The sequence below is a fragment of the Perca flavescens genome, chromosome 20, assembly GCF_004354835.1.
Source record: "Perca flavescens isolate YP-PL-M2 chromosome 20, PFLA_1.0, whole genome shotgun sequence".
Taxonomy (NCBI): Eukaryota; Metazoa; Chordata; class Actinopteri; order Perciformes; family Percidae; genus Perca; species Perca flavescens.
In genome coordinates this window covers 14,026,732-14,096,227 of record NC_041350.1, presented here as the reverse complement: position 1 = coordinate 14,096,227, position 69,496 = coordinate 14,026,732, and the positions used below count along the sequence as shown (strand labels likewise).

The window sequence follows — 69,496 nt, the reverse complement described above, 5'->3', positions numbered from 1 at the left end:
TGGCCAGAGACGGTCCAAATCAGGCCATGCGACCCATTGAACCTGCAGGGTAAATTAAGAGGAGAACATGGTCTGCCCAGTCTGAGTGCATCTAAAGAGACACACAATAGAAGAAAAAACAAAATGCCAATATCAACAGTAAAGCGATATATAATCACACAGCACAATGTTTTCACGTGACACTATCGAGTGCAAAATAAATAAATATTGGCAGTGTATACAAATTGGCATAAGCAGAGGGCAGTTTAATTAAAAAAAGGTCTTTGATCCCTGTATTGATGGGGGACGATATATAATCTTCTTGTGTTTTGGAAATAAATAAGTACACTGTAAACCCAGATTTAGTTGTAATTCAACTTTTTGGTGGTCACTACTCATTCTTTCATGTTTTGGGGTCTGGGCAGTGTGGGTTGTTTGGTCATAAAGATTGGATATCTGTAAAGTCTCCTGAGTGTGATATTCCATATAGAATACATTGGATATTACAATCTATGCATTGTTACCTTACCTGGAACTAACGTATTGAGTGCATTGTTCTTAAAATCAGGCTGTCAAAAAGGAAAAAACACATTTAGAAAAGTTCCTTCTTTAGTTTTGCATATCCTAGTCTATATTTGTGATATTTCAACATGACTTGAGAAACTTGAATTTACTAATGATTTTTAGTAATGACTACTTACATAAACTTGATTTGTCTACTGCATCATTTTACAATTCTGTGTTAATACAACTTGACCTGTTAAGTTTCACCTTGTGTAAAAACTTTAAGGCAACAGGTTTTGAGTTAGTTGCTTACATTTGAAAAAAGTCCAGGATTGATGAGAGCCGAAATAGCACATCCGTGATTGGATTAAATTATTAGTATTTTGAGTAATGACATTTCAAACATCTTGTACAAATGTATAATTTATGAATACTGTCGAGAAGGCAAGCTTTCCTGGGAACAAACATCAGTCTGCCAAAGAACCAAACAATTGCATCAGGCACTTTCTCATAAAATAGCAACTGGCCTAATAAGTCCAAAGCCACTTTCATACCTCTTCGTTTCCCAATCAAAATGTTATTTTTAGGGTTTGGATGCCAGCTGAAAAGCCATAGAACAATCAGAAGTCAGCTTTACAAAACACTGTCACAAAGAAAAATACTGTCCTATACAAGGCTGAGATGGAACTGTGGTGGGCCGATGTCTGTTTCCAAGGCTGTGTTTATTCTAGAGCAACACAGCAGAAAAGAGCCTGTTAGATTATTGTTTGCATTGGCCTAGAGTAAATAACCTATACTGCTAAAATGTCTTATTATTTCAGGCCAGGCGTTCTGTCTATTTATAGACAGAAAAAACTATAGATTAAAACCAAGAGATTAACATGTAAATATCAAGAAAGTCTAGTATATTCGTCACTAGAAAGGCACTTCTCCATATCTGATCCAAGCCAGTGTTTTCCTTCATGCTGCACTAAGAAGATCCAAACTGAGCATCACTGTTTGTTTTGCACGGTCCAAAGCTTTACAAGGAATTGTAACCTGAGCTACAGTTGGCAAACCGTAACCATAGTCCATCTAATATTAAAGTGTATGGATGTTTTGACATGTATGAAGGGAGGGCAGGAGCTCATGTGCACTGTACACTTGTCTCTACAAAAGAGATTAATGGGGCTCTAGAGTCCATAGCAGCCATATAAACTAGTGAGATCCCCATAGATAAGTGCATTAAAGTCATTTTTAATACATAACACAGAACAGGAATACAGGATTAAACCACTGTACAAGGCAGCATTGGTCCTTCACAGGATCTGTGTGATTCAGTCAACGGTGGGAACGCCAAATACTTCAATGCAGCAGAGCTGTGAGATGTCTGGGCCTCTTAGTCACACTGCTCCACACTCAATAGTCCATTGTCCCTGCCCAAAAGTGGAACTTCAGACCTATAAGTCAAAGGTTGGAGATGAAGTCAGCTCAGTATGAGAGCTGTTCAGCCGGACACCTTCATGGCCAGGGAACAGTTCCTAAATCCTGTTCCCTCACTGTAAATCCTCCCAGACAAGTTGGCCTGTTGCGGGGGTGATAAAGGTAACAATTCCTGTGCCCAGCATGTGATGAAAAAAATGTATATTTCAATTTATTTGCTTAGAAACCTCTATATACTGTTAAACATTTTTCTTTCCCCTCTCTGAACAATTGTACATACACATGAAAGAAGATGTTTTTTTTTCAACTGGCTCTAGTGGATGTTATTTCAACAAACATTGTTAGGCTTCATGAAGGATACAATCTTGACTTTAATTTGTACAAATTTGCTTTCAATTGAGGGCATTATTAGTTATGATAAATAAAGTGCCTGAACAGCTGGGTGCTTCCACTTGTTATGGTCTTTTTATTAAGCATAATAAACAAAGTCAAATATATGGTGTCTTTTCCCCTCATTCTACAGTATAATCAACACTGTGTGTGTGTGTGTGTGTGTGTGTGTGTGTGTGTGTGTGTGTGTGTGTGTGTGTGTGTGTGCCATGTGTTTCTGTGTGTCTATTCACATATAAGCTTTCCAAATGATTCTAAAAAAATATAATAAAACAATAAAGTCTATTTAGAGCATCTGAGACAGATGTGTAAATATTTCCCAAGAAACATAATTGCATTATTATTAATGTTAAACATGTACAGTAAGTTTCAGAAGACCCATCTTTACTCATTTATATGCGCCAGATTTTTGTAAAACGCTGGTTCCTCAGCTGATTTATGAGTGAGACCATGTGTTTGCAATAACAATCCATTATCATTCAGCTGTGGAGTTATCTCCCGCTCAGTCCCTTCTATCTAAAATAAACACAAGAAACAAGAGAGAAGGCTGCGAGGTCACAAGCGTAAAAGGCACTCAGGTCATCCAGGCGTGTAAAGACGCCCAAACTATCAGTGATCCCTGAAGAAAATGTTCCTGTAGTTCACTGAAGGAGCTTGTGTCTTTGGTAGCCAACGGTGAATTTACTACCCAGGTTGACCTGCTGTAGATTTTATAATAATTATTTTACCTTAGTTTGTTTTTTGCAATGTTGTTTTTAATGGAAGAACAAGCTGCCTTCAAAGCGCAAAAGAAAATTGCATTTCATTCTGGACCAGCTGAGGCAAAGACAATCTCCTCCGAAATTATAATGAATGATGATGAGCAAAAAGAAGGTGGAGAGCAGAGTGGGCGGTGTTTAGTGACTGCCAGTGTCTGTAATTGCACCACACTGCGGTATATAAACTGGGACGATCGTCAAACATCCTTCACTGGGAGTCACTATGCGCTGATGCTCCGCCACATGCTCGCATCACTGTTGGCAACACAAGCCTCGCATCAGCACAGCAAACTCAAACAACATCTGACCGGCACGATGGATGGGCAACATAAAGACCGCAGACAGACTCACTTGTGGATATTGACGTTACTGATATGTGTCTAACCTCTAGCACTGGATAACTCGGTCTTTTCCAACTTCTTCTTCTGGATACGGATGTGCAGCTGGATCTTGTCCTACAGGCTTTGGAAGAAGGATTATATTTATTCTGATCACTTTATTTGTCATCACTCCGTTTTCGCCATCACCACTTGGAATAGGAGCGTTTTTGTTGGAGGACAAACTCATTTTTTAAGGATACGCACAACAAACTCTAAAGGATGGCCGTTTGGTTCACCTCTATCCTCGCAATAGTTGTAACATTATTTACTCAGGTATCCTGTTTTTTTTATCTTTGCAAATTAGGAAATAATTATTTAAGAAACAAATGTTGCATTATTTTGTTGTGCTTACTTTTTGTATCCTTTTAGGTTCTGGGATCAGGTGTGTTCGAGATAGATCTCCATCACTTTCAGAATACTAAAGGTTTGCTGGCCAATGGACTTAGTTGCAGCATGACTGGCTGCAGGACTTATTTCAGGGTTTGTTTAAAGAACTTCCAGACGGTGGTGTCTCCTGGAGACTGTATATTTGGGAAAGTCACCACACCTGTTCTGGGCATCGACTCCTTCAGCATCCAGCAGGACGCCAGGCTGCGTCTGCCGCTCAACTTCACCTGGCCGGTAAGAGCACCTGTCCTGCGGCGCGGAAACCAAGCTAATGTGTACACACCAAATTTAATATCATTTTTTTAAACACAGATTTAGTAATGAATTTAAAAGAAGAAAAAACAGACTTCCTCTAAGTGACAAAATTACCTTTTAACATATATTTTGAGAAAATCATTAATAGCCTATTTTATCATTTTACATGCATCAAATCAACGCAAAACGATTTACTGCACTATTACTTTTAGGTATTACATACATTACATTTTTTTTAAAGACAAACATTGTAGATCAGATGTTTGGTGGTTTACTGCATCCATATGTTGTCCACGTTGTGCGTAAAGAAAGCATTTAGTCTCATACATTTTCATTTTGAAAATTTCACATGAAATGTAGCCTAAAACCTAAACCTAAAACTATTGTATAATGTTTGTGAGAACCACTACATCAGTATTTTAGTGAAACAAAAATGCATTTTATATTATTTTCATGTTTTTGGTGACGTTTATTTCCTCATTCGTCCCCACAGGGTGCTTTCTCATTAGTTATTGAAGCCCGGTATTCTCCTGCAGCGGACCGACCTGAAGGTGAGGAGACGTGCACTGCCTGTTCACCACTAGAGGGAGACATGCCATGGATAGCCTAAATGACTTATTACCTATCGCATATTTAATCAATAACCCTCACTGAACGTGCTGCCAAATTTATCTGGCATTTAAAGCGTTATGGGTCCGTGTTTTTTTGGATGCCTAGTGAGTCACACGACAATTCTTCACAATCAAATCTCTCCAACACAATTGCACTTCCCTTGTTTTATTTTTGGCATGCATGGGAAAGTGTACAGGCTTGAGTGAGAATATGAAGCCTTGCCAAAAATCCTATGACAGCCTTTTCCTGGATTTTTCACCTTTTTTGTTAGGTCCTTCATAACGAGGAATAATGGTCACATGTGAGAGGATGAGGACATTTCGGTGTACATATTGTGCATTGTTACACAAATCACTGGGATAATTGTTAGATTTATCAACTACACCATGAATTGCAAACTGTCTGTCTGTCTGCTTTAAAGTAATCTTTATATGTCTGATGTTGTGTTCCTCATAGATACCACCAACCCTGAATTCTTGATTAGTTCTTTTGCCATCCAAAGACAGTTGGGAATAGGGCGTGAGTGGTCCCATGATGTGCAGAGGGGGACGCAGACGGAGCTAAGGTACTCATACCGGTTCATCTGCAATGAACATTACTACGGGGACACTTGTTCCAAAATATGCGCTCCGAGAGACGACCATTTTGGCCACTACACCTGCAAGCCTGACGGGCAATTAGCCTGTCTACCGGGATGGAAGGGAGAATACTGCCAAGAACGTAAGCAAGAGTAAAGACACATATGGACACTTTCCTTTGTTTATGATTAAAAAAAAAGTCACAAGGCAGGTTTTAGGCGTACACATTGCTCCATAAGGGAGCTAAAAGTCTATAGGCCATGACCTAATTTACAGAACATCAAATAGCCAAGAAACAGTTTTTTTGGTAGGCCTACAATGTATGGGTAGCCTACCTTGTTTTATTCTTCCACGAAGTTTTCCTTAAACGTTAAGCTACACTGCAAAGTGACATATAGAGATATACATATTTCAGAATAAATCCTGTTTAGAGATTTGATGTCTAGATTACCTGTTACATGATCACAGGTGTGTATTTTCGGATGGCAGCTAAACTCAATGGGAGAGGTGAAATTTGACGACAGAGAGCACACTTGGTTTGCTTTCTCTGTGGGCGCGTGCGGTTTAATCCGATCGGCGGTGGTCGCCCAGCAGCGCGCGCCGGGGTTAATCGCGGCATTATCGCACGCCACGCGCCACTAAATTGCGGGCTCTATTGTTGAAGCGGGGTAGGGCAGCAGCTGCAAACAGGGCTGCCTACCGATAACAATGGGGCAGCTGTCCTGCTTTTTTTGAGAACAAGCATCTGCTCCACACTAACCAGCAGTTAAAACACCATAAAACCATGTGAAATCAATGTCACATACACAGAGGTGACAGGTAACAGGTTTTATTGTGCGAAGAAAACAATTATTTAACAGTGATAAAACTCTTATTTACAGTTTGTTATGAAAGCCAAATTAGATATCTAAATATATTGTTTGATTTTTTTTCTTCTCAGCTATCTGTCTGGAAGGGTGCAACGAAAGAAATGCAAACTGCACATTACCTGGAGAGTGCAAGTGAGTAATTACTTATGGTTTTTCATAATTTTCTAATTACATTTTCTTTTCTGTTCAATGGCAGCCGGGGATCCACAAACACAATAATAAACATTTACAGCAGCTTCATTAAGAACCGATAAACCAATAAATAATCTATTTGTGGAGGACTACAGATGCAAAGTAGCATAATATTTATAAAGATTTTTTTTTTTCATTAGGTGTTGTCTCTGTCATGAGTGTGCCAAAGAGGCAACAGACCTATGAGGGTAAAATGTGTATGAGCCAACAGTAATGATGTACTGTTTTATGTGTGAACAGATGCAGAAAGGGCTGGCAGGGACTCTTTTGTGATGTGTGTAAACTCCATCCATCCTGTAAACATGGTACCTGTATAGAGCCGTGGCAGTGCACCTGCAAGGAAGGCTGGGGAGGCATATTTTGTGACCAAGGTGTGTAACTACCTCTTTGTACTGTAAATAAACAAAAGCTGCTTCAAATGTGGTGCCTCTTTTTGTTCCATTAGTAACGTTTCCCACCCATTTGTTTGCAGATCTGAACTACTGCACCCATCACAAACCTTGTGCCAACGGGGCCACGTGTATGAACACAGGCCAGGGCAGCTACACCTGCACCTGCATGCCAGGCTTCACCGGGGTTAACTGTGACTTGGAGGTCAGGGAGTGTGACAGCCAGCCCTGTCGTAACGAAGGCCACTGCCTGGTGAGTCCGGAAGTTTCTCTCTCTCCTTTCCCACAACACAGGCTTTCCTGTTTTTGTTTTTGCCTCACTCTATCTGCTAGTCCAGGAGGATGCTATCGATTGTCAAGTCAGTAGATGACCCAGTTCACAGACTTTGCACTGTAAATAGAATTCAAACTAAGGATAATGGGGTTCGTTAGGGCAGTCGCGAACAGGATATGATAAAGAAAAACATCTGACAGGGAGCTTTTTGATAACTTTCTTTCTTTCTCCCCCTGCAGGACTCTGAGAATGGCTATAGGTGTGTGTGCCCACGGGGGTTTGAAGGGACACACTGTGAACACAGAATGCTGACCTGCGCAGATACACCCTGCTTTCACGGTGGCAATTGCAGAGAGAGGGATAGTGGAAACACTTACATATGCGAGTGTCCAGTAGGCTACACTGGACTTAACTGTGAGAAGAAAGTGGATAAATGTACCTCACTGCAATGCACCAATGGTAATACATCATTGTCTCTACATGAACAATGATTCTTCCTTTTCTGTATGTTTGTGTTAAATAGAATCGTAATAGGAAGGCTTCTATAATGTTGTTTTGTTTTGCATAGGTGGACATTGTGTGATCCACGGTAACCTCCGGCTGTGCAGTTGTCGCTCAGGCTTCACAGGTCAGCGCTGTGAGATCAACATCAACGAGTGTGCCAGGAACCCCTGTGCAAACGGCTCCACCTGCATAGACCGCATCAACGACTACACCTGCACCTGCCCCACAGGGTACACAGGCCGCCACTGTGACAAGCTAACAGACCGCTGTGCCTCTCAACCCTGCTTGAACGGTGGGACCTGCACCACTGGAGACAAAGGCCAGCCCACCTGCCTCTGCCCTGCCCATTACAGCGGCCCCCAGTGCCAGTCCGACGACGTGGCTTTACTTAACACCCCCAGCCCCAACATAGGCTGGGAGTCCAGTGACACGTTGAGCTTGGCAGCCATCTGCTTGGGAGTAGGCCTGGTGGCTGTTCTAGTGTTTTTCTGCATGGTAGTGGTAGTAATACGTCGCATCAAAAAGCAGAGAAGCAAGGAGCAGGACTCAGAGACCATGAACAACCTCTCCAAGGTTGACTTTCAGAAAGAGAACCTCATCTCTACTCTAGAACTCAAGAACACCAATAAAAAGGTGGATTTGGAGGTGGACTGTCCCAGGGAAAAGTCTAATCACAAACACATCAACCACTACCACCTGGACTATAAAACCTCCATGGGGTACAATGATGAACTGTCCTTTTTGGACAAAGATGAAAACTGTGAAAAGACAATAGAAGAAAAAAAGCATTTGAGTAGAATGTACAGGTACGTGCACATGAATGGGTTGAATGAGCAGTTGATTAATGTTTCTGTCACTTTTACCGGAAAGTTTTGAATATGTTAACTAGGATCAGTTCATTGACGTCAATGTGAGACATTTTGTTTTTTTGTGCTCAGTAACTAACACAATTCATCTTCACTCCACAGTGAAAGGCCAGAGTGTAGAATATCAACAATATGTTCTTCCAGAGATTCAATGTACCAGTCTGTCTTTGTAATAGCAGAGGAGAAACACGAATGCATCATTGCAACTGAGGTATGTTTTCTTTTTCCTAATGAATCTATTTGCATGACCTTTATTATTAACCAGAAATAGCATTTTATTTTCTGTTATTTTAGATGTTACATTTACATGCTAAAGTAGTGATTGAGCTCTTTTCTTCTTTTTCAGGTATAATAAATGAAAGATATTATTCACTGTCAACATTGGATTTCTTGTGGACTGTTTACAAGTGTGGAGAGACTGGGATTTATTTAAATTTAAAGTTGCTGCTCTTGATACATTTGATAACTGGATGGAGCCGGTGTGATCTACGATATTCATTAGAACTGAAGCTACTAATCTTTGTGAGAATGTAAAGACTGAAAAGACTATAAATAATGAGCAAATCTGACTTGTGGATAAGCCTTCAATGTTTTTGAAAACAAGCCCTCGTCTGCTCCGTCCAAGTTCATCCAAGGGCAACAGGCCGAGATGTTTATGCCTGCGTGTTGATTGGAGGACTATCTTGATGTACTCCTCTCCACTTTATTGCAGTAATCAGCAATCAACAAATCAACTTACTGCCAACTAGCATGTGGAAGGAGCCAGCATTTTCCATTTTTTTGTGGCCTGAAATGCGCTATGCAAAGAAAAATCAGCATTGTGCTTAATCAGAAAGGGTCATAAACTACTGAAAACGGTTCATTTTTGAAAGATATTTAGGGTTATCAGTTTTGTAAATCCTTTTTATTTAAAGAATGTATGCAGCCTAGATCACAAAGCCTTATATATGTGTTTAAAAGCATGTGCCCCGCCTTATTCAGAGTCCTTTGCACAGCAAAATGAACATAAAAGATCAAAAGATGCAATATGCTATAGCGCCATGCATAGAAACTCATGATAAGGCCTTGTTTTACCTTATGCAAGATCACCCTTAAATGAAGACAAAGAAATACATGAACTGACTATCGTACCAAGGACGCCTTCAAAGGAAATTACTGAACCAATAATGTTATTTTGTAAGATTAGTATTTCATTAGTAATTTAAGAATATGAAGCATTGATCTTTTTCTTTCTGTGTTTTATAAGATTATTTTGTATATACTGTATATTTATATGTTGAGATTAGAAGTATGAATTGTACATCTGTTTTTAAGTTGTTGCTCAGAAAAGGTGAATTTATTTTTAAAGTTGTGTTTTATTTGTATTATTTTTTGTTATAAAAAGAAACAATGAACACATATCTGCTACACTGTTTGTTTGTTGGTCTTCAATGGTTGAGTGTATGTGTGGTCAAATAGAGATCCTACTCTATATATTGGAATCATCTAGAAACTTTATTTGTGTCAGTTGGTGTGGAAGTGGCTTCATTGTCTATAAATAGTCATATTTGGCCTGGTAGAGTTTCTATGATGCCATGGCTACAGTATGTGCATGTCATCTGTGTCAGTGGGATGTGAAATCAATGTGCTAGCAATCATTCAGTGGACAGTAGTGTAATTGGAAGCAATGTAAGGAAATACTCAAACAAAAAGACATTTAAAAAACAAACAAAAAACATCTGTATGTGAAAAATAAAGAAATGTGTGGTCCTTCTACAGTACGTAACTGCTTCTTTGAACTCCTACTGTATTTTTAGATAACACTGAGGAACAAAGAGACTAGATATGATCTCTGGTGATAAGCTATCTCTTATGGCTGCGAGTTGAAAGGGGGAGGGAATGGAGTGAGATGTGAGAAACTCAACAAAACACGGCATATGCTTGCACCTGTGTCAATAAGGAAATCTGCATATGTCATTTCACTACTGAGCACAGCAAACGGGCCCACAGCCCAGTCACTAACATTTATTCACCTCAACTCCTGCAGCCAATAATAGGGCATCAGATTGAATGCAGAAATGTCTTGTCTTGTTACTACCACTTGGGGGCAGTAAGCTTTGTGTGAGGTTGGAAGAAAAGAGTTTCTTTAACAACTTAGCTGATCAAATATAATGCACAGTAAGTGACAGGTGGGGACAAATGATCTCAAACAGTCATTCATAACATAAGTGATCAGCCTGTGCTAGACAGACCTGAGCAGAACACAGACACGTAATGAGCTTAATGAGAGCACACAGTCCCAGCTATTTATAGGTTGAGTGATTACCTGCTGGACTTTCACTGACTGTTTGACACAAAACAGTAGCAACAATAGTATGCCTTTGACCATGATGTGAAAAAAAGGTTGTGAAAAGAAAAAAAATCAAATCTCTGTCATGTCATATTTGCATATGAAAGGAAAGTTTTGAGAAAGAAAGAAATAAAGAAATAATTCTATTTCGTTACCAGGCCTGAATTCATTAGTTCTAACTGAAACCTACTGTTTTTCTACATGTACTGTAAGTGCAGCAGCCAATAATGTCTGGAGTACTGTTTCCCATGTTCACTGGTAAATATGTAAAGTGTTCCAACTAAAACCACTCTGATTGGTTTTTATCCGTTAGATAAGCCCGCCCCTCTGGTGATTTTATTTGTCGACAACGTTTCAACACTCTGACGTGCTCTGAACAACAAATACACGTGTTTTTATACCGAAGAGAAACAGACAGTATGTACACGTCCAAACGCTGCTTTTGATGGCATCTTAATAGACGCGACGCTTTCGACAAGATTGCATTAAGATTACTGGAAGAATATTTCTGCCTTTTTTACGATTACTATGAAACCTCGGGACGTTGTTATCAATGAAAAGAGCGACCTGTGGATATTTGGATATGGCTCCTTAGTGTGGAAACCTGATTTTGCATACAAGAGGAGCAAAATTGGCTGCATTAAAGGATACAAAAGGCGCTTCTGGCACGGAGATGATTTTTATCGAGGGGACAAGGAAAATGTGAGATTCGTAGCCTCTAAAATACATGTTCTATTGTATTGCTCTCCAATTGGTTCAAATATTTTAAGATGAATTGCTTTTTAGATTTCTTCTGTTTATTATGTATTACTTTGTGTAGTCATGTCCTCACTGCCTGTGTTCTTGCTTTCTACAGCCAGGCAGAGTGGCCACTCTGGTGGAGGATCAGGAGGTAGGAGCCCAGTCTATTCTCTGAGCCTATATACAGCACACAGTAGTGAATCCACTTTCTATATTCCTACCATTACCATTTCATGACAACTGATAACAAAAGTGAGAAATATCATTTAACCCAATCACTATTAGTAAACATAAGCAACTGTCCCAAAGAGCTGGTAGAGACCATTTTCAAATGTGCAACAGCTAAATACCCACACAAAAAGACCTACCATACAACCTACCTACCTATGCAATATTAATATAGTTGTATATAATATTACATGCAGTGATTCTGTGAAACAAATACTGGGTAAACCCATTACCTTAACCTTTCCTCAAGACACCTTATCCTTGTATCAGTTTGATACAAGATTCATACTACTACTACAGTGATTTATTCTATACAATGATGTCATGCATCATTTATATCGAGCTGAAAAGGTACTTTTCCAGCTGTGAATATTCACTAAATCTAGATGAAACACTCCTTGGGTGTCAAATGAGGTCTTTTATTTGTCGTACTTGACATGTATAACATAGTGTACTGTATTATTTATACCATTAACATTCCTCCTGCAACTTGTTTATCATGCAGGCTTGCACATGGGGAGTGGCCTATGAGGTGACTGATTCCCAGATTGAAGAGTCCCTTCAGTACCTGAACATGAGAGAGGTTGTGTTGGGGGGTTACATAACAGAGATGGTGGAGTTCATCCCTAAGAAGAAGGGTGAGGGTGCTCTGTTGGCCCTCGTCTACATCGCTACTTCCGACAACCCCATCTACCTCGGCCCGGCCTCTGAAAAGGAGATCGCCGCCCAGATTGCCATCTGTAGAGGCAACACGGGCCACAATATTGAATACCTGGTCCGCCTGGCAGAGTTCATGAGGCTCTACTGTCCCGAAGTAGAGGACGAGCACCTCTTCTCTATTGAGGCAGCTGTTCTGAACATTTTCCACCATTGCGGAGGGATCAAACCCCCAGACCAAAAGTGCCTTCTGCTGGGAGCTTCATAAAAGACTACATAAGGCCCTCCACATCATAATAATGTTAATGTTTTTATACTAGGTGAAAGGGAAATGAAATCCTGCAACCCATGTTTAAGGGTACTGGGTGCTTGAAAGATGACTACCTGAAAAAAATATAATATATATATTTTCTGTGGCTAACAGGTTTAGGTCTTAACATAACCTCAACGAGACCTTCTGATCTTCTTACTTGACATATTTCTACTGTGTAAATTTGAAATAATGTCGGCTTTATTACATACTGTATATGAACTCCAGATTCAGGTGGTGCATTTAAAACATCACACTAAGAGATGAATACAGAATATCTTACACCTTTGTTGTAAAAGGCTCTCAGAAACAGTTGTATACTTTGTATATTTTTAAAATGTATTCTAATAAAAACACTGAAATCTGCATGAAGTGAATAGTGTTTATTTGTCTAAGGCTCATGCTCACACGAGTCTCCTATAGTTATGTTAACAGTTGAATGCTTGCTCGCATGCCTCATGCTCCCACATCACGTGGCAAAGGAATGTACAGTTGGAGCCTCTCACAGGAAATGCTGTATTTCTCCAGACTTGTTAACTGCACAGACTGAGCAGTTTTTGATATCTTTTGTGCAATTACACTGTATTGTATACATGCATTTACTCTAAAATGTTTTTACTCTGGATGTTTTGTGGAGGACGTGGCTGTTCTTTGCATTTCTTGAGTTCATTCTCACAACCAGCAGGCTATAAAACATTTTCTTACATGATGCCAGGATTGCCAGGGTCCTAATCTCTGCCAGGCCCAGAAGTGGGTCAATCTTTAAAAACTCCTGTTGTGCAGCCAAACGTTCCTTAAACACATAAAACTTTACTATTCTGGAGTTGTCAGTGACAACAAATATGCATGCAAACATTTGGAATATTTGCATTTGATATAATGGTGATCCTAAAAAATCAAGCAAAAGTCATGCACTGCTTGTATGTAATGTCAAGTAGTGCTGGAGTTGGTAGAAAATCTGTGTATTAAGAGTGCACACAGTCAGCTATAGAAGAAACCACAGACCATGGGAGACTGCATGCATGCTCTTACAGTACAGAGTGTATAGGGGCTGAGCTGGGAGGAGGGTTGGTACAGATAGGGTTTCTTTCCCTTTCTGGACTTTGTTCAACTTGCAATAACATGTGCACATGCCACATGTCAGACTTTAAAAAAAGTATTTTCATCCATGGATAAACAAGCAGACATTTTAAGCTGCACAGTTCTGTGGCACACCGTTCTACTTTCCTACAAATCAGCCCAAAATTAGGTCAAAGGTTCGAGATGTGAGAGAGAGCAGTACAGGAATGTACAGTGCAACAAGAGCTCACATTTACAGATCATATACTGTAAAAAGACATGGACAGAAAGTCTCCTGGTATGGACAGATCACTAATGTGTCATCACAAATCTAAAGCACGGTGTCCAGTGGTTGTCCTTTTCCTGGAAACAATGATAAAACGATATATGGGAGAACAGTTTATGGCTCCCTGCCGTTGCTAAATCACCACTGAAAAAAAGTATACGCCATGTTCTGTACTGTCTGACACAGTGTTTTGTTTTCAATAAAACTAATGAGATCATTGAGACAGACAGCGATGAGTCAACAACACAGATGTTTGTCTGTGGATTCCTACAACATGACATGCTAGCAATCATTCAGTGGACAATAGTGTAATTGGAAGCAATGTAAGGAAATACTCAAACAAAAAGACATATTTAAACAAACAGTCATTCATAACATAAGTGATCAGCCTGTGCTAGACAGACCTGAGCAGAACACAGACACGTAATGAGCTTAATGAGAGCACACAGTCCCAGCTATTTATAGGTTGAGTGATTACCTGCTGGACTTTCACTGACTGTTTGACACAAAACAGTAGCAACAATAGTATGCCTTTGACCATGATGTGAAAAAAAGGTTGTGAAAAGAAAAAAAAGAAAATCTCTGTCATGTCATATTTGCATATGAAAGGAAAGTTTTGAGAAAGAAAGAAATAAAGAAATAATTGTATTTCGTTACCAGGCCTGAATTCATCAGTTCTAACTGAAACCTACTGTTTTTCTACATGTACTGTAAGTGCAGCAGCCAATAATGTCTGGAGTACTGTTTCCCATGTTCACTGGTAAATATGTAAAGTGTTCCAACTAAAACCACTCTGATTGGTTTTTATCCGTTAGATAAGCCCGCCCCTCCTGTGATTTTATTTGTCGACAACGTTTCAACACTCTGACGTGCTCTGAACAACAAATACACGTGTTTTTATACCGAAGAGAAACAGACAGTATGTACACGTCCAAACGCTGCTTTTGATGGCATCTTAATAGACGCGACGCTTTCGACAAGATTGCATTAAGATTACTGGAAGAATATTTCTGCCTTTTTTACGATTACTATGAAACCTCGGGACGTTGTTATCAATGAAAAGAGCGACCTGTGGATATTTGGATATGGCTCCTTAGTGTGGAAACCTGATTTTGCATACAAGAGTAGCAAAGTTGGCTGCATTAAAGGATACAAAAGGCGCTTCTGGCACGGAGATGATTTTTATCGAGGGGACAAGGAAAATGTGAGATTCGTAGCCTCTAAAATACATGTTCTATTGTATTGCTCTCCAATTGGTTCAAATATTTTAAGATGAATTGCTTTTTAGATTTCTTCTGTTTATTATGTATTACTTTGTGTAGTCATGTCCTCACTGCCTGTGTTCTTGCTTTCTACAGCCAGGCAGAGTGGCCACTCTGGTGGAGGATCAGGAGGTAGGAGCCCAGTCTATTCTCTGAGCCTATATACAGCACACAGTAGTGAATCCACTTTCTATATTCCTACCATTACCATTTCATGACAACTGATAACAAAAGTGAGAAATATCATTTAACCCAATCACTATTAGTAAACATAAGCAACTGTCCCAAAGAGCTGGTAGAGACCATTTTCAAATGTGCAACAGCTAAATACCCACACAAAAAGACTTACCATACAACCTACCTACCTATGCAATATTAATATAGTTGTATATAATATTACATGCAGTGATGCTGTGAAACAAATACTGGGTAAACCCATAACCTTAACCTTTCCTCAAGAAACCTTATCCTTATATCAGTTTGATACAAGATTCATACTACTACTACAGTGATTTATTCTATACAATGATGTCATGCATCATTTATATCGAGCTGAAAAGGTACTTTTCCAGCTGTGAATATTCACTAAATCTAGATGAAACACTCCTTGGGTGTCAAATGAGGTCTTTTATTTGTCGTACTTGACATGTATAACATAGTGTACTGTATTATTTATACCATTAACATTCCTCCTCCACTTGTTTATCATGCAGGCTTGCACATGGGGAGTGGCCTATGAGGTGACTGACTCCCAGATTGAAGAGTCCCTTCAGTACCTGAACATGAGAGAGGTTGTGTTGGGGGGTTACATAACAGAGATGGTGGAGTTCATCCCTAAGAAGAAGGGTGAGGGTGCTCTGTTGGCCCTCGTCTACATCGCTACTTCCGACAACCCCATCTACCTCGGCCCGGCCTCTGAAAAGGAGATCGCCGCCCAGATTGCCATCTGTAGAGGCAACACGGGCCACAATATTGAATACCTGGTCCGCCTGGCAGAGTTCATGAGGCTCTACTGTCCCGAAGTAGAGGACGAGCACCTCTTCTCTATTGAGGCAGCTGTTCTGAACATTTTCCACCATTGCGGAGGGATCAAACCCCCAGACCAAAAGTGCCTTCTGCTGGGAGCTTCATAAAAGACTACATAAGGCCCTCCACATCATAATAATGTTAATGTTTTTATACTAGGTGAAAGGGAAATGAAGTCCTGCAACCCATGTTTAAGGGTACTGGGTGCTTGAAAGATGACTACTTGAAAAAAATGTAATATATACATTTTCTGTGGCTAACAGGTTTAGGTCTTAACATAACCTCAACGAGACCTTCTGATCTTCTTACTTGACATATTTCTACTGTGTAAATTTGAAATAATGTCGGCTTTATTACATACTGTATACGAACTCCAGATTCAGGTGGTGCATTTAAAACATCACACTAAGAGATGAATACAGAATATCTTACACCTTTGTTGTAAAAGGCTCTCAGAAACAGTTTTATTATTATATTGGTATAAATTTATTCTAATAAAAACACTGAAATCTGCATGAAGTGAATAGTGTTTATTTGTCTATGGCTCATGCTCACACAAGTCTCCTATAGTTATGTTAACAGTTGAATGCTTGCTCGCATGCCTCATGCTCCCACATCATGTGGCCAAGGAATGTACAGCTGGAGCCTCTCACAGGAAATGTATTTCTCCAGACTTGTTAACTGCACAGACTGAGCAGCTTTTGATATCTTTTGTGCAATTACACTGTATCGTATACATGCATTTACTCAATTTTTCTTTTACTCTGGATGTTTTGTGGAGGACGCGGCTGTTCTTTGCAATTCTTGAGTTCATTCTCACAACCAGCAGGCTATAAAACATTTTCTTTCATGATGCCAGGATAGCCAGGAAGTGGGTCAATCTTTAAAAACATTCCTTAAACATATAAAACTTTACTATTCTGGAGTTGTCAGTGACAACAAATATGCATTCAATATTTGCATTTGATTTAACGGTGATCCTCAAAACAAGCAAAAGTCATGCACTGCTTGTATGTAATGTCAAGTAGTGCTGGAGTTGGTAGAAAATCTGTGTATTAAGAGTGCACACAGTCAGCTATAGAAGAAACCACAGACCATGGGAGACTGCATGCATGCTCTTACAGTACAGAGTGTATAGGGGCTGAGCTGGGAGGAGGGTTGGTACAGATAGGGTTTCTTTCCCTTTATGGACTATGATCACGTTGCAATAACATGTGCACATGCCACATGTCAGACTTTAAAAAAAGTATTTTCATCCATGGATAAACAAGCAGACATTTTAAGCTGCACAGTTCTGTGGCACACCGTTCTACTTTCCTACAAATCAGCCCAAAATTAGGTCAAATGTTAGAGATGTGAGAGAGAGCAGTACAGGAATGTACAGTACAACAAGAGCTCACATTAACAGATCATATACTGTAAAAAGACATGGACAGAAAGTCTCCTGGTATGGACAGATCACTAATGTGTCATCACATAACTAAAGCACGGTGTCCAGTGGTTGTCCTTTTCCTGGAAACAATGATAAAATGATATATGGGAGAACAGTTTATGGCTCCCTGCCGTTGCTAAATGTTGCAAAAAAAAACAGTTTACTACTCAGAGCAACATACGCCATGTTCTGTACTGTTAGGGACACAGTGTTTTGTTCTCAATAAAACTAATGAGATTGAGACAGACAGTGATGAGTCAAGAACACGGATGTTTGTCTGTGGATTCCTACAACATGACATGTCATGGTAACATGTGGTATACGTAGTTCACAAGAAAAATATCTGTTGACTCAGTGGATTTGATGTGTCCTGGACCAAACCCTGCATTGTATTTGCTATCTCCATGTTCATTTGTTTTTGTTTCTTTTGATGTTCAATTATTTTAGTTTTAGGAGTTTCTATCCACTCCCTATTGCTCATACTAACAATACTAAAGCTCATACCACCCACCTACACATCTTGGTACAAAACAATGTGGCACAAAAACACATCAACAACAACAGCTCCCACTGTACGGAGAAAACTGTAGCTGCAAAATCTGCCGCTCTTTTAAAGGCTATTTTATTGTGTTTATGAAGTCTGAAATAAACCGTTCTACTTTCCTACAAATCAGCCCAAAATTAGGTCAAAGGTTCAAGATGTGAGAGAGAGCAGCACAGAATGTACAGTACAACAAGAGCTCACATTAACAGATCATGTACTGTAAAAAGACATGGACAGAAAGTCTCCTGGTTTGGACAGATCACTAATGTGTCATCACATAACTAAAGCACGGTGTCCAGTGGTTGTCCTTTTCCTGGAAACAATGATAAAACGATATATGGGAGAACAGTTTATGGCTCCCTGCCGTTGCTAAATGTTGCAAAAAAAACAGTTTACTACTCAGAGCAACATACGCCATGTTCTGTACTGTTAGGGACACAGTGTTTTGTTCTCAATAAAACTAATGAGATTGAGACAGACAGTGATGAGTCAAGAACACAGATGTTTGTTTGTGGATTCTTACAACATGACATGTCATGGTAACATGTGGTATACATAGTTTACAAGAAAAATACCTGTTGACTCAGTGGATTTGATGTGTCCTGGACCAAACCCTGCATTGTATTTGCTATCTCCATGTTTATTTGTTTTTGTTTCTTTTGATGTTCAATTATTGTTTCTATCCACTCCCTATTGCTCATACTAACAATACTAAAGCTCATGCCACCCACCTACACATCTTGGTACAAAACAACGTGGCACAAAAACACATCAACAACAACAGCTCCCACTGTACGGAGAAAACTGTAGCTGCAAAATCTGCCGCTCTTTAAAGGCTATTTTATTGTGTTTATGAAGTCTGAAATAAACATTTATTTATCTATTTGCAATGAAAGCTCAATTTTGCTGGACTAGAGCATTAGGATTTACAACTCACTCTCATTAGAGATACAACAATAAAGATAAATAAATCACTAAATGCTCCTTACCACACTGTTAGGGCTCTTTGGAGACATGCAGAGGGAATATGAAACCCTGGGGTGACAAAGTTAGGGGAGACTCACTCACTTAGAGAAGAGCAAAACATGTCCACATGACTTTGTCTATTCTTTGTGCATTTGCAGTGAATATGACTATGAAACCACATAAAATAACATAAAAAGTGTATTCTATTGACATAACATTTACATTTGCAAAACATATACATTCATGGATGCACTGTGCTCCCGATGCAATTTGAACCCCTAATCAATAACATTACCCTTCCTGAGGTCACTTGCTCACCAGGAAAATATGTCAGCCATTATCCTCTTGAACAAAACGCACATAATACCGCAAAGTAGAGGTTGAGGTCACGTCCTAAGGATGTACGTTTGGCCTATCACAACCCAGAATAGTGGTCACACATTCCCAAAAATATTGATGCATTTTGGAGCCTCAAGCTGCATGGTAATGTGTTTCTAGCTTGAACCCTGACTCTTGACCCTTGCTGGGTCAGTGCAGGGCTGAAGGTCCCCCTGGAAGTGTGTTAAAGAGAAAGTTATTGTGCCACTAATGGAGTCCATCCGCTTTAGAGCCATAGCCCTCTCCTATTAGTAGGTCAACTCTGGCTGCTGAGGGTCACCTCACAAATCACTATGTTCCTGCCAGTGGACATAAGTGCTGTGCGGTCATGAAGGCCACTTCACCACAAGAGGAAGACCATTCATTAAAAAGGCACAAACAATGGCTAATGATTTGGCAGTAAACCACATGTCTTCTTTCAACCCTATCAATCAACAAAGAAGAAACAGAAACTGATGTTCCATATGTTATATATTTTATTTGAAATACTTAGATCAAAAGACTGAATCTGGTTTGGGCTTGGGCTGCTGCTCATCTCGGTCCAAAGAACAGTTTAGACTCATCCATCATTGCGCAAAGATAAACACAATTCTTGAATCCATTCATCCTGGCCAGTGGTTGATGTCAAAACTGTTTCTTTTCATCTGAACAGAACATGACTCAGTCTCACACCCACTGGATCTTTAATACAATCTATTTGGAGCAGGTCTATGGACAGAACCAGGCTTGGCAAAATGAAAGCTCCAGACAGAGAGCTGCCTCCTTCTTCATTGCTGCTCATAATTTCATTTTCTTAATCTCTTTTACACTCAAACCCACCACAGCTGCCTGCACCTGGCCGAGGGTTGTCAGGCCCTGAGGGAAAATGGCTCTTTGAGATAATCTGTGAGTGAACTTTTCATCTGTTTCATCTTGAAAGTATTTAGAAAATGTACACATTCTATGTTGTACTGTATGATGTATAAACATGAACTGAGTTTTTGTTGCATTTAAATCATTAATAGCTAATTACCATGTAGCATATAAATAACATTTCACAGTTGCATGTGTAAACAATCCACAATATGCCACTGCGTTGTTGAAATGGTGGAAACATGACCTCTTTGTTTTCAATGTTTTATTAGAAGAGTACACAGCCACACTAGCTGCTCTGTGTGGCTGTAATTTAACTAAATGCTATCATCAGCATGTTAACAGGCTCATAGTGAAAATGATAAAATGCTGATGTTCAGCAGGTATATTTGTTGTAAAGATCCTATATTATCCTATTTTTGGCACTTCCTTTACTTCACTTCCTTTCCTTTCCATATGCTTCCTACTGTCACCCCTAATTACCTGATTGAGTTCACCTGGTCACTCCTTATTTAAAGACTGCACTCCCTCTCAGTCACTCTTTTTCACCTTCCTGTAGGGTGGCAGTTGGTAAGATGAGTTATACTTTGCACTTTCATTTTTAATCACATGTTCAAGTTAGTTTTAACTGACCGCGTCATTGTATCCTTATTTATTTAAGATGGACTTGTAAGAATATCTGACTTAGTCCAATTTGTGTTCCTTCAGATTTCACCAGCTGTGTGTCTTTAGTTGTAGGTTATTTGCACCACCATTTTGAGTGAAAATAAACCACCATGGGTACGTCCCAAAGCCCTTAAATTACATCCCCGTCTCCTCCACTTGCCTCCCTTCCTTGCGTCTTAGTCCCTCCCACTGAGGAGGCCCAGGAGAGACACGAGGAAATCATTGGAGGAGAGAGGCAACAAGCAAATGTGTCCCATAAATACGTCCGCTGTTTCGGCGGAGTTGGCAACTCCTTCAGGTGCACGGCTTCCGGGAAGGCTGCTCTTGTGTATTCACGGCTATAGCTCCTCGATGATCCCTCCTCGATGTTTGGTCCTCGGATGAAATAAGCGCTTTGAGACGGCCTTCACCGAGGGACAGAACAACTTACGGTTCAGCCGAGTTGAGGAGCTATCAAATAAGGGGGATGAGATTCAGCCCCCGTTGTTGTGTTAGCATGCTAACATTTGCTAATTAGCACTAAACAATCCATTCCTAGTTGTCCAGAAGGAGAGGTATCAATCTTTTCATCTAACGCAAAGCAAAGAAGCATATAAGCGTATTTCCCAAAATGAAAAAATGGTCTTTGAATTGACTTTCTGAGATGCTGTGGTGGACAAATTAGAAGCAGCTTCCTAAGCCAGTGTAGCATTCATCAATGAAATATCCTGGTTTTGTGACAATGGTTGTGACTGTGCATCAAGGGCCACAGAGCTGGATATTTTCCCAGGGGATGTATGTTTCAGTTTTATTGTACATGAGACCACTAAACCATTCTTAAAAGCATTTGAGCAAACAATTGTATTGGGGAGGAGAGGTAGCAGGCTGTGCATATGCTTCCTGGTCTGCTTAGCAGGAATGCCAGGAAACCTGAGTCAAACTTAATTAAGTAATGCAAACTTGTTTTGCTTTTGCAGATGGCTCAGCATGAGCATCCACAGTAGATCCTAGATCACACCCGATACACATGTCGGCATCAGCCATGGCTGCAACATGTCCAGTTGTGTAGTTTTTGGTTTATAATCTTCTATTGGTAATTTTTCACGATAGAAAGTGCCACTATACTCTCTAACAGTCAGTCTTCAGCTGCAACGACGGACGATAACATTAACAGAGTTGCGTTGTGCAAATCTGGGTCTGTTGAATACAGTTAAGTCCAAGTGTTGACGCTTGCGCAGTATGCCCATGTTGATGTCAAAACGTGTATTTGGTGCGATCTAGGTTCTACCCTATCACGTTGTGAAGCTAAATAAACCTCTTGTGGTTAACTTTCAGAAGGCAGAACAATTGGCTGAAGCAGGTGGGGTTTTTTTCAGTGCCACACGCAGTGCCGCAGTGGCATTTTGGCAAACAGTCTGTGTATGTAGTCTAGCTACAAACCACAACCTGTTTTGCAGCTGAACATGGAAATTTGATGCCATGCCATATGACAAACTCAAAGCTTTGCAATTTAGCTTTGCCAAGGTCTATAGATTGTACTGACCAATGTTGAAGTCAATCAGGTTAAATCTCTAAGAGGAGTACGTTACACAAGTACAGTTTATCAAAGAGGCTAGATGTGATACATATGCCTCCAAAATATTAAGCATGCTCATACATACTCAAGCACACATACAAAAATATTCACTCTCATACCCTCACACACAGTCTCACATTATGTATGGCAGGCATATGTATAAATATGCATGTATGTGGAAGTGTTTAGTACCGATATGTATGCGCAAGTAAAGTTTTAAATTTTGGCCTAGACAGCTTCTCATGCCCAGCTGTGTGGTACTCACGCTCTGTGCGGAGAGGGACAGGTGCTTGTTTTGGTCAAAACAGCACACAGTGTTTGCATAGCAGCCTGTGCCACAAAATGATTGGCCAACTCAGCATATGCTATGCGTACTTATTGAATGACATTACCTTACTCTCTGCATGTCAACACATGCCAAAAATAAAATGATTGCCCAACTGCTTAGAGACATGGGCAGCTGCTAAATGTAGATGGTGAAAGCAAGCAAGCAAGGGAACAACCAGGACGTCGGGAATATCAAGATGGTTGTTTCATTTGATTGAAGATTCCTGCCTCAAACATTTGCTCTGTTTGATATATTATCTTACACAATTAAAGATTAATGTAATCTTTGGGGAAAAAAAAGGGAAATCTGGAAATGAATCTGTTTTAGTGCCTTCACTAAGGCATTTAGTGGAAGTTATACAAATAAAGGGATATAGCTATAGCTATACAGTTTATGTCCTGTTGGCCAACATGACCTCATGACTTCATAAACATACACGCCCACTTTCTTAAGCCAAGTGGAGTGTTATCTGTACGCATTTTGAGCGCCGTATACAGCGAACGGGTTGGGTTTAGTAAAAGAAGAAAGCGACTGTTGAGTTTAGGAAACGTGATACACGGGACACAAAGGAAACGTGACAATGGGGACACAATCCCCGGTCTCCTGGGTGAAAGTCCTGTGTTCTACCCATCCGCCACCCCAACCAACCTCACTACACGGATTTTCGCCCTTTCATACTGCTCGCTACGGCGTAAATTCACACGCAATCGCAAGGTAATGTAAGTCAATGGAGGCCAAACAGCGTTGATAAACACGCTAAAAAGTGAGTATGTTCAAGTTCCAAGTTCAAGTTCCACTTTATTTATCCTTAGAAAAGGAAATTTGATTTGCAGCAGGATATCCAAAAACACAAACATGTGTAAGCAACATTATAAACACAACACAGCACAGGACACACATCAACACCTTCAATAGAGACACCTTCCCCAAAACCAGTGACAAGATCCGATAGGACAGTACACAGGTCAATATATCGTAATGAAAATAAAATAATAAATAAGAACATTTCTATATAAAAAATGTAATGATGTCACTCAAGTGAATTCAGGTTCCTAATAGCCACAGAATAAAAGAATCCCTGGCACATTTAGTTCTAAACATAGGTAGCCTAAAACGGCGACCTGAGGGGAGCAAATTAAACTCTCCAAAAAGTGGGTGATCAGGGCAGTTTAAAATTTGGTTAGCCTTACCCCTGACCCGTCTATCATATATGTGTTGCAGCTGTGATAACTGTACCCCAACCACCTTAGACGCTACATTTACCAGCTTTGTTAGCTTACGCATATTGGTCATTGGAAGACCACTGTACCACACCACGATACAAAATGTCAAGACTGATTCAATAAAACACTGGTAAAACAAAGTCATCAGAGTCCTGCATACGTGAAATTATTTAATCTTTCTCAAGAAGTTGGGCCTTTTTACATGCTGCATCTGTATTGCTCTCAAAGGATAATTTACTGTTGATGATGGTTCCTAAGTATTTATATTCATCTACTGTCTCAACTTTCATGTTCTGGATAACAGTTTGTGAAACATTATGCTGTGATCTATGTGCCTTGATAACACACCAAAAAGGGCATACAAATTGGCATGTCATACATACGCCACTTCATGAGATCAGGCGGTTTTGGCAGACACGAGCTGTATTCGAATAGCAAGCACAACTTAAAAGTTAGTTTAATATGTGTAACACAAATTGCACTATGTAATCAGGGACTCTCAAATGACTTTGTGAATAATGAAAACGTGTTGGACTTTCTTACCTACTGCTTGACATTTCCCTCCTAAGATGGCCCTGACATCATGAGGACTCAAAGGTCTCAGGTACTATGACTTACTTTCTCAGCCTGAATCAAAAGGCCCTGGAGATTTCCTGCTATTTTTCTCTGGAGTGTTTTCTCTCAAAGAAACAGGAAAAGGCAGCTCTGTTTCCCATACACTCACAGAGGTTGGATATCAATGGCATTTTATCAAGCAGCTGCAGTCATTGTGAGTCTCAGACTTTATGCTTCAATAGCACACTAAAGTAATGATGCTGGTTTGTATCTTTTAGAGGGAAAAGTGTCTTTGCAACATTATGGTTATAGCCTCTGTCTACTTGTAAATGTCTTTTAGCACTGATAAGATCTGTCTGTTGATACCAAATCGTTGTTCTCACTTCATTTGTTAATTTGAGTACCTTCAGAGTGAGAAATGTACCATCAATGTCTTTAATCTTTTGCCCACTCACCTCCTCTGGAACATTTGGTACACAATGCAGTTATTTAACACACTAGTTTTGTAACAAATTCATTAACAATCTCATCAACATAACCATGAAGGCGTTCTTGTGTTGACTAACATAAACAAGCTTTTTAAACACTGCAACACAACATTTCATTTTCAAGTGTGTAATGGCAAGTAATGATGCTCTGTTTGTTTGGAAAGTTTAATCCCTTTAAAAAGATTGTGTTCTCATGTTAATCAGCCAATTGCGGCAGAGTTTCCTGTTTAAATAGATTCTAATCAGCTCTATGAGAACATATGCTGCTGTGTGGATTGATGTGGAGCCAATTGAAACTAAAGAAGAAAAAACAGATGTTTCAAAGACCAAAGGGTGAGACCCCTGGTGATATTGTTATCCGTTCCCTGAAATGCATCGGATCAAACATTCAGACATTGAGGGATTGATGTGGATTTGCTTTTGTACATGGAATCATCATACCTTGAATAGCTTTTAAAAGAAATGTCTTTAGTGTAATGTCTGTGCATGTATTTTTCATGCAGCAAGCATTTCATTTAAACTATAACCCTTCTCTTGATTGTGACAGAATGGACAATAAATCAAATGACAAATACATCCGTGTCATCACACCAAAAAGTCAGTTTTTCCCTTGACGTAGATGTAGGTGTGTATTGACAACACATCAATCGGCATTCCTGGGGCCTTAAAGACTGCGCAGCTTTCATACCAGAAGATGGCGTACGGCCAAAACTTGAAAAGTACCTACAGAAATATTCACATATATTCAAGGTCGTACGCCAGGTCCTGCGCACCTTTCCTTTATACATGACAATCCATGTGAAATTGAGCGCACATGAATGAGTGACTGACCCCGCCTTGCCTCCTCCCATAAATGAATATGGAAATTACTATAAATGCGTCCCCGACGTCATTCTTTGTCCAATCACAACGGGTTATCCCGCTGCAGACGAAAAAAAAGAAAAAAACTTCACTGACTGAAGGGGTTGAGGTTGAGGTGCTGATCGCGGAGGTGGAGGCGAGAACAAATTTTTCCGTTTGGAGGTTTGTCATCTTGGATAAGCAATAAAAGAAAATGCCCAGAATGGCAAATGGTGACCGGGCGTGAATGCACCGAACCATGGCAGAATAATAAAAAAATAAAGTTTAATGTCGAAGTATAAAATCAGAGAATAGTGGCAGCGCCAAACCAGTTACAGAACAACATACATCTCAGTGTCAGTTACGCATAATAAGCAGTTTGAACTCACTGATGTAATGCCATTTATTTTATTTATTAAATGTTAGTAACTCAGTGAAACTGAGTCCAACGCGAAGGAGACCTGACTCAGAGGAGGAAAGGTTAGTGAGGCCAGCGTCTCCACGGCAGGTCCACGGCAGATCCTCTGTGCCACGCATGGATGAAATAATGAAATAGTAAATAGGACTACAGTAACATGTATATGTGCAGAATTAAGACAGTCAAGACGGCTCATTGTTTGGTGGACCGGGTACACCTTGTTCACTTTATAGCCTACAAATCATCCACGGGATTAATGACTAAGTTAGTCCCCCCGACACAGCGTTTGTTCCTGGGGAGATGGATCCGTGCGTCCCGCCTCCTGTGCGGGTTGGTGCGCCATGGATGTTTGAGCCTCAGCAACTAAAGACTCTAGACACTACTGCATTTTCCGTGTAATTTTCCGCGAGTAAGATATTTCATCTCTGGGAAATACAGAGGATGACTGAAAGTATTTTCTAAGTGGATTTATCAGTCATTTTCCGTCCTCATGTTTAACAGAGATTAAGTAGCCTGCGAATTAAACAGTTGTGTGAAAGATGTGAAACATTATCCACATAAATGATCACACTTTTATGGAGTATCAGCGGATATAATTTTTTTTTTTTTCATAGACAACGTTACAGACTTATGCCAGTAACTGTAGTGGAAACTTTATTTTGTAATGTTTAGTGATTTTCGGCACTTTTCAGTTAGAATTCGCCACGTTACAGAGCCAGAAAAGACTTTGCGGACGGCCCGCACATTCTCACGTGAAGTTAATTTTTTATACATCACAAAGTGTCCGTGAAAACCAGCATACGCAAGCTTTTCGTGCTTACGCAACGTTTATGCATGAGGCCCCAGATGTGTACATCTGCTACTCTGACATTGACAAAAGGTAAAGAGGCATTGTTCTACTTTTGACAACCGATGGCTCCACAGACAACTATCCATCCATCCATCCATCCATCTTCGTCCGCTTATCCGGTGTCGGGTCGCGGGGGGAGCAGCTCCAGCAGGGGACCCCAAACTTCCCTTTCCCGAGCAACATTAACCAGCTCCGTCTGGGGGATCCCGAGGTGTTCCCAGGCCAGGTTGGAGATATAATCCCTCCACCTAGTCCTGGGTCTTCCCCGAGGCCTCCTCCCAGCTGGACGTGCCTGGAACACCTCCCTAGGAAGGCGCCCAGGGGGCATCCTTACCAGATGCCCGAACCACCTCAACTGGCTCCTTTCGACGCAAAGGAGCAGCGGCTCTACTCCAAGCTCCTCACGGATGACTGAGCTTCTCACCCTATCTCTAAGGGAGACGCCAGCCACCCTCCTGAGGAAACCCATTTCGGCCGCTTGTACCCTGGATCTCGTTCTTTCGGTCATGACCCAGCCTTCATGACCATAGGTGAGGGTAGGAACGAAAACTGACCGGTAGATCGAGAGCTTTGCCTTCTGGCTCAGCTCTCTTTTCGTCACAACGGTGCGATAGATTGAATGTAATACCGCACCCGCTGCACCGATTCTCCGACCAATCTCCCGCTCCATTGTCCCCTCACTCGCGAACAAAACCCCAAGGTACTTGAACTCCTTCACTTGGGGTAAGGACTCATTCCCTACCTGGAGAAGGCATTCCATCAGTTTCCTGCTGAGAATCATGGCCTCCGATTTAGAGGTGCTGATCCTCATCCCAACTGCTTCACATTCGGCTGCGAACCGATCCAGTGAGTGCAGAAGGTTGCAGGCCGATGATGCCATCAGGACCACATCATCTGCAAAGAGCAGCGATGAGATCCCCAGCCCACCGAACTGCAACCCCTCTCCACCCCGACTACGCCTCGATATCTTGTCCATAAATATTACAAACAGGATTGGTGACAAAGCGCAGCCCTGGCGGAGGCCAACCCTCACCTGAAACGAGTCCGACTTACTGCCGAGAACCCGGACACAGCTCTCGCTTTGGTCGTACAGAGATTGGATGGCCCTGAGTAGAGACCCCCTCACCCCATACTCCCGCAGCACCTCCCACAGTATCTCCCGGGGGACCCGGTCATATGCCTTCTCCAAATCCACAAAACACATGTAGACCGGTTGGGCATACTCCCAGGCTCCCTCCAGGATCCTTACAAGAGTGAAGAGCTGGTCCGTTGTTCCACGACCAGGACGGAATCCGCATTGTTCCTCCTCAACCCGAGGTTCGACTATCGGCTGAACCCTCCTTTCCAGCACCTTGGAGTAGACTTTACCAGGGAGGCTGAGAAGTGTGATACCCCTGTAATTGGCACACACCCTCTGGTCCCCCTTTTTAAAAAGGGGAACCACCACCCCAGTCTGCCACTCCTTTGGCACTGTTCCAGACTTCCACGCAATGTTGAAGAGTCGTGTCAACCAGGACAGCCCTTCCACACCCAGAGCCTTGAGCATTTCTGGACGGATCTCATCAATCCCCGGGGCTTTGCCACTGTGGAGTTGTTTGACTACATCAGTGACTTCCGTTTGGGAAATCGACGACAATCCCCCCTCATCCTCCAGCTCTGCCTCTAACATAGAGGGCGTATTAGTTGGATTCAGGAGTTCCTCAAAGTGCTCCTTCCACCGCCCTATTACCTCCTCAGTTGAGGTCAACAGTGTCCCATCCTTACTGTACACAGCTTGGATGGTTCCCCGCTTCCCCCTCCTGAGGTGGCGAACGTTTTCCAGAAGCACTTTGGTGCCGACCGAAAGTCCTTCTCCATGTCTTCTCCCACACCCGCTGCTTTGCCTCTTTCACGGCAGAGGCTGCAGCCCTTCGGGCCCTTCGGGCCCTTCGGTACCCTGCAACTGCCTCCGGAGTCCTCCGAGAAAACATATCCCGGAAAGACTCCTTCTTCAGTCGGACGGCTTCCCTGACCACCGGTGTCCACCACGGTGTTTGTGGGTCACCGCCCCTTGAGGCACCTAAGACCTAAGACCACAGCTCCTCACCGCAGCTTCAGCAATGGAAACTTTGAACATTGTCCACTCGGGTTCAATGCCCCCAGCCTCCACAGGGATGCACGAAAAGCTCCGCTGGAGGTGTGAGTTGAAAGTCTGTCGGACAGGGGCCTCCTCCAGACGTTCCCAATTTACCCGCACTACACGTTTGGGCTTACCAGGTCTGTCCAGAGTCTTCCCCCACCCCCTGACCCAACTCACCACCAGATGGTGATCGGTTGACAGCTCTGCCCCTCTCTTCACCAGAGTGTCCAAAACATACGGCCTCAGATCAGATGAAACGATTACAAAATCGATCATTGACCTTCGGCCTAGGGTGCTCTGGTACCAGGTACACTTATGAGCATCCCTATGTTCGAACATGGTGTTCGTTATAGACAATCCATGACTAGCACAGAAGTCCAACAACAAACAACCACTCTGGTTTAGATCAGGAGGCCGTTCCTCCCAATCACGCCTCCAGTTGTCTCCATCATTGCCCACGTGTGCGTTGAAGTCCCCCAGCAGAACAATGGAGTCCCCACTGGCGCCCCATGCAGGACTCCACTCAAGATCTCCAAGAAGGCCGAATACTCCGAACTCCTGTTTGGTGCATATGCACAAACAACAGTCAGAGTTTTCCCCCCCTCAACCCGCAGGCGTGGGAGGCGACCCTCTCGTCCACCGGGTAAACTCCAACGTGGCGGCGCCAGCCGGGGCTTGTTAGTATCCCCACACCCGCCCGGCACCTCACACCCTGGGCAACTCCGGAGAAGAAAAGAGTCCAACCCCTATCCAGGAGTACGGTTCCAGAACCGAGACTGTGCGTAGAGGTAAGGCCCACCAGATCTAACCGGTAGCGCTCCACCTCCCGCACTAGTTCCGGCTCCTTCCCCCACAGAGAGGTGACGTTTCACGTCCCCAGAGCCAGCGTCTGCCGCCCGGGTCTGGTCCGTCGAGGCCCCTGACCTTCACTGCCACCCATGTGGCATCGCACCCGACCCCAGCGGTTCCTCCCACAGGTGGTGGGCCCATGGGCTGGAGAGATGGGAGTCACGTAGCTTGTTCGGGCTATGCCCGGCTGGGCTCTGTGGCAAACCCGGACACCAGGCACTCGCCGAGGAGCCCACCGTCTGGGCCTGGCTCCAGACGGGGGCCCCGGGCTTCCTCCGGGCAGGGTCACTCCATCTCTACCTCGATCACTCATAGGGTTTTTGAACCATTCTTTGTCTGGCCCCTCACCTGAGACCACTTTGCCTTGGGAGACCCTACCAGGAGCACAAAGCTCCAGACAACACAGCCCTCAGGTTCACAGAGACACACAAACCTCTCCACCACGATAAGGTGATGGTTCACGGAGACAACTAAAACATGAGATATTAGTTATGCACAGATACATGTGATTCACCAGTTTGGTGAAAAACACACCAGATAGAGAAGAATGCAGTTACCATTTTGTTTGCTATGGAAATTGCAGCTTTGGAAGACCACAATAATATTTTCTATTCCAATTCTGTTTTATATTGATCTGCATTCTGCTTCTGCTTATCAGCTGCTGTCACCAAGCAGCCCAATTGAAGGATGCTTGTTTAACTGTTTTGGAGCAGGGCTACTGTATATCCCATGAGGCACAGAGGACAGACCCCCTGTGATGCTTTCTGGAGGGTAAAGTGGGATTAGTCCCTCCTGGACCCCTGCCAGGGTTTAATGGAGCATGAGTAACTAAATTGACGGGTCTGCTTGCTGGGCAACAAAAGCCAAAAAACACTTAAGCTTTACTTAGAAATTGGGACATGCTGACTTACCCTAAGCTGGTTCACATTCAAATGATACAATACTGGTTATAATATTAATTCAGATTAACTGCAAATGCACTGATCCAACAAAAAAGACATGGCATGTATATCCCCACTCAAACAATTGCAATGTATTCACAGACTGTTATGCTTTCCTGCAATAACTGGCTACATGCCAAGAATGTGAACAGCCGGGGTGGTAGCGAGGAGGTAGGGCAGGGATCCACACAGGTCTGAATTCCCATGAATCACTTGGTGCAGTGACCATAAGGTGCTAGAATTCGAGTTGTCCTGGGAAGTATCCTGTTGTTAATAAACTAGAGAGATGCATGATATGACTCTCATATGAAGCAGAAACCCCACACATCAATATGAGGACAAAGTTATAGCCCAAGACCAAAATAGCTCGACAACGATTGGATGGACTGCTGTGAAATCTGGTACAGACATTAATGGTCCTCAGAGGGTGAATCCTAATGGCTTTGGTGATCCCTTGACTCTAGTACCACGGTAAAGTTCACATTGAGGTTTTGAAGTCTCGACAACTATTATTTGTAGTTTTTCATTACATTTAGAGCAGGTGCACGTACAGTATACTTAGAGGTTTATTCCTCGACGCAGAGGTCCAGTGTTTGAATCTGACCTGTGACGATTTTCTGCATGTCTCCCCCCCCTTTCTCACTTAAGCTGTCCTGTCAATTAAAGGCAGAAAAGTCCCCCCTTGTTTGGGTTAGATGTCATTTTCAGTTGCCCCTTTAACGTGAAGTAATATTTAGTGGGAGAACATGCAAAAATGTGTCTGTGCATCAGTAAAGGGGTTCAAAACGTATTCAAACTAACTGCACATTATCATTGAACACAAAATAACTTATTCCACCACAGCCTATGTTTTGTGTCAAATTCAAGCAAGCAGGTCAGGGCGATGTAACCCGGTAACAAGTGACCCACCGTTGTGATACACAAAACCCTGGGTTGACCCTGGAGTTACCTCAGTAACCCCAAATCTTGCTTTGGGGTATAGGCCTCAGGTTGACATCAGGATGCAAACGGTATCAGCAAGTGACAGTGTGTCCCGGTGGTGACCCTAAAGTCACACCTAGGAACTAAAGAAGAAGAGGGAAATGAGGTCTCAGTGTGATGGAAGCACCGATCCTGCTCTAATCCTCACCACTTAAGAGCCTAGGCAATATCTACTTAAAGACACATTATGCAGCGAATGTTATGCAAATGGATGTTTATCACTCCATCTTTGTGTCAGCCACTTGTTTTGTGGCCTGTCTACAGTGTGCCATGCTGATCTCTCTCTGGCTTAGGGAAGAGCATAATCTTTTAACACCTATCTGGCAGATTTCTCTATTGTTGTCAGATTTGAGATGCAACAGGAATTCGAGTCAGTTGCTGGGGTTTACTTTTTAACAACCAGAGCAATAGTTCAGGGAGACACAAGGGGCGTTTGAATTTATCATATTTGCATTAATTCACTTGAGTTAGTCAACACAAGTGAAATTCATTTTGAAGTGTGCTGTGTGTATATTGGGGGTTCTCCCTAAGCTGCGCACATTGAGAGACTGTTACTAAGCAGATTACCTCAATAAATCTATGTCAGGATACATTTCTGCATGTCTAGTCATGCAGAGAGAGAGAGCATGAGAATGCAGAACCAAAACATGTTTACAGTATCAGATATGCATCCCGATTGATTATCTCTAGACACTGAGCCACTGTTAAAGTCGCCAGCACACTGCTGACATCTGCTGCACAGGTTAAGGTACATGCAAACCTTGCAAAGACATCTGCATATAGCTACACAGTGCAAGTATGCCTTTGTAGCATTGAAGAGCAGTTTACTGGTTGATCTATGATGATAAAAGGCTGTTACAGGAAAGACAATCTTTGGATGTGGAGATATTTAAAGACCTTTTCCTGTGTTTGACATTTACCTTGAATTAAGGAACACGAGCATTGTGACTCACAGCTGCCAGAGGTGTAGCATGGGAGCTGACATGACGTGTGTCAGGGGCAAGGGGGTGGGGGGGACCAGATGTTGTCCTCCTACCATGGGGAATAAACTCTATCACTCTCAGTGCAGGTGGTGGGAAAAAGGGGGAGAGAAAGGGAGAAGAGAATGAGTGAGCAAGAAACAATGACAAACAGGAAGCAGAGACCTTACAACACAATGCACGCAGAGTTTCCTGCAGGCTCAGACAGATAAGGAACAACACTTTGTTTAAAGCTGTATTTTCAACCACAAACGTTTCCCGATCTCTAAAACCACATCTTACAATGCTCGTACAATTCTTGTGTGATCATGCAGATTTTCAGTTTTTGAATGTATACCCTCCGCCATAATATCTGAAAATATATAACTGCAATAGTGAGTTCAATACAACCAAAATATATATTATAGCAATTGCTATTATTACCATTATGACAATGTAGGCCTACTTCATAAGGTCAGGGGTGAGACACGAGGATTGGTGTGTGATGGTGATCTGAAGGCTTGATCATAAGCATCATCACCTGCGCATTTCTTATCTTCATAAAAACAATCATAAATCATACAGCTGTGCACCAAAAGCAGTTCCATGCAAAAGAGGCAGTACAACTTGGAGCAACTATTTTGACATAATAATGTCAAGAAATGCAAATAAACACTTTGAATAGATATTCTCCAATAAGTAGACACATTAAGATCCTCATCAGAAATACAAGTTCATTGTGATATTAGCAAGAATGCCAGTGGAGCAGTCTGTACGGAGCCAAAGATTAACAGGGTAAATGTCTGTATATTACATCCCAACTCCTTTTAGACTGTATTGAGGTGTGACTAGCTGAGAAACAAACAAAAATACACCCCTTTGTGCATAGTGTGCTGCACTAGTCATAGTGGTCAGGGTGCATCTACATTGCAGAGTTTTTAATAAGGTATTATTATTGTCATTAGTGGTAGTTTTGCAGTGTAATCTGCAAGTGAATGTTAATAATGTGTATTTATGAACCCAGTTACCCTGAAAAAGACAGGATGAAACATGGCACATGAAGTTTCTGCTATAAACTGCAGCTGGTGACAGTCTAACAATGCCCCATCAGCTGTGCTCTTTGCCCCTTTTACATGGGAGAATAAAACTGCCTTCAGAAAATCAAATTTATAGATTGAAAACACATGAACAATTAGTACAACAAGGTGGTATCCAAATCAGGGAAAATAAAACAATTCTCTGATACCAAAGTTACTGAGGTGTGATGTTAAGAGAGCATGAATCAACCATTAATAAATAAATTATGAAATAAAAAACAGGTCTTTTTGGGAAACATATCTGTCCTTTTAGAAGACACTATTAAGACACATAAAAGTTCCTTACGTGTCTGACTAACCGTGAATACTCGGCTAGTTGTAGTCTGTTCAGAATAAACTGAAAGCAGCGTCTGGATCATATACAGTCTATGGTCTGGATGAAGCGCAAGGTGTACAAAGTGCAAAAGCCAACGCTGGTGCAACATCCCCCTCTTTTGACCAATAGTGGTATTACACTCAATTATTGGGTACATTTATTAAGTAGGCCTACCACGACGGAGACTGAGAAGCAAATATTGAAGTAGCATTAGTTTTAACCCTCCTGTTGTCGTCGGGTCAAATTTGACCTATTTTCAAGAAGTGAAAATTTATTTATTTTATTTATTTTTACTAATCCTGTTTTTGTGTCCAATCCACGGAATATCGATACAATTTGTGTTGGATTGTTTTTAAGATCTCATTTATTAGTAGCCTATTCTTTTTTCCAAAATATTTTTTTTATATCCAATCCAGGGAAAATCGATTAAGCTAGTTTGGGGTTTTTTAATTTTTGGAACGAATTTTATCTGTTTTTACAAATGAATTCTTCATTTTTGACAGATAGCAACAGAAAATCTCATTATCAGTTAGCCTACTGTACGTTCTTTATCGTGAGGCGTTCAATGCCCGTCTTGGTGGGAGTGACTATGTTAATCAGCATCAAACGGAAACAGGCAAAGTGCTGGGGCATCACTCGTCTGATTGGGTGCCTTTGTTCTTTCAAATCGAGGTGTCCTCTCTTCTTTATTGGCACCAACGGACCTCTGGGGGAGAAGACAACTTTTACAGTAATGCTGTACTCCTGCATGGACTTTCAAACTGCGGGGAGAATGGAGTAGCCTAACAGCTAATATAAGGAAAGATGGACTGTCAGAAACATGATAAACCAAACAGACTTCGGGATGAGCTGAGCTGCATGCTGGTTGGTGATGGAGCTGTGGGGAAGACTAGCATGATCATCAGTTACATCTTCAATGGATACAACAGCGAGTACAGACAAACAGCTTTTGATGTTTTCACTGGTGAGTGAAGGTTATTTTTCAAAGGTTAATGGCTACTTGACTCAACAATAAAACTGATTTCTACATTACTTCCAGGTTTGGTTCATGTGAATGGAATCCCAACTCGTATGAAACTGATAGATACTGCTGGACAGGTAAATGTTTTTAAAACCACATTGAGATTTTTTTTTTTACCAGACTAGTTAGTCCTTTCCTCCTCATCTCTCATTATTTGATCTGACAGGAGGAGTTTGACCACCTTCGCTCTCTGTGCTATGCCCATGTGGACGTCTTTATCCTCTGCTTCAGCCTGGTCAACCCCATCTCCTTTGACAACATCACCTCCAAGTGGATCCCACAGATCCGAGCAGGCAACCAAACCTCTCCCATCGTACTGGTTGGAACTCAGTCAGACCTTCACCACAATGTGGACATCCTTATTCATCTGGATCAGCGGAGCACCAAGCCAGTGCCCTTCAGCCGGGCCAGAAGGCTGGCACACAGGATCAGAGCTCATGACTATGTGGAGTGTTCAGCTCTGACACAACACAACCTCAAAGATGTGTTTGACTGTGCTATATTTGCTGCCACCAAGCACAAGCACACTGGCAAAACATCTAAAAAGCTCAGCCTGCTCAAACGTTTAAAGACTTTTTGTGATTGTGGATGGAGGAAAATCTTCAGATTCATCTAATGTGGAATCAAATAGTTGATTGAATGTACTCACTTAATGGACACGGTGTGTCTGGGGATTCTTATGACAAATCATGCATTTTTATCTAAATATTTCTCTACAGGATGTGAATTGTGCACTAAAACCACATGATTTTAGATCGTTGACAACCTGCATTGAAATAAGAAGGATACATTTTCTGCTCTTTTTCATCTTCCCTTTCCTTTGTTTCATGTTTTATTTGCTGTTGTTCATATTTTTGTGTATGTGTGTTAAATGTTTGTAATAAATGCACTACAGTGTAACACATAGACTATTTCATTTTGTGTTGCTGTTTTTTCTTAAAGAATTGCTTTAATGAATGGATGTGAAAACATACAGTCTGTAGATCCTGCAGTGGAAGGTACTGTCAGTGAAGAAATGGAGGGAAAACACAAAGTGCCATTTGAGACAAATGGTCACCTGCTGATACTTTGAAGTGCTACTTTACAAGACAAAAGCCATTTAAATCCATCAATTTCAAAGCTTATGCTGAGGCATGTTACCACAGTTACTTTTAAAACAGCCCCCCATATGGAATTTTCTGTGGTAAAATAATGATCAAAGATGTATTTTTAATTACAGTAATTAAGGTTTGCCCAAAATGATTGTGATATCAAAAGAAACTATTACAAAGGATACTATTCATTAAAATGTATTGTGATATTTGGAGCAATTTGCTATACCAACTAAGACCAAGATGTTATTATTTCACATTGTATCTTATTTATTTGTATGCGTCAGGAGAGCACAAAAAAACACTAAAGAAAAAAACACAAGTTAAACACAAATTAAATTGCACAAATTATCTGCAAAGGAATTTTAAATATGAGTTTGTGCTTCTTGCTTTCATCTTGTAAAACTTAGTGGTATGTCACTGTTCTTTGGGGTAAATCCAAGAGGTTAAGCTGATTTGAGTGCCTAGAGGAAAGACTGGTTGCAAAAAAATTACCTTTTTCCCTTCCTCAACATTACATGCAAAATACCTTAAAAGATCTGCAGCCCTGCACACAAAGTTATAGCCTAGAATTAGGTTATAGCAGTTATTGTTTAAAAGTTCAATTACATAGCAAACAAGTTTGATTTTGAGCACATGAAAACATTTTGGAAGCTTCACAGAATCTGTCGACTCAATATGGGCGCCTCACAGCTAGTCTGTCTGGTGGAACTACATTTCCCATCATGCATCCGCACGTTACCCTTCTCTGACCCTGTGACTGAAAATAATCTGATCAGCTGATCTGACCTGGCAACAAAATAACGTAGCTAGAGAAATCTGCCTGGGAGGGGGCTGAGGAACAAAACAATGACACTGCTCGGAAGGGTTCAAATACAGTAACACTTTAAAAGACTTTTTAAACGGAATAATAGCGCGGATTTCCCTCCAGTTTTAAAGTAAAAGAGTCCGCTGATATCCGAGCTTTTGACATCGACTGGTGGTTGTTTTTGTTGATATGTTGTTACAGCTCAGTTGACAGACTGGATGCTAGCTGCTTGTTTGGACGGCTATGAACTGGGGCTCGCTGGTCCGCTAATTACTGCTTTTTTTTGGACAAAGTTGAAACTGTCCGTCGAAACCTAGCTACTAGCTGTGAGCTAATTTGCTGCTTGTATGCCAAATTATCTCTCTAGTTTGCCAGTAAGCTATTAAGGGTCAGTTTGCTAGCTAGCCTGTTGTTAGCATCAACATTTGCACATTCATCCTTTCAGGGAGAGTTCATTGTCTCAGTAGGTACTGGCTGCCTGTAAATGTTTCTGTATTATTTTAGAGCTTTTTTAGAGCTAACCTTTAATATAATTGATGTAATACTGCAGCTAAATGCTAACTTTGGTTTCTTAACAAGCTAACTATTAGTGGTAAAATATATATTCAGTGTAACTCAAGGAGACGGCTGTTTCTGCTTCATTGCCTCACTGTTAGTTGCACTAAATTACATTATTAAAACCGTTGTGTTTGAAATTCATGTTGCGGAAAGTAGTTTGATATATTGTATTATTGTTGAGAGTTAGTTGTTACAGTGAGTGGATCACCTCCCCTTTTACCATGCAGCTATTTTAAGTTGATTTAGTCGTTTTATTTGGGCACTTCAGTTTTCAGTATTTACATAGTATAGTACATTTTAAGTAACTGCTGTTGGAAATAGCTGGTACTGTTGTCAAAGCTGTTCAAATAAGCACTGCTCTGTATTCAAGTTCAACTTGTAAGAAACGATGAGCGGGCATGGCTCATCTTCAGAAAAAGGAGTCAATACTAGCCTAATATGTCAAGAGAGTTATGTCTGTGGTGGCTCTGAGGAGGCTGCATTTGAGTGTGATGAATGCAAAAGCTTGCAGTGTGTTCGTTGTGAGCTCGAGCTTCACAGGCAGGAGTGTCTGAAGAACCATGAGCGGGTTCAGATAAGACCTGGGCATGTCCCTTGCTGTGACAACTGTAAAGGAGGTAACGGAGACAATGGCAAACGCCATAGATCTGTGGTCCGCTGCCAGAACTGCAAAGTTAACTTGTGCCAAGACTGCCAGAAACGCACACACAGTGGAGGCAACAAGAAGAAACACCAGCTCACATCTTATCCTCCACCACCTAAACCTGCCGAGGTCAAATCTGTCCAGGCAACTGTCCCGCCCGCTGTCCAAATAACAGATGAGACCAAATCTCAGAAAACAAAACTTCTGGAAAAGATATCCAGTTTTCTCTTAGTTGATGAAAATGAGGAAATGCAGGTGAGTTGTGCAAAAGTCACACTTGTCATTGAATAGAAACAGAATCAAAATACCTAAACAAACAAACACATTTTCACTTCTAAACTCTTGTTTCTCCAAAGATAAAAGATGAATCTTCATTTGTAAAGACCCTGAGCTGTAACCCTGACCAGCTGCTGAAGGTGGTGTCCATCTTTGGCAACACGGGAGAGGGCAAATCTCACACCCTGAATCACGCGTTCTTCATGGGCAGAGAAGTGTTCAAAACTTCTCCCACACAAGAGTCCTGTACGGTGGGTGTGTGGGCAGCGTTTGACCCCTTCCGTAAAGTAGTAGTCATCGACACAGAGGGGCTGCTTGGGAACAGTTCCAAACAGGGCCAGAGAACCCGTCTCTTGCTCAAGGTGCTCGCCATCTCCGACCTCATCATCTACCGCACCCATGCTGACCGTCTCCATGATGACCTCTTCAAGTTCCTCGGGGATGCCTCGGATGCTTACTTGAAGCATTTCACTAAGGAACTGAAGGCCACAACGGCCCGTTGTGGCCTGGATGTCCCTCTGTCCACCTTGGGCCCTGCAGTGGTCATCTTCCATGAAACAGTCCACACTAAGCTGCTTGGTTCAGGTAAAATATCTAATTTCTGTTCCTCCCAGGTCCCACATGTAATAAGTGGAGTTTCATTACTTCATCTGTTACACATTTATTAGACAAGTCAAACCTTTAAATAGAATCTTTCAGGAAAACGTCTATTAAAACAATACATTGTGACTGTATCACCCTGAATTTAGGTCTGCATCACCGTAAGGGATGAGAGCTGGGGCCTTTAAAGTAAAGATTAAGCCCTGCAGATAATTACAGGTTTAGGAAATATTAGCCTACAGACTACCTTTACATTACTGAAGGTAACTTTTTGTGAAATACAAATTTTTGGACTAAATCAAAAACCGTGTAGTGAAGTAAAAAATGTCACATATTTATAGTTGTAGTGACTTGACACTTAAAAAACAATTTAGCAATTTGCATGTTTTAGTCCAGTTACTACAACTCATACTTTACATTGCTGTCCATTTTCGAATGCATGCAATTCACTACAAATGTAGTTACTGCTGAGGAAGAAAAAAAACATTCAAAATATAGTAGGCCTTGGAGTGTAAAGTGTGCATGATTTGTAGTAAATGTGCTAAAACATGAAGGAACAGTGGTATGAGACTCAAGACTTGGGACAAATGTAGCCTAATGTTAATGAGTGAGCTACATGTCTTTGCTCAGAAATTAAGTGTGTGTGTTTTTGTTTTTGTTTTTGTTTTCTTTGTTACTGATAGGCAACATTGCAACATTCTTGACACTTTTAATAGTGATAATAAAAATCAACTACTAATATTTAATAGTATTTTCTCTGTCATATCATTCATCACTTCATATCAAGCACTGTATTTTTAGAATTGTGTTGTATCTGATGCACACTAACAGACACTCACTAATGGTATATCTACAATCCATTCTGATTACACTCTATGGTAACCTCTCCATCTGTGTCTTGTTTTAGATAAGTCATCTGAGTCAGTAGATCGGCTGCTATCGGAGCGCTTTAAGAAGCTTTCCCGTTTCCCAGAGGCCTTTAGCTCTGTCCAGTACTGGGGCACACAGACTCTCAGCCCTCCGACTGACTTCCGTGGCCTGCAGAATAAACTGGAGCAGCTCCTGGATAACAACACCACCCGTTCCCCACGCACCCCTGTGGTCATCTTCAAAGCCCTGCAGGTACGGCTGTATATAGTTTGAATATCAGCCAGCTTACGGCCTGCTTCAGACTGGCTGGTTGTTGCATTGAAATGAATTGATGCACAATTTGCGGAAAAACTGGTTCCTGGATAAAGATGTATTTTTAATATAGATTAATTTTGCTGCACCTTGATTCTCCCACAGGCATTGAGTGAGCGTTTTAATGGGGAAATTACAGGTGAGCTTGTAGCCCACAGCTGCTTCTTTCCTGATGAGTACTTCACCTGCTCCAGCCTGTGCCTCAGCTGTGGGTCAGTGCCTTCCTCCCTTTATAATCTCTCCTTCAATCTCTTGCTTTTCAGATTGTTTAACATCTGCTTTTTACTTCTATCCCAGATCTGGCTGCAAGAACAGCATGAACCACTTAGGAGAAGGAGTGTGCCATGAGGCAAAGCACCGTTGTCGTTATTCTGTTCAGTATGATAATCGCATTTACACCTGTAAGGTAAGCACAGTTGCTCTTAGATAGAACAAATCCTTGTGTCTATACCGTTGACTGTGTAATCACTCGTGTTCCATGGCTAATTAGTATCATGTTATTGTGTGGTGCATCACTTTAGGCTTGCTATGAAGGTGGAAAGGAAGTGATAGTTGTCCCTAAGACCTCCGCTTCCTCAGACTCTCCATGGATGGGCCTCGCCAAATATGCCTGGTCTGGGTAAGTATCAGTTAAATGACCTTCAGGTCATGCATAACAAGGTCTGGGTTAGACTTTTGTTACCTTTTTATACAGAGCCTAATTTTAGCCCTTGTGTTCTAGACTCTGTCCTAAAATAAAAATGTTCTATTAGCTTACATGTTCAATGTCATACCTCAGATATTTACATTTATATTTCCAGGGACTTGTACATTTATGTATCTACTGTATGTTAAGGTACGTTATTGAATGTCCTAACTGTGGAGTGATCTATCGGAGCCGTCAATACTGGTATGGGAACCAGGACCCTGTGGATACAGTTGTCCGCACTGAGATCCAGCATGTATGGCCAGGGGTAAGGGAATTAATTTTTTTTATTTATTTATCAGATGGAGATTAATTGTCTGTAATCATACAGACCTAGAATTATGGCTTAAGGTAATTATTTATGTACATACATGTAGTAAAAAGCTGTCTGCTTTTTGCAGTCGGATGGCTTTTTAAAGGACAATAGCAATGCAGCACAGCGTCTGCTGGATGGAGTCAACCTAGTGGCCCAGTCTGTGTCAGAGCTCAGTGTCAAGCCTGCTAAGGCCGTCACCTCTTGGCTGACAGATCAGATCGCCCCAGCCTACTGGAAACCCAACTCCCTCATCTTGGTGAGTGACACACACAGCCCCACCCTCTTCCACCCGCCACCAACAGCCAAGTCAACACTTTCGTGTCCAGGGCTATGTTTACTTGCTCTCTGCCTATTACACAATATATGTTTGCAGGTCATAAGATACAACTTAGACTGCCTCAGAATAACAACTTCAGTTGTTATTGTATTTGTTCTCGTACAAGGTGTGCCATAAGTGTCACGCAGTCTTCCAGGACAACGACACCAAGCATCACTGCCGTGCCTGTGGGGAGGGCTTCTGTGATGGCTGCTCTTCCAAAGCTGCACCCGTCCCTGAGAGAGGCTGGGGTCTTGCCCCTGTCAGAGTCTGTGACATCTGCTTCGAGCAGAGAGCTACATACGCAGGTACACACGCTTTCAAAGATGTCAAATTTTCCCGTTATGCAGCCATGTAACATTTGGGTGAGCTCGAGATGTTTTCTTTATGCAGAGCTGATTGAGGCAGAGCTCGAGGAGGAAGAAGGTGGAACCCTCGCCAGGAAGGTTGGAGAAGCAGTCACCAACACCATTGGGGTTGTGGTCACTGCTATTGACATCCCACTTGGTGAGTGTTGCCCAAAAAAAACCTAAAGAGGATTGTTGTGTATCAGGAATAAATGACCCAGTAGTTGTGAGTGACGGGTTACAATGCCCTCTGGTGGCAGAGCCATAACCTGCTTATTTACAGTAAGAAAGAAAAGCCGTGAGGTCTTGTTTCTAGTTTGAACTCTCAAAGATGTTATGCAGAAGTCTGACTGGCAAAGCCTCCCTTATAAGCAGTATGGGATGCCCCAATGGCCTAGTTGTAATAGAGCCTGTACAATTACCGTACCAAAAGCTCACAGTCCAAACAGGGCCAATTGATTCCCAACCTGCTTAGTGTGTTCTACCGCTTTAACATGATGTATTTTGGAATAGTCTACGACAAGTGACTGAAATTTTTGTTTGTCAAGCAGAAGTTCAAATACAATTTGCATTTGTCTGTAACATGATATTCTTGCCAATACACTTTTTTTTTATGGACTTAAAAAACGTAAACTTAAAATCCTCCCACACACGCTCGCTACAGAACCTAAAATTGTCTTTGACAGTCTTTTCAGCACCTGCCAGTGGCAGTGCTTCCATGTAGAAGTGCTCTGCTACCTAATGTTTAACTGTTCAGTTATTTTTTCTATTGTTTAGTCTTAGTGCAAAGGTGAGATAGTTGACCAGTTACCCTGTCTATCCATTTCATTTTATGGGACTGTTGTAAACTCCTTTGCCGTATGTTTATTGAGTCAATAATACATATTTTGAGGTTTCTTGACATAGCATACATAAAGATGTCTCATAGACTTTGCAGTAGCCTGGATCAGTCACTCTCTGCACTAGTCTAGAATGCACTTTGGTCCAGTGTTTATTAGAAGAACATTTTTGTGTTCTGTCAAAATAATCCAAAAGGTGTTGTAGATCAAGTAAATATGCTCTGCTGCATGGGAAGAGATTGCAAAGAGTTGGCAAGAATAAGGGCTGTACTCACTCAAATACACACCACAAATCATAGCTCTTATTTTGCCTTTAGGTTGTTTCGTGTTTGTTATGTGTTGTTTCACATATGTCTTAAACATATTTGGAAAAACTATTTGTTTAATCCAAAGCACAGGTATATGTATGAATATGTGTTTGATAACCTGATGTCCTGCTGAAAACGTCTTCATATCCATCGCCACCCCAAAAATACCTTAGAGCAAAGTCTGCTCCAATCACAACAAAATACTTATTTCCAAATCTTCTTTCCATGTTTCCATGGATACTCCAACCAAGACAGTTTACGACTAGTAGAACATTAGTGAGGAAAAACAAGCATGGATAGAGCTAAAGTAAAGCAATGGCAGATGAGAATCAAACAGTCATCAGTCTAGTATTTTAGAGTAAGTAAATGTACTGTACCTCTAAGTTAAAGGAATAGCTCAACATTTTGGGAAATTTTAGGAGGTGCTGAACTATTTCTTTGCTGGGAGCAGTTACCAGGCAACCAGCTGAGATTCCAGGAGGTTATTGCTCCCTGCCAAGTAAATGTTCAGGACATAACCCCCCCCCCCCCGTAAAGCCACAACTTGCCAGTGTTACACTTCAGTTTTTGTACAGATTAAACAAACAAGATATATTGTGTTAATTAGTGAGCTTCAGAGCTAGAAGTTGTTACCTTTGGACAGAGACAATAATAACCTTATATCCTCTGCAGTATATCAGGTTTTTAATCAGGTTATTCATCTATGCCCTTTACCAGTAAATATAGTGTAGGTCTACAGTATCCTTTGAACAGAGCCTGGATAGCAGTTTTCCTCTGTGTCCAGTTTTTATGCTAAGCTAACTAACAGACATGAGATCTTCTCAGCATGATGAATAAGCAAATTTCCCAAAAGGTTGAGCTGTTCCTGTTAATGTTAATCCAGAAAATAATGTTTATCAGTGTTTTTTAAGCCCCCAATGTCTCCTTTGAGGCAGCGCTGCCTGGAAGGAACTAGGATTAGGCAATGGTTATGGCTAGGGTTAAGGTTAGGGTTAGGTGCCTTGAAGTCAGTTAGGCAATGGTTATGGTTAGGGTTAGGTGCGTTGAAGTCAACAATCGCAGCGCTGCCTGGAAGGAGACGTTGGGGGCTTAAAACACCATTGAGCAAAAATAATCAACTATGAAAATAATCAACTATGAAAATAATCGTTAGTTGCGTCCCTACAGTTACTACCATGTGTTTTGCAAGTGTAAGTGTCCCCTTATACTACAACTGATACGTGCTTGTGTATGTGTGTATTTATGTTACGTGTTACCCTGTAGGCCTTGTGAAAGATGCCGCCCGTCCTGCCTACTGGGTGCCTGACCAGGACATCCTGTCCTGTCACAACTGCCAGCGTGAGTTCACTGCCAAGCTGTCAAAGCACCACTGCCGCGCCTGTGGCCAAGGAGTGTGTGATGACTGCTCCCCGGAGCGTCGGCCGGTTCCATCGCGGGGCTGGGATCACCCTGTGCGGGTGTGCACCAGCTGCAACCAGAAACCTGGAGAACTTTAACAGGGACGGCCTTCCTTCCTCAGAACACCGGAGAGAACCACTCACTCACTCAGCTCGCAGTCTGTCACTGCTTTACCTCTGTTAATCTAATGGTTCTGTCTTGTATCTGTGGAAAGGAAGTTTTTAGGCATAAATAATATATAGAACATTTAGTTGAGTTCCTGTGGCCTTTGTAGAACAGCCAGAACATGTGAGTTACTTGACTGAGTGTGAAACCTGCATTTCCACTCTGATTATTTACAGAGTGAATATTTTGATTGGTATTGACACAAGTCCCTAATTTTACGTTAAATAAGGCTGTTGAGCTATTTTTCTACTATCAGAAAATATATTAAAAAAAAAAAATGTATCATTTAAAGAATATTAGTTAGTTGAGAACCCCGTGGGGTTGGTGTGATTAGTTTCCAGCAATTCTTATTATTGAGCATTGTTTCTCTGATGTCGCACGTGTAATGACAAGGAGATATTTTATATCCGTGCAGGTATAACTGCAGGGTCCATTGCATGCTGTATTGCAACATTTTAGTTTTTGCACTAAGCCTTTTTCAGCTGTTATAGGCTGTTGCTTACCATGGCCAAAATCCAGATATCGAGATGATCAAGTAGTCTGTCCCAAACTGAGCTGAAAGTTACAACAGTAGGTCTAGATTGTGGATATCTGGTGTGCCAAAAATCATTCAGGTCACTGTGTCTGTGCTTGTATAATGTCTATATTTTATCACGTAATTTGTGGTTGTATGAAAACATAGAACTATGTTATAGGAGTGTACATTTAAAACGTTGAAAATTATTTATGTGTTGAGGATAAAAAAATTAAAAAAACGACATATTAATACTCGGGCATGCATGACAGTCTGAGAGATCCATGGCCTTTTACTTGTTCAGAGGATGATCTCTGAATAAACCTCACTATCTTATTTACCAAGTGGCATTTTAGTGTATCCATGTTATAAAATGTATGTATTTCATGTTCAAATTTGTTTTCTTGACACCTTGATTTAAGTTTTTTTCTAAATATGTACAGTTGTCTGCTTGGTTGTATGGATATTGATTTGCAGAACTGAAGAATATCCAAATATGTCTTCAAACCAGTTTTACATATTACACTCATGCCTCCAGGTCTACGTAGGCACAGACTCCTGGTAACACATTTTAGTTCTGTTTTAGCGCTTCACAGCTTGTGTTTCCGTTATTATACATCCGTTATTAATATTAAGTATTTTCATTTTCTGGTTTTTGTTTGACACTATTTTACTGTATGGATATTTATTATACTCCGTAGCGACTGTATGCAAACTACTTTTTTTTTTTTTTTTTTTTTTTTTTTCCCATATTGTTTCTTTTTTTTTTGTCTTTAAACATTACACAGAAAAATTGATGCTTGAATGTGGCAATGATGAGATGTTAAACCATATTTAGTGACTGAGCGCTTTACATCTGGATATCATACAAAGCACAAGGTGATGCCTTTAACACATGCTTGTATCTTGTTGTTAAAAATGAAAAACCGGGTCTTTGTCAATTGTAAGCTGAGTGAATTCTCCGTTTGCTTTCTCCTAACGTGGAACTTTTTGGTTCTGATGAGAAAATGTTTGTCTGCCTTGCCTGAAAATAGATTTATCTGTCTGAATGTTGCATCACACACACCCTCCTCTAAAATGCATACATGTATATTGCACAGTACAGAATAGGAAATACATTATGTCAAATTACTTGTCCTGTAGTTTATTCCCATCCAAATTGTGCAGCCTGTTGCTTCAGATATTTGCATTGTGATGTCCAGTTTTTTCAATTAGGTTGGGTGCTATCATCAACACTTCTCACATACAGACTACAAATCAAGCCGAAATGATTGATACATTTAAAACTGTTGGAAACTAACTTGAAGATTAAAGATTAAAGTTGTATCAGCTACCATCTGTCAAAACATAATCTGAAATTGTCTCCATGTCTTAAGTGTGTGTTTGTGTTTAAATCTCCCTGTGTGAAACCACTTACTGTTCTTTACGTGGGAGGAATAGATCATGTGCACGCCTGTGTATTGTGAGCCTTGCTTCCACTCCTCTCCAACACTGCAGCTTTAGATAAAGTGAGGGAACATTATTTGCTTGGTACTTATCAATGATGATAAATGATTTATAATTATTTTAATAAATAATTAAACACAAGCTTCCATGTTGATATTCTGTGCCACTTGCACTGCATGGTGTCAGTACGCCAGCAAGGGACATTTCACTTGATATGTATCCAAGCTCCAGTAAGTGTCTCTTTAAAAGTGCTGTTATTCATTTGTGTACAATATAAATACAAGGGAAAACCCTTTAAAATAATTTTGACAGTTTACACATAAAGCCACGCCCCATCCGCGTATGCTGCCGATGTATTGGTCTACGATTTCACCCCGAGCTCTGATTGGTCAATTCCCGTAGGTTTCCCTCAGAACTGCAAGACGCCGATATTGCGTTACATTGTAGCAAAATGGCGGCTGTCATTCAGAATCCACTAAAAGCGTAAGTAATTTAGACATTTAGGAAATTGTGAACAATTACTTTGTTGCCAACTTGTACATTAAAAGTGTCTGTTCGCGCATGTGTTTTCCAGCCGTGTGCATATGACAGATTAGACTGCCAAAATTCATTTTTGTCTACTTCTTGCATGGCAAAGTAGCCTCGTATAGTTCTTTTATTCCACAAGATTTTAACATTTAGTCTTAAACATGTGCGATAGGCTGCCTGACATTTATCTGCACTCGAGGAGCTTTTCCTCCGTACGGCTATGATTTCAACACAAGAGTGTCATCTTTCCTAGGCTATACATTTATTTGAAAACTGGCGACAATGTGCCTTTGCGCTGCACCGAATAATTAAAAGACGATTTCCTTCGTGCTCGGTTGGGCATAGCAGGGGGATATCTGACATTCCGAAAGTCGTTTATAGTTGCTGTGAATTGTCGACATGTCAACTTTGGCTCCTCTGAGCGCAGACGTGGTTAGGACCTGGTAAAGCAAGGGAGGAGGCATTTTGTATTTGCATGCTTGCTGGCGAAATCGACAAAAGTGACAGCAATTTGAGTCCGCTGTTGAAAATAGCTTGTCACTGTGTGCTCAAATAGCACATGCTATAGTCGTTTTTATCCCTCAACTTCAAAGGAATGCTCCACCTTTTTCTCCATTTCCCCTTTGTTCTTCTCTATTGCTTCACCAATTCCACTGGTTAACATATTACTATAATTTAGACACATTTAGCCTCCTGCTTCTTGTCTAATAATTTAGCATTTGTTGACACGCACATTAAGTTGGACGCGACAAAAGCCTTCAGCCTGTATTGATGTGTTATCATCATCATCACGGCTCTTTGGGACTGTGGAGGTAGAGCAGGCACTCCACTGTGCCTTTAAGTGGAGGAGTGCTGGAGATTAGCTTGGTCCAGGATCCTGGGCCCATCTGTCAGAGAGATGCTCCGACAGAGAGGAAGTGTTGGGCACAAGCAGGAGAACCATCTGCTCCTCCATAGAGGTAACGTTACCCTGGCACCTGTGTGGACTGTAAGCGCAAGTAGTGGACCACACGTCACCCACTCTGTTGCTATTGTTATTATGACATTATTACTACACCCAGGGAAGGATGCAGAATCATTTTTGACACCTGATTGTCCACTTCAAACTATTTATTTCCATTGGACATTGACATTTTTTTTGCATGTGTCCAGTTTGGAGACTAGTTACCTATAATAATTTAGTAGGAATAAATACAGAGGCCATGTGTGCTGTCAGTGTGGCCTTTAGCAAGACAACCTCCGACGTGCACACTCATTGTATGATGCTCTGGGTGGTGGCTAAATGCAAAATGTTTGAGTCTGTATTTTTACATTGGTTGACTGCACTTTTCACGCAATGCCTTGCTCCCGTTTCACAGGGAAATGCCTAACCCAATACAATCACAGCCTCCCTCTGTTGGCACCTGAACAGATCATTGAAGCACATGATGTTAAAGTGCTCAATGTAAATGTTAAATGAAAACTACTTCCTTGTAGCTCCTTCCGTTTTCTCAACACATATATGTTAGTTTTTTTCTTCATAAAAGCCTGATTATTATTATAAAGTACATTTTCATTATTACCTTGTTGGACTACTTCTCTCTTGTGTCCCAACATGCTTCAGCGTGCGTCTACTGTCAAGCTGCAGTTCCATCTTGGAGATGCTTTAGCATTCTGATGTGGAATGTCTCCTTGCTGTAAACTGTGCTTAATGAAGTGTTTCAATGTGCTATAATTAGCCTCTGTCTCTGGTTTCTGACTTCATTTCACACGTTTGTCAGATTATAATTAGTCACACTTGACACTAATTGGATGTCGCTCCCGTGGACCAGATTGACCTTTTTTTGTATTAAGATGATTCACTTTAGGGAAATGAAACACTGTTTTGACTTTGCTGTCGAGATGTAGCGGTTGAAGCTGCAGCATGCAAGCCTGTGCACGCTGTGTGAGGTCTGTCCCTCCTATGAGCATGGGAGGACAGTAATCTCCAGAATCTGCTGATTAAAATGGAGTCTGGAATATTTGATTAATAAAGAAGCTCATAAAGCTGCTCATTAAAATGTTAGCCTCAGCTGGAGTTGGACACATCTTCCGGCCACAGCTCTCCTGAGATTATATCGGCGAGTTCCTTCCTCATTCGGCAGCTACCTGGTCATTGGTGTTGAGTAGACTTTGAGTGAGTCAGGCCTGCTGTTTATTGGCACTGCAGTGTGGAGGTGTATGGTCTGGTTTTACTCCTGCCCTCACCCAGTCTGTGTTGTTCTGATTGGTGTAATCAGCGGTTGTTGTCAGGATGCAGTGACTCTGTAGGCCCTCCTCCTTCTCCTCCTCCTCCTCTTCCCCCTCTCTTGTTATGTGGTAGACAGCTCTAGCTTCCTGTGAAGAAACAGTGCACCTGCAAATTTGAGAAACCTCTCAAACAGAGCTGAAGGGAACTGAAGTGGTGTTTGAGGATCAGATTTTTGTTCTTCACGTCAGTGGAGTGCTGGACCATTTTAAAGTAGACACCGGAGCTTTGTCATGACTGTCACGATCACTTTGCCTCTGTGAGCTGCTCCCCTGCAAACTAAAGTTTATCGTCAGATATGCAAAATTAGTGTTGACACATGCTCACATTACGGATGCAGCCATGTGACACAACGAGCCGTTGACAGGAACATGCTGATAGCGGAGGCCCCACTGGCCACAATATTTGCTTTTGTTCCTTCGCCCTCATGCACACACTCACCTTCTCTATTCAACTGGAAGATGTTGAGGATGTGTAGCACATACCGCTGAGTGTTTCTAGTTCAGTTTGATTCAACACAATTTTGCCAGGCAGAGCTAGACTTTAAAGGGTAATTATGCTTTATTACAGCTAGGGTCTTTTATTGCAGTTTCAAAAGGAATTGTTGAGATCTGGGAACACAGGGGAATCACAAAAAAGTCCAGTTGTGTTAGAAATGAGCAATCAGACAGTTTGTACACAAGCCAACATATTATCTAAACCAGTGGTACCCAACCTAAGCAGACACCTATATATTTCTGTTCTACCGATGTTTTGTCTGACTTTCCTTAAATTTCCTTAAATTAAATTTCCTTTGTTGTTTTTTTTTTATAACTGTTTGAAAGTAGACTGTTTCATTGTAAACACGGTTGGGAACCACTAGTGAGTGAGTGTGAGTGCTTGAAATGTTGGTAATAATTCATTGTACAGGAAACTGTGTGTGCACACATCTCTGGCAAGTACGGTAGGTCACAGTGAACCAGCTGGTCTGTAAACAGTGTTGGATGTTTACTACAGACAGTGTACATTATACTGTTTACTAGTTTACTGTTTGCCTCTGTTTTCTCTTCCAGGCTAGGGTTGTTTTAAAGCCGGTATGATTGTCAGGTTGTTTGTGGTTTTTGACTCATCTGACTCGACAGCGATTTCAAAGGACAGTGGAAAAACAGAAACATGTGCCTCAACTGACAAGAGGTGTGTGTGTGTGTGTGTGTGTGTGTGTGTGTGTGTGTGTGTGTGTGTGTGTGTGTGTGTGTGTGTGTGTGTGTGTGTGTGTGTGTGTGTGTGTGTGTGTGTGTGTGTGTGTGTGTGTGTGTGTGTGTGTGTGTGTGTGTGTGTCCCCTTCTGTGTTGTTGGATGTGTGTGTGTCCCCTTCTGTGTTGTTGGATGTGTGGGTCTTGTCACTCATTAAAAGTGTCAGAAAGATCTCTCACCTAAGCCAGTGCACCTGCTGCTCGGGGCAGTGGGGCTCTGACGGAGAGCGTGTTGATGTACATTCAGCCAGCACCCACCAGAAGACTTTCACCACTTATTTGTTTCCCCTCCGACCCCTCCCTGCATGTTTCACCCTATGGTTTCACCTGAGACGGATCAGCATCATCTCTTGGTTTGTTCAGCTCGAGTAAACTCAGGAGTTTCTTGGCACCCCACGGTGTGTACCCTTTTGAGCTTTTAGTAAACTGACATGTCACGCTTTGCATCCCGACAGAGCTGTGTGTTGATATCAAGGAATGGCAGTGGAGCACACAGCTTAGTTTAACAGGAATTTACTGTTGGAAACAACAGCCCACATGGTATAGATCTCAGATTTACACATATTATTACACAGCTGTTATTTGTTGTGAGCCAAATACCTATCTTTAAAAAAAATCCTTGAGCAAGCTAGCTCCTGGTAAAGATGTGAAATGCCAGAACTTGTGTGTTCAGCTTTGTGGCCAATCTGTTTTGAGTATATCCCTGTGTGACTCCTTGTAAAAATTCCTGTATCTTAAAGGGTGAGAAAGTGCCGGTGCATCTCGGAAATTGGTGTTTTGCATCCACTAAAAAAACTGTATGACATCTTCACAAGCAGAGAATGTAGTGATGTGATTATTAACTACAATAAAGCCACTATCTCTGTATGATTGTAACAGGAGGAAGGAAAAACAAAGTCACATAGTTATTAGTCATGATCTGCTTGGTATCTTTTAACCTCCTTTTCTCACCTCTTGTCCTTTTGAACCCTTTCTTTCTTTAATCTTTCTTTCTTTTTTCGCTTTCAATCTCCTTTATCTTTCTCACACCTTTCCACTCCTCCCTGCGCTCATTCAGTACCTGGGACTGTTTACTCTTCTCAGTCACACTGACACGAAGCCTTCTCTTTCCCAGAAGCCTCACACACTGTGGCTTTGTCCGAACCGCAGAGCAGTGGGCTTTGTGCGGGACAGCATTCCTAACACGGCTGTTCATCTGCTGGACGTTGTCTCATCAAGGGGTAGGGGTAAAGACGAAGTGAAGGAGGGAGAGCAGGATCTAGAAGACGCTGACAAATCAGGCTCCCACCTCCAGTTTAGGATTCCAGGCTCGACTCGCAGCCCGTAGCTCATTAGTTCCACTTCAAAATGGCCGTCTTCCTAATAGTAATTGAGAACACGTGGAGGAACTTCATTATGCTGGTGTGGAGATGTTCATACTCCGAGAACCAGTAGCTCTAATTTGCCCTGTTGTCTCTGTGATATAACAGCAGACCGTGGAAATCGCATACAGAGTACCTTGCCAGGATTTCAGAGTTTCAGCATTTACCCCCATCTTTGATATAGTCAAATTAGAACCTGCCCTTGTGCTAGGCACTCTGCTGAGATTAATTAAGTAGGCTAATTACCATACCAGGCGTGTGGCAGCGATTGAGGGCTTGAATGTGAAATATCCTCCCCCATTTCACTCTGAATATTAACATTGAAACCCGGAGGGACTGCCAAAATCTCAGTGGCGTGAAGAAAAGTAGAACTAAAGTGTGAGAGTCTTAGCGGCTTGCTGATCGGAGGAATGACTTCGTATCAGAGCCCAGATTCTATGCTGTTGTGATGATGTGACTCAGTCAACGCCGCCATAGCTCACAGCCTATCTAGAATGAGATTAGACAAAGCACACAGAGGTAATAGTATGTTTAACATCAGGAGTTGTTGTTGTAACTGGGTTGCAATTCTCCACAATGGCAAGCTGGAAGAGGAGAGAGAAGCTCAGCTGTCAGTTTAAGACCTACATTGAACAATGCTGATTAGAAGTTTGAGCAGACGTTAACAGCATTATTTGGGTGGAAGAGAGTTTCTAAGGGATACAAATCTTGTAGCTGCCTCCGCTCACTGATTTAATGATCTGCAGCCAGCAAAGCAACAGGCCATTATCAAGGCATTCATACATAACATAAAGGCTCATCTCCATGTCAGAGATTCTGCAAATGTGATGATGTTATGGTTATTCTTCAAACCAGCTGCCACATCAGCTGTGTCAACCACATCCTGTCACTGACCTCTGCTCATTACGTTACCCCCCCACTCCCCCACTGCAGGTTGGGCGACCAGTTCTATAAGGACGCCATAGAGCAGTGCCGCAGCTACAATGCTCGCCTGTGTGCTGAACGCAGCGTCCGCCTGCCATTCCTGGACTCACAAACTGGTGTGGCCCAGAACAACTGCTACATCTGGATGGAACGACACCACCGCAGCCCCGGTGGGTAAACACACAAACATACACACATGCTTACAGATAATGTTTAAATGAGAGTTAAGAGTGTTTTTGGTCCATTAAGCTTGTAAAAATGTCTGAGTCTACTAGGGTTGGGTACCGAAATGCGGTGCCACCGGTTCCGACATTAACAGTAGTAACAAGACCAAATAAGAATGAAAATTTCAGTGCTGACTTTTTTTTTTAGCTAGTAGCTGGATTAAACACAATGGTTAAAATGCTGACAGTTTACGTTAAGTGGTGTAAAGTGTGACTGTAGTTCCCTGTAGAGGATTCTAACACCGGGACGTAAGTTCCGTTTTACAGTCGCCACAGCCGAGTTCGCGTGCGCCAATGTGCTGTCAAAATGACGTAGATCTCGCTGGTGTGCCAGAATTTTGAGTGCACGACCAGAGGCGCGGGACAAAGTGGAAACATGAAGCATGAACGAGCTCGAGGGCAACCGGATGCCAGGACTCTCAGAGTGACTGCAAGTCTCTCTTGTAAACTTGGGTTAAGAGGAGTTCTTTTATGGCGAATGAAAGGTGTGATCCGACGAAGTATGTCATCGAATCAAATCGAAGCATTGACGTCAGTGCTGCTAGTAGTGCTGCAGTTCTGCCGTTGTTTATCTTTTTCTTCTTCTGGTCCGTAGAAATAGCAAAGTCGGTAGCCTTTCCTCATTAGCGCCACCGCTGTTCAGGAGAAGACTGCAACATGCAAGTATAAAAGTTCGGCGCTCCCATGACGTCACACTGGCGCTCGACAGGTTGGCTGCGGCGAGTATACCCCACGTTTCACAGTCCGCAGCCGCCATTGTCGGAAAAACAACACAGACGGTGCGTTTACTTGAAACTCGCCAGCCTTGTGGTACATTCAAAGTTATTGTATATATTAATACCCTTTTCCCATCTGGTGCTTGTTTTTGTCGTTTAGCAGCAATTTACTGGTGAAATAAGTCATTATAAGCTATTGTTATTACATTATTAATCAATCATTTAATTTTGACCATATGGCCTTAGCAATAAACAAGCCATTCTTTAATGTCACCAACTGTCGTTTTGTGCTCCTTTTCTTTAAATATCATAAACATTATAAAATTTTGGTTTAGGCACCGGCACCGTTTTTAAAAGTATCGTTTTAGCACCGGTATCGGAAAAAACCCAAACGATACCCATTTCTAGTGTCTATATTATCCAAAGCTATTAACTAGGGTTGCAAATAATTATTTATATAATAATAATTTTTTTTTAAGTAATCGGTCAAGTATTTAGTTAATACAATGTCAGAAAATAGTGGAAAATGCCCCTCACAATTTTAACACAGCACAAGGTGAAATCTTCAAACTTTTTTTTTTGTTCATCCAACAGTCCAAACCCAAAAAGATAGTCAGTCAGTCAGTCAGTCAGTCAGTCAGTCAGTCAGTCAGTCAGTCAGTCAGTCAGTCAGTCAGTCAGTCAGGCAGGCAGTCAAAAATTATATCAAATCTGTCAATCAAATAATAATTTTGAAGCTACTCAGTCAAGTTTTGAGCGGCCTCAATCTATTAATTAGAAATTAAAATTGTGTAAATGTTAATACAGATATCTCTAACAACACACACATCAATATAATCAGTGTGACAATTTGACTCGAAGATATGAAGATTTTCATGTCTTGTAACATACCAGATCTGTTTTTCTTCTTTCATATCTGTAAAGTGTAATTCAGTGTTTCTACATTGCAGACAGAGATCCTATAACTTTTTGTTATCAATGTGTTTCACCTGAAACTGTCTTGTTGGCATGTTTACAACTGTTATTGTACAGGGGTCGAAGCCGGGCAGATGTACACATACCCCGCCCGCTGCTGGAGAAAGAAGAGACGGCTGCACAACGCCACGGATCCCCGCCTGGGCATCTACGGTCTCAAGCTCGGTAAGATCCTGCTGCCTCTTCTCCACCAACCACCTGCCTGTCGCTTTCTGCTCCTCTCAGTTTCTCTTCCTGCTCAGTCGTCTCTACCCACCCATCTCTCACCCACTTCCACCACCTACTTCAGCTCATGCGATTACTGGTGATGATCTGGAATAATCTGTCTAAAAGCATATCACTCTGTCTCTGCGCACTAAGCAGAAAAGGCTGCCAGTCATTTTTCACAGGATGAAATGTGGCTGTGTTCACCCCAGCTCGTAAACTTGTTTTGTGAGAAGTAGAACATGTAATTAGATTTACCGCTGCTGGGAGCAGTGAGACAGAGTTCGGCCACTGCAAACACTATTTAATAAATGTTATGGAATGAAGTTTGGCCTTCTCTGGCTGCCACTTGAAACTGCTCATTCAACACATTTACCCTCTCCTCTATATTCTCCCTCTATCTTATTTTCTCCTTACCACCTCCCTGATTTGGTTTTGTCTCTTTTACTCTGACATCTCTTTCATCTCTCCATTTCTCCCCGTAGTCTGCCATGCAGTCTGTGTGTGTTTGTGTAGCCAGTGAAGTAACTGGTCCATTCTGTGCTTAAGGCTCGCATACCCACTGGGATGTTACACTATCCATAGGAATGAACAGGCGACTGAGAAAATCTCACACAAAAAACATCATGTTCATCTTTCACTTTCTAGTAGTTTCTATAAAAGAATGAGAAATGCATTGTGTTTTGGTAGAACTATCCTTGATCATGATGCTTTAGTTCAAATGTAATTTCTGCATTGCATGGTGGAAAGACAAATGTTTGGGAAGTTGTGAAAGTAAGAAAGAGGGACCGGGCCTAGACAGAGAAAGCAAGATGGAGAGATAGCATATGAACCAAGCCTTTGTTTCCCAAACACATCCCACTGTAGCCTATTGTTTTCCACTGAGCTTGCGCTGGCTAAGACCCCACCACCACCACCCTGCTGTCCCCTTCCCTTCTCCAGCAACAGTGGATTGTATGTGCTGTCTGCTAGTGCCCAGCGGAGGGGAAACATAGCCTGATTTAACCTGGCGTCTCTTATTCGGAGCACGTTGTGCAGCTGGCCAGAGGTGGCCAGCACAGGGCAGCAGCCAGAGTCTGTCTCGCTGCCTCGGCAGGCTGTCTAACTGATGGTGTGCTAGAGACAGGGGCTGCATTCAGAATCAGCTCCCTGCTGCAGGCTGCTGCCGGCTCTATTTTTAGCCCCCCCAGCTCCCATGTGTTGGGAGGGGGGGTGTCTGTCTCGTCGCGGAGAGTTGAAAGTCAACGTGTGCAGACACAGACACAATGGTGAGGGGCTGCCGCCGCATGGTGGAGGGGCCCATTTTAGAGGAGCGTGTTGTAACTGCTTCTCACAAACTACCCTCCTATATCTGCCTCTTACCTATGCAGTCTTCTGTCGCTTTAGCACTTCATGTTCAATATTCTGCAAAAGTATTTCTAGTGGGCACAGTGGTAAGATGAAGGGCTGGTAGAAAGCTGGAGTCAGGGGGCTTTAAAGTGTGTCCTCTTTTCAGACACCCACAAAGCAACTGGATGATCATGAAGCTGTCTGTGGAGAAGAGATTGTGTAAATAAGATCTGCAGATCCGACTGACTGTCAAAGCTTTTGTTTGCTCTGCTTTGTCTGCTCAACGTGCTTGCCTCCTACACTGTTTGTTTGGATCCTCTGCTGTACTGTAGGAGGAGATATCTGCATGATGTGTTCAGGTTAAAGCGATAAGCCACTTAACTACATTGTACCTCTGAGATTCCTGTGGACAAAGCCAGCCTAATGTCTGTATAGTGCAGCATCAATGAGAGCTCATCAATGACAATACATTGCCTTTCAGAATGAAAATATACATTTATTTCAGTAATATGGTTCTGTGAAAATAGTTGTGATGACACATTCTGTTGCAAAAAAAAGATGACAGTCGCTATAATAAAAAACAAAGGCTCCAGCAATTTGCCTCATGCTTTTATTAGGTGTAGTGTGAGTGGAAGAGAAGAGACATAATGGAAACGAATGCAGATAGAAAGCTGCTCACACAGGTCAGAGACTAGCTCTTATGCTTCTTGCCACAATTACAGTTCTGGATGGTGATGAAGGGGCACACGAACGGCACGGAGGATTGTCCCATATGGCAGCTTTTGGATCATTAGCAATATACTTGCTTCCATTATATAGCTGTGGATTCTTGTGAACAATAGATTAGAATAGTTTGCATAACCTTGAAAAACACAGTATTTTGATGATTCATTACATGTTGCCTGTTTTTGTCTATGTGCAGACAGCGTGAAGGACACCTTGCCCACCCAGAGCACCACGCTGGAGGCTCTGCTACGAGGAGAGGGTCTAGACAAGAGGAACAACTCTAAGAACGATGAGGAGAGCCTGCTGGAGATCCAGGTAAGTCACTGGATTGAGGAGCCTGGGACTGAGAGTGAAGTGTTGCACCCCAAACTGTTGTCAAGGCAACTTGCCACATTTTCCAGCTGACCCGCAGGCCTCGTTTGAGGCATTTTGGCCAAGGAGACGGCTTCAACTTTGAATTCCCATTTGATGATTATATGGTTAGACTTAGAAAACTTTAATGTCCTTGAGAGGCAATTTGTTGTACAGTACAGGCATATGACACATAATCCACAACACAAACATTGAACTAGACATCTACAGCGCTATTTATCTAACACATCAATAAATAGAATTCAGTAAAAGGAGTATATTGCACAATGTCATAAATAAAAAAAAATAAAACTACTGCACATTATCCTATTTCACATCTATTCTTTTAGTCATACCCCTCCCTACACCTTATTTAATTGGGTTATTGCCATAGGAATGAATGAGTTTTTTGCTCGGTTGGTTCTGACGTTAGGGTATCTATATCTACGACCAGAGAGGAGCGGCTTGAACTCCATTGAATTAATATAATTATAATTTTTAAAAAATGCCTGCATATAACCATGTGAATCTTCAGTTCATATACAGTAGCTTTGTTTGTGTACAACATTGCTGATCTCTGTCGTCTCTTGTTGAAAGTCAAAAGTGGTCATATCTCAACATCACGGGAAAGAAGAAGGGAGGGCTCGCTTTTTTTTCTTTTTTCTTTCTTTTTTTTTTATGAATTCTTGCTCCTTGTACTTAACAAATTGCAATAAAGAAATAGTCTCCTGTCATTTTAATTACCTGTATGATCTGTGAGCAATGTGTCAAAAACACCCAGGTTATGTCGAGAACTGAAACATGGATTTTTCTTTCCTCTCTGTTGTTGCTGCTTAGTGTTATTTTTTTTATTTATTTATTTTTTCAGCAAGTTGGTGCTTTAATCGGAGCTGAGTATTGAAAGGGTCTGTCCTTTCTCTTTCTTTCTGTCTCAGAGAGTTCTGGAGGCAGACGCAGCAGAAGATGCTTTCAACGATGACGACGACTATGAGGTGGACACTCCCAAGAGGAGACATCGGGGCAAAGGAAGAGTAAGTTATTTTACACCGTCACAGTCACATTACACAGTCTTGTACTCCAGTTGCACAGTAGTCTGGGCTCCACTAGAGGTTAAAGAAGAATTTCATTAGTATGAAGTTTCTTGAACAGTTTTGTTTCTTTATAAACAAATAAAGTTTCTCTATTATATTCTACACCTTAATCATATCAAATCACATTCAACTCAGTGTGATTTGCTTTGCATAGATAGTGGCTGTATTTTACACACCTGTGGTGCTGCCGCTGTGCATGTTTGAAAGAGTCTGGGCATACATGTTATTGCAGATAGTAACTGTATCTGGATGTTTTTCCTCAGGGTCGGGGTTCAGGCCGCAAGAAGGCAGATATGGATGACGACAAGCCATATGTCTGTGACAGTAAGTAGAGATGAATTCTGAAACATGAGGTTTGTTCTAGTGTCCTATCCTTTTTAATTGGTAAATTTGCAATGCTGAGTTTACAATATGGTAGTTTCTGTATAATCTGCTGATTTCTCAGGCATGTTCTGGGGCTTTTTTATTATAAAAGTCTTAGTTTGATATTTACTGTATATAAACTAAATCTACTCTTTCTTATGTAAGATCTTTGTATTAATTCCTCTCTCCATAAATTCAGTTCCTTTTATTGGATCTAACAGGAAGTTTTCTTGTCCATATTATAAAAATTAGTGAAAAAGTACAAGATCTGTTAAGCATATTTGCTAATTTTTGCTCGAGGACCGGTTATAAAAGAGGCCAATAGTCTGACTTGCCCCCCTTCTTACCTATTAGCGTTATACTGTACATGTAAAGAATATCAACAGATCAAAAGGTTACTCCCAAAATACTGTCGGGGCCTCTGTTGTCAGAAAGTCAACCCACTGTAACTCAATCACCAACACAGTTTTTTGAGATGGAACCACAGGATGAAGCAAGGTGAACTAGTGTCACTGTACATGCAAGTTGTATGTGGAAACTCCAGGTAGAGGGTATTGGATGTTGTGACTCTTCTTGAAAGACACAAAACTAATGCTGTTCTTTGTGTCTTTTCTGTTTTAGACAGATACAAACAAAAGCAGAACTCAAAATCTTCGGCCTCAGGTACCTTGATTTGGTGACTCTTTTTGAGCGTAGTTTTTTTTGTTGAGTGGTAGTGTCACACGTGCTGTGCTTATTGATGTAGCCCCTAGAGTATCCTACGTTTCTCAAGCTGAAAAGTGCCCTTGGGGTGGTGAAACCGAGACATGGTTATTATGTTTTCTGTGCTTTGTGACTGACTATTGTAATCAGATCAGAAGTGCTTACTTTTTACCCTTTTTGGAGTCTGAAGTAGAATAGTTACCTCCATTAAACACCAGGAGCCCTGTTCTGCACTTTGTTTTTCTTGCATATTCAAAAACTGCATGTAGATAAGTTTTTGTTATGTTTCTTTATAACTCAAAGGCAATTCAAGCTCACCAGACACTTGGAGGTTTGACTCTTTGCTTTGTGAAGGATTACAATCAAAGCATATTCAGACCTTTATCCTACACACACACACCCTGCATTTAGAAATGCTGTGTTGCCTAAATTATTTTTAGATACTGAAATGCAACCAGTTATAGTAGTAGGACTGAACATCTGCCCTCTGTTGCAGTCTGTGCGAAGCGCTACAGGAACCGTACAGGACTAAGCTACCACTACACCCATTCGCACCTGGCAGAGGAGGGCAGAGCCGGAGAGAGAAGCTCAGTGGCGTCTAAATCCCCCTCTGCACAACCGACTGACAGACACAAACGTAAGGAGTGTAATATATTTACTGTTTGGTTTCATCAGACAAACTATCGCTCACCATTACATACTGTATATATGTCTGTCCCATTAGATTGCTCCACTCCAATGCTGTATTTGTATTGAAATAATGTCATATACAAAAAGTTGTCACTGAATGCTTTGTCATATTTTAGGTCAAGCTTTTAAGACTTTTTCTTTGATTTTTTTTTTTTTTTTTTTTTTTTTTTTTAAATAATTTTATATTTTAAAGATGTTATTGGGTCATCTTGCCTTTTTTAATAGATAGGTCATAGTAGATATATAAAGAAAAAGCATTTGTACAAACTTGGGACAGGTATTAAAAATCAAAGTGATCCATCTGAGGCCACTCCAAGAAAAAAGCCAAGAAAACACCAAAAAACATTTCCTCATAATCAAGAAATCGACAAGCACAAAGTCAAAATAGAAAACATCTTACATTCAAATTAGAGAAATAATCTACAAAACATTGCATCTACACAACCAATACTTATTTTTGTACCAGAATACAAAGTATTGTATGGAAAAGGTTTGACATGCTCAGCTGTAACTTTTTTTTAAATTTCCCTGTAGGTCCAAAGGGTCCAGGTGGGACCAATATTTCCAACAACTACTGTAATAAATGCCAGGGCTCGATCAAGAAAACGGGTAAATCTGGATCTCCCTACTCAACCTGCCAATGCAAAAGTGAGTACACCAAAGTATAATATACATACAATACATAACTTTTCCATCCAAACTAATACAAAGTGTGTGGATGGGTAGTAATGTATGGTGGGAAGAAATGGATGCTCTTGCCTCATGATGGTGCTCTCGCTTGTTATCCATCACCTGTGCACCGACTCTGTTCCTCTGCTGTCCCGTGTGCCAGCTGACCGTGGAGAAGAGAAGGAAGATGGGACTTTTACTGGAGCAGAGGAGCTGTTCGGCACCACCTCGGAGAGCGACACCTCCACCTTTCACGGCTTTGAAGACGACGATCTGGAAGAGCCCGCCACAAACGGCAATGGAATATCCACCCGACACAGATAAAAAGAACCTTTTAGATTCAAAGAAAACATTTTTTTATATGGATTAACCTCTGGCAAAAATCTGCTGCTTCTTTTTCAATGTTTTTTGTTTGCAGAAAGCACAAAGTGATAATTTCAGGACAGAAATGCAAGTGGTATTTTATCTACTGAACATTGTTGAATAATTTATGAACCCCTTTTTATATATATATATATATATATATATATATATATATATATATATATATATATATATATATATATATATATATATATATATATATATATATATATATATTAACTTTCAAGGCTATGAAGGACAGTGTTTCTTGAAAAGTGACTCGGTCTCCATGCAAAACAGAAGATGGAGTGTTTTTTTTTCCCACGTCACTGGAGCAGGAGGACCATAAACGTTATGAACAAAAAACACTGGAGAAATTTGAACAATTGAAAATTTTAAAGGCATAAATGATACAGTACGTTTGAAAGATGATTGAATGTCATTGCAGACCCATTCTTAAGCTACTGGGTATTTTTGAATCAGTAGTCGGGTGCGACCATGAAGGTCTCTGCTTCTGCTCTAAATCTGGATTAAACTTGTATGAAAATGAAGGAACCAATGAAAGAACTGCCACAGGCCACTGGAAATGTTTGAAAATGAAGAAGCCTTTAAATATAGTCTTTACAGATAAAGAAGACTAAATAAATGAAAGGTAAGCAACAGGTTTTTTTTTTCTCCTTTTAGAAATATAAGAAATTCTGCAAATGCTTGATTAGCATCTAAATACGTTGTTTTGTATTTATTGGACAGTCAGACAGATTCACTAGGGATGGCAATTTCTGTCTCTCCGTTGGTTAGTCCACCACTTTAGTCCATACTAAATAATCTCAACAAATACTGCATGGGTTGCCGTAAAATGATGATGGTGATACCCTGACCTTTTCCCCTCTTGTGCCACCAGCAGGTCACCATTTCAATTTGTCCAGTATTTGGTTTATGATCAAATACCTGCCAAACTAATGACATTCCAATCAGCTTCAGCTGGACTTTGTGTAAACTAAACCAAGAAGATGAACATGCTAAACGTTATACCAGCTAAACACCAGCATGTTAGCATTGTCATTGTGAGCAGGTTACCATGCTGAGTACAGCACTACAGAGCTGCTAGCATGGCTGTCGATTGTTGTTAAGACATATGTGCGTCTAACCCATATTGTATGTTTTATACTGTAGGAGCACTCAGCACATTGTCATGTGGCCCACAGGTGGGGGTGACCAGTGAAGAAGAGGATTTTACTCTGGAAAAACTGATGATGATGAGCCTTCATGTCCCTTCTGATTTGGGCCTAAAATAACGGACTGAAACGGATCAACAGACATCCACCACTTTAACAGGCCATGTGGCTTAATTGAAGCAACTGCTCCCTTGATGATATGTATTGATCCCTTCTGAACATTTGATATGCGAGTAGATCCAGCTTCATTTCATCCTTTCTGCACTGTGCTGGAGCTCTGCTGAGCTATGGGAACACTAAAGGCCAGGCCTTTGGACTGTTTGTGCCCCTCGGCCCAGCCTGCCCACTCCTGCTCTGTGACTGTGTGTCTGCCGTGTGATCCGATGTGACACTAAGACGTCATAATCCTCATCACTGTGCCAGCCTGCCGCTCTGCACTGGAAACCAGCTCTGACAGCCATGACCCCTCCAACCTGATTGGACCAGTGACCCCTGACCCCAGCCATAGACATGGTGCTCAAATCCACCACTATTACATGCAGACCTCTGGACTACTGTATTAACAGCCTGACATGGACGCAAAGGTTTTATCTTTCTGCCTCTGTCTGTTTTTGCTCTAGATTTCCTGAGCCTCTCTGATCTTATTCTAAATTTGAATGCGTCGCAGTAATTTAGCTTATTTTATTTTCATCTTTTCTCTGTTGTATAATATTTCTATGTTTTGAACTCTTTAAAGTTTGATTAGTATGACTTCTTGGGTTTGTTCAGACTGTATTAATACCTCGGTTCTGATCAGGTGCACAATAGCCACAACTACTCAGGCATCTTTCATTTTCTTTGCTGTTGATTGTTCAGCCCTGGTTCATGTGATTGTATTCAGTTGGCAAGGAGGGACAATAACGCCACAAAAGGATACCATTATAATCAACTCCCAAGAGGCATTTGGGTTGTTGCAGTCTCATTTTATAGGAAAACATTGCTATAACAAACTTCGACTTTCCGTTTCAAATCTACAGTCTCGGCAGATTGTGACAGCAGTGGGAATAGTCTCTGATGCATTTGAAAACAATATTGTTGCTAAAGAGACATAACTCTGCTCAGATCCACATGCTAAGGGAGAAGTGAAAATTGTATATCCAAGTTATGTGACATTTCTGTTGAGTGCTTTAGAGGGACTAATTGCTTTATGACATTTAGAAGGTGCTTGCAGTACTGTATCAAAAAGCATTTTAGGGCGATAGGTTGCACATACTGTGTAAGAGCTCTGGGTCCTTCCATGTGATTATAAAGTATTGCTGCAATGTATTATTAGCTGCTCCGTTTTTTAAGCTAACCATTAATCCTATGTCTGGTATGACTTGTGTAAATGCTTGTGCATTCAAACCATCTTTCTTCGCTTCCCTCAGGGACCCTCCACGCAACAGTTTCTCCTTTTGGAGAAAGAATGGATCTGAGACTTCTCAATTATCTTCTGTCTTCTTCTCTTGTATCAGTTATTTGATGTTTCCACAGTTAAATGGGTCATTGTGTCTTTTTTTTCTTCCAAAGTCATGCCAGTAAGTGAAAGCATGTGTTCTTCAATCATAACCTGCTTAATGTTACCTACCGTATATGAACAGGCCTAGTGTGGTGCAGTTCTGAACAAAAGGAGACGCTCCTAAATGCAAAAGTCAGTGATGTCTGCTTCGACTTACCGTATGTGTCACCAATCATTGAATAGCCTGTATACCTCGTCAACGACACAGCAATAGGCCCTGGTATTCTCTTGTCAAAGCCTGCCGGGGGTGGAGAAGGAGGATAAGGGTGGGAACGGAGCCAGGAGGAGATGAAATGGACATGACTGGGCATTTGTTTCATCTTTAGCTGTAAATACAAAATCGAAATGGAGAGAATGAAGAAGTCTTTGTTTGTTAAACTATTTTTATTGTTCTGAAAAAATAAAGAAAAAGAATGAATGGTAATGCTCTGTGCTTTTTTTTTTTTTTGAGAAAGACCAGGGGTCATTTTGAAAATGCAGCTGATAAGCAGAAGAATCCTAGACTGGATCAATATGTTGGAGTGACCCTCACAGTAAGCAGACAAAAAGGATTTTTATTTTTTTAAACTACTAAAAGAGGATCCAGCACAGGGAGCTCTTATTGATCGGTAGGTGCTGCTTGTCGGTAGAAGTCATATGAGCAATTGTATGCCTGTAGAGATGGATATTTACTATTAACAGTAAATGGGATCTGAATATAAACTGCAAGTATAAAGTAGAAAGGTTTGGACTCTTAAAAAAGATTTAAGGGAAGAACTGTTATGGGAGCAGGTTTCTTATGGGATCCTATTAAATGTGTCAAATTACTTCATCACAGAGTGGCAGTAAAGTAGGATTTAAACAGGAGCAAGAGATTGCAATAGCAAGCTAGACAGGACATTTCTTGGAAAGAGAAACCCTTAAAGGTCAACGCAACAACTTATGAATAAGACTAGCTGTAAAGAGGAATTAATCATAATATATGTTAGCAAGCAAGGCACAATTTTGGGCCAAAATATGTAAGTAAGTATGTCATAAAATGTCATAAAAAACCCATTGAACAGTATGTCAAAAAGTATAGTGTCAGAAAAATTAATAAAAAGTCACAGTATAGTATGTCGTAAAAAGTCATTAAAAAACCATAGTATAGTATGTCAAAAAAATGATAAAAAGTCATAGTATAGTATCTCAAAAAGTCATTAAATGTAATAGTATACTATGTCAAAAACTCAAAAGTTATAGCATTTCATAAAAATATTATAGTATGTTAGTATAGTATGCCATAAATGTCATAATAAAGTCAGAAAGTGATAGTATGGTGTCAGAAAAAAAACCATAGTATAGTATGTCAGAAAAAGTCATATATATGTCATAAAAAGTTGTGAAAAAGTAATAGTATAGTGTGTCAGAAAAAGTCAGAAAAAAAGCCACAGTAAAGTATGTCAAAAAGTCATAAAACATCACAAAAGGTCCTAGTATAGTCATAAAAAGTCAGCATAGTATGTCATAAAACAGTCTTAAGAAGTTATAATATAGTATGTCATGAAGTCATAGTATATTTCATGAAAAGTCGTGAAAAAGTAATAGGATAGTCTGTCATAAAAAGTCATAAAAAACAGTATAATTTGTCAAAAAGTCATAAAAAAATAAAAATGTTGTAGTATAGTATGTAATAAAAGGTCAGAAAAGTCTGTATGGTATATCATAAAAAGTCATAAAAAAACATTGTATAGAATGTTAAAAAGTCATAAAAAGTATAGTGTCAGAAAATGTAATAAAAAGTCATAGTATAGTATGTCGTAAAAAGTCATTAAAAAACATAATATACAGTCCCTGACAAAAGTCTTGTTGCTTATCTATTTTGTAGAAACACCTGCTATTAACCTGACTTTTAATTAATCAACTGGTGTTAGAAATAGCTCATATGAAAAGCTAAAACCCTCCCAAATGATGTTTAATGCACTGAAATAAATTAGTTTCACTGAAAAAAGATTTATCATTTAATCAAGACAGAAAGGTCAAATTTTGGCAAGACAAATGTTTTGTCGCCTATACAGAAATTGAACAAATTTACTGCAAATACAAAAATATGCCAGCAAATTAAGTAGTGGTGCTGTGAGATCCAAATTTAATATCTTGTATGACTTCCATGAGCTTGAAGGACTGCATCCATGCGGTTTGGCAAGGATTCATACAATTTATTGATGAAGTCATCAGGAATAGCAAAGAAAGCAGTCTTGCATGCCTCCCAGAGTTCATCAGTATTCTTTGGTTTCGTCTTCCATGCTTCCTCTTTTCATCCTACCCCACATATGCTCAATGATGTCCATGTCTGGTGACTGGGCTGGCCAATCCTGGAGCATCTTGATCTTGATGTGGAGATGGAAGTATGCAATGGAGCACCGTCCTGCTGCAGGATTTGTCCTCTTTTATGGTTGGGAATATAAGAGGTAGCTAAGATTTCTTGGTATTTTAGACTAGTGATGTTGCCTTCCACCCTGCAGATCTCTCGCACACCCCCATACTGGATGTAACCCCAGACCATGATTTTTCCGCCATCAAACTTCACTGTTTTCTGGGTGAATCTCGGATCCATGCGGGCTCCAGTAGGTCCATCCATCCATCCATCTTCGTCCGCTTATCCGGTGTCGGGTCACGGGGGGAGCAGCTCCAGCAGGGGACCCCAAACTTCCCTTTCCTGAGCCACATTAACCAGCTCCGTCTGGGGGATCCCGAGGCGTTCCCAGGCCAGGTTGGAGATATAATCCCTCCACCTAGTCCTGGGTCTTCCCCGAGGCCTCCTCCCAGCTGGACGTGCCTGGAACACCTCCCTAGGGAGGCGCCCAGGGGGCATCCTTACCAGATGCCCGAACCACCTCAACTGGCTCCTTTCGACACGAAGGAGCAGCGGCTCTACTCCGAGCTCCTCACGGATGACTGAGCTCCTCACCCTATCTCTAAGGGAGACGCCAGCCACCCTCCTGAGGAAACCCATTTCGGCCGCTTGTACCCTGGATCTCGTTCTTTCGGTCATGACCCAGCCTTCATGACCATAGGTGAGGGTAGGAACGAAAACTGACCGGTAGATCGAGAGCTTTGCCTTCTGGCTCAGCTCCAGTAGGTCTCCTGCAATATTTGCGCCGACTGCGGTGTAATTCAACAGAAGATTCATCTGAAAAATCCACCTTCTTCCACTTTTCCAGCGTCTATCCTTTTAGCAGGCTGTGGGCCTTCGCAAATGCCACACAGTTTTTCAATTGTCTTTTGTTTAGTGCTGGCTTCTGGGCACTGATTTGACCATGGAGGCCATTTCGAGACAGAATCCGACAAACTGTTCTGGTTGACACAGGGACTTCAGGTGACCAGGTCTCGTGGAGCTCTGCTGCAGTGGAAAATGGGCTGGCCTTGGATTTTCGAGCCAACAAACGGTCCTCTCGAGCAGTTGTCTCGCGGAGTCTGCCTGACCTGGGCTTGTCAAAAACGTCTCCAGTGTCTTCAAATGTTTTTTTTATCCTCTGTAATTGACGCTGAGACACATTGAAGGTGTCTGCCACATCAGCAGTGGATCTGGTCTTCAGCCTCTTGATAATAAAAACTTTAGTCTCAGGGTGAATCTTAGGCATGTTTGCAGAGGTCTAGTTGCAGTTGATGTGAAGGTCTGGTACTGGGGTTGTTTTTATACACACCTGAGACCTAAACATCTTAATTAGAAATATATTTCAGCGGCACTTCAGGTCAATTTGTACACAAGCGACAAGACTTTTGTCAGGGACTGTAGCAGGCACGGCGTTATGGGTGGGCCTGACGGGCCTAGGCCCACCCACTTTTCAACAGGCCCACCCAAAACTTTTCTTCAAAAAAAAAAAAAATTTTAATATTATAATTTGGTGAAGAATTATTAAAAATCGATAAATAATCTCATAATTTGTGCTAAAATAGTCTATATGTTTAGTTTTCAAAAACAATTTTAAAAAAGCTGGTCATGTCTATTTTTATGTTTCTGCGCAAGTTCAGCAGACAGTGAGGTTCGGATCGGATGTAGCTTGTCGGTATGCTAGGCTAGCTCCCAGTGATCTCAGAGTGTGAAAATCATTTCCAGTAAAGGACAAGGTTGTAACAGTCGTTGTTTAGGTACCTTTAACGTGCACGAACGGTCTCAGAGTCATCGCTGCAACCAGGAGATGAAGGAGAGCTGAGATCCACAACAACGAGCACATCTTCTCTGCCAGCCCAGGATGCTAGCACGGCTAGCGCTGTTAGCGCGGCTAGCGCGACCAGCGCCGGTGCTATAGTGCCTTTGCCTCTGCCTTGCGAGTGGATGATATAACCCTGTGGATCTGTCTTCCGTGGATGATCCCACAACTCAACCATGCTAAAGTATCCAGTCGCTTCTTCTGCTTTAGGGAGTTTAATTGGGTAGGACCGCCAGAGGATAACAGTAAGGTATGTGAAGGCTACTCTGTCTGTGTTGTATTATGTCGTTATACGAGATATGGATTAAAATAATCGATTCATAACTCAGAGCTGCAGGCGCAATTCTATTTCTATAACAGCTTGTTGCTGTTGTCAAGTTGTTTTTCCTTCTTGTCTCTTGTTATGGTCAATGATGCTTTAGGGCTTGTTAATGTGATTTCTTTCTTTTTATAAAACATGTTTATAAAAAAAGAAGTGATAAAAAAGACATAGTATAGTATGTTGAAAAAAGTCACAATAGAGTATGTCGAAAAAAGTGGAAAAAGCCATAGTTTAGTACGTCGAAAAAAATGGAAGAAGTCATAATAAAGTATGTTGTATGTCGAAATAAGTATAGAATGTTGAAAAAGGTCATAGTCTAAATAAGTGATAAAAAAGTCATAGTATAGTATGTTGAAAAAAGTCATAGTATAGTATGTCGAAGAAGTCGAAAAAGTAATAGTATAGTATGTTGAAAAAAGTCATAGTATAGTATGTTGAAAAAGTAAAAG

General features: G+C 41.3%; 6 protein-coding genes and 1 long non-coding RNA gene across 12 annotated transcripts; 6 read left to right on the top strand and 1 right to left on the bottom strand.

Moving 5' to 3' along the window:
- The first annotated feature begins 3,278 nt into the window (after positions 1–3,278).
- Positions 3,279–10,116, top strand: LOC114546855 (delta-like protein 4). 2 transcript variants are annotated; one of them, XM_028565970.1, is made up of 11 exons: positions 3,279–3,706; positions 3,803–4,054; positions 4,569–4,626; positions 5,144–5,407; positions 6,206–6,266; positions 6,567–6,697; positions 6,799–6,968; positions 7,229–7,448; positions 7,558–8,299; positions 8,462–8,570; positions 8,706–10,116. In XM_028565970.1, the coding sequence occupies exons 1-11, from the start codon at positions 3,653–3,655 to the stop codon at positions 8,709–8,711; spliced, it is 2,067 nt and encodes a 688-aa protein (XP_028421771.1). In that variant the 5' UTR covers positions 3,279–3,652; the 3' UTR covers positions 8,712–10,116. The 2 variants fall into 2 exon arrangements, with proteins under 2 accessions (XP_028421771.1, XP_028421772.1); XM_028565971.1 differs by lacking the exons at positions 3,279–3,706; positions 3,803–4,054; positions 4,569–4,626 and adding an exon at positions 4,743–4,988.
- A 928-nt stretch (positions 10,117–11,044) lies between these two features.
- LOC114546808 (glutathione-specific gamma-glutamylcyclotransferase 1-like) lies at positions 11,045–12,990 on the top strand. Its single transcript, XM_028565886.1, has 3 exons — positions 11,045–11,390; positions 11,545–11,580; positions 12,163–12,990. Exons 1-3 carry the CDS (start codon positions 11,217–11,219, stop codon positions 12,580–12,582), a joined length of 630 nt encoding a protein of 209 aa, XP_028421687.1. The 5' UTR covers positions 11,045–11,216; the 3' UTR covers positions 12,583–12,990.
- Positions 12,991–14,827: 1,837 nt separating this feature from the next.
- Positions 14,828–16,770, top strand: LOC114546807 (glutathione-specific gamma-glutamylcyclotransferase 1-like). The gene is made up of 3 exons (XM_028565885.1): positions 14,828–15,173; positions 15,328–15,363; positions 15,945–16,770. Exons 1-3 carry the CDS (start codon positions 15,000–15,002, stop codon positions 16,362–16,364), a joined length of 630 nt encoding a protein of 209 aa, XP_028421686.1. The 5' UTR covers positions 14,828–14,999; the 3' UTR covers positions 16,365–16,770.
- A 4,216-nt stretch (positions 16,771–20,986) lies between these two features.
- On the top strand, positions 20,987–36,485 carry LOC114547092 (rho-related GTP-binding protein RhoV). Of its 2 annotated transcripts, XM_028566324.1 has the most exons (4): positions 20,987–20,999; positions 35,287–35,578; positions 35,654–35,712; positions 35,802–36,485. In XM_028566324.1, the coding sequence occupies exons 2-4, from the start codon at positions 35,419–35,421 to the stop codon at positions 36,249–36,251; spliced, it is 669 nt and encodes a 222-aa protein (XP_028422125.1). In that variant the 5' UTR covers positions 20,987–20,999; positions 35,287–35,418; the 3' UTR covers positions 36,252–36,485. The 2 variants fall into 2 exon arrangements, with proteins under 2 accessions (XP_028422125.1, XP_028422124.1); XM_028566323.1 differs by lacking the exon at positions 20,987–20,999 and having other exon boundaries at positions 35,231–35,578.
- A 1,045-nt stretch (positions 36,486–37,530) lies between these two features.
- LOC114547312 (zinc finger FYVE domain-containing protein 1) lies at positions 37,531–47,032 on the top strand. The gene is made up of 11 exons (XM_028566618.1): positions 37,531–38,990; positions 39,092–39,596; positions 40,519–40,733; positions 40,899–41,005; positions 41,091–41,199; positions 41,315–41,412; positions 41,629–41,746; positions 41,880–42,050; positions 42,238–42,418; positions 42,504–42,617; positions 44,868–47,032. Exons 1-11 carry the CDS (start codon positions 38,481–38,483, stop codon positions 45,098–45,100), a joined length of 2,361 nt encoding a protein of 786 aa, XP_028422419.1. The 5' UTR covers positions 37,531–38,480; the 3' UTR covers positions 45,101–47,032.
- Positions 47,033–47,528: 496 nt separating this feature from the next.
- Positions 47,529–64,977, top strand: LOC114546890 (zinc finger protein DPF3). Of its 4 annotated transcripts, none has more exons than XM_028566037.1 (10): positions 47,529–47,610; positions 53,448–53,608; positions 55,411–55,518; positions 57,809–57,927; positions 58,899–58,994; positions 59,318–59,378; positions 60,039–60,080; positions 60,616–60,756; positions 61,344–61,457; positions 63,047–64,977. In XM_028566037.1, exons 1-10 carry the CDS (start codon positions 47,579–47,581, stop codon positions 63,061–63,063), a joined length of 891 nt encoding a protein of 296 aa, XP_028421838.1. In that variant the 5' UTR covers positions 47,529–47,578; the 3' UTR covers positions 63,064–64,977. The 4 variants fall into 4 exon arrangements, with proteins under 4 accessions (XP_028421838.1, XP_028421836.1, XP_028421837.1 ...); XM_028566035.1 differs by lacking the exon at positions 63,047–64,977 and adding an exon at positions 61,642–61,994; XM_028566038.1 differs by lacking the exons at positions 47,529–47,610; positions 63,047–64,977 and adding exons at positions 48,398–48,614; positions 61,642–61,994.
- Positions 61,079–68,965, bottom strand: LOC114546891 (uncharacterized). Its single transcript, XR_003691089.1, has 3 exons — positions 68,668–68,965; positions 64,711–64,879; positions 61,079–61,751 (listed from the first exon to the last, which is right to left on the bottom strand). It is a non-coding gene; the product is annotated as an uncharacterized LOC114546891 (long non-coding RNA).
- Between the last annotated feature and the right edge of the window lie 531 nt (positions 68,966–69,496).

What these genes read in the sequence shown, in the direction of transcription:
- LOC114546855 (XM_028565970.1), top strand. Translation starts at nt 3,653, where the DNA reads ATGGCCGTTTGGTTCACCTCTATCCTCGCAATAGTTGTAACATTATTT. An exon ending in CTCACTGCAATGCACCAATG is followed by an intron (nt 7,449 to 7,557) that starts GTAATACATCAT and finishes TGTTTTGCATAG; the next exon opens with GTGGACATTGTGTGATCCAC. An exon ending in CATTTGAGTAGAATGTACAG is followed by an intron (nt 8,300 to 8,461) that starts GTACGTGCACAT and finishes TTCACTCCACAG; the next exon opens with TGAAAGGCCAGAGTGTAGAA.
- LOC114546808 (XM_028565886.1), top strand. Translation starts at nt 11,217, where the DNA reads ATGAAACCTCGGGACGTTGTTATCAATGAAAAGAGCGACCTGTGGATA. An exon ending in ATCGAGGGGACAAGGAAAAT is followed by an intron (nt 11,391 to 11,544) that starts GTGAGATTCGTA and finishes TGCTTTCTACAG; the next exon opens with CCAGGCAGAGTGGCCACTCT. An exon ending in CTCTGGTGGAGGATCAGGAG is followed by an intron (nt 11,581 to 12,162) that starts GTAGGAGCCCAG and finishes TTTATCATGCAG; the next exon opens with GCTTGCACATGGGGAGTGGC.
- LOC114546807 (XM_028565885.1), top strand. Translation starts at nt 15,000, where the DNA reads ATGAAACCTCGGGACGTTGTTATCAATGAAAAGAGCGACCTGTGGATA. An exon ending in ATCGAGGGGACAAGGAAAAT is followed by an intron (nt 15,174 to 15,327) that starts GTGAGATTCGTA and finishes TGCTTTCTACAG; the next exon opens with CCAGGCAGAGTGGCCACTCT. An exon ending in CTCTGGTGGAGGATCAGGAG is followed by an intron (nt 15,364 to 15,944) that starts GTAGGAGCCCAG and finishes TTTATCATGCAG; the next exon opens with GCTTGCACATGGGGAGTGGC.
- LOC114547092 (XM_028566324.1), top strand. Translation starts at nt 35,419, where the DNA reads ATGGACTGTCAGAAACATGATAAACCAAACAGACTTCGGGATGAGCTG. An exon ending in AGCTTTTGATGTTTTCACTG is followed by an intron (nt 35,579 to 35,653) that starts GTGAGTGAAGGT and finishes CATTACTTCCAG; the next exon opens with GTTTGGTTCATGTGAATGGA. An exon ending in TGATAGATACTGCTGGACAG is followed by an intron (nt 35,713 to 35,801) that starts GTAAATGTTTTT and finishes TTGATCTGACAG; the next exon opens with GAGGAGTTTGACCACCTTCG.
- LOC114547312 (XM_028566618.1), top strand. Translation starts at nt 38,481, where the DNA reads ATGAGCGGGCATGGCTCATCTTCAGAAAAAGGAGTCAATACTAGCCTA. An exon ending in TCATCTTCAAAGCCCTGCAG is followed by an intron (nt 40,734 to 40,898) that starts GTACGGCTGTAT and finishes ATTCTCCCACAG; the next exon opens with GCATTGAGTGAGCGTTTTAA. An exon ending in GCAGAGAGCTACATACGCAG is followed by an intron (nt 42,419 to 42,503) that starts GTACACACGCTT and finishes TTCTTTATGCAG; the next exon opens with AGCTGATTGAGGCAGAGCTC.
- LOC114546890 (XM_028566035.1), top strand. Translation starts at nt 47,579, where the DNA reads ATGGCGGCTGTCATTCAGAATCCACTAAAAGC. An exon ending in CATCTACGGTCTCAAGCTCG is followed by an intron (nt 55,519 to 57,808) that starts GTAAGATCCTGC and finishes GTCTATGTGCAG; the next exon opens with ACAGCGTGAAGGACACCTTG. An exon ending in CTCAAAATCTTCGGCCTCAG is followed by an intron (nt 60,081 to 60,615) that starts GTACCTTGATTT and finishes CCTCTGTTGCAG; the next exon opens with TCTGTGCGAAGCGCTACAGG.